The sequence below is a fragment of the Acipenser ruthenus genome, chromosome 53 (genome assembly GCF_902713425.1).
Source record: "Acipenser ruthenus chromosome 53, fAciRut3.2 maternal haplotype, whole genome shotgun sequence".
In the NCBI taxonomy this organism is placed as follows: domain Eukaryota; kingdom Metazoa; phylum Chordata; class Actinopteri; order Acipenseriformes; family Acipenseridae; genus Acipenser; species Acipenser ruthenus.
In genome coordinates this window covers 4,341,863-4,413,951 of record NC_081241.1, presented here as the reverse complement: position 1 = coordinate 4,413,951, position 72,089 = coordinate 4,341,863, and the positions used below count along the sequence as shown (strand labels likewise).

Sequence of the window (72,089 nt, the reverse complement as noted above, 5' to 3'; positions counted from 1 at the left end):
CACGGAGCGCTCGCGTCAGGAGAGGTCCTGCGTCACTTCACCGACTCGGACCCCGCATGCCCTTTCTGCGGCGAGTCCGAGTCGGTGTTCCACATTTATTTACTTTGCGCCAGGCTGCAGCCGTTCTTTTTGTTCTTAAAGAACCTCCTGCTGCAGTTCTGGCTGCATTTTTCCCCCACCCTTTTTATTTTCGGGCACCCTGTTCGTGGCTCCACCAGGAAGAGAGACCTCCTGGTGAATCTGCTCCTGGCTCTTGGCAAACTTACCATCTACAAGACCAGGAAGCGTAAGATCACCGGGGAGGGTCTCTTTGACTGTGGGGCCATGTTCAGGGCCCTCCTTCGTTCCCGGGTGGCGTTGGAGCGCGCCGGCGCGGAGTCCACTGGCGACATGACGGCTTTTGTCGACCAGTGGGCTCTGGGTGGCGTGCTCTGCACCACCCCCCCCTTTGTTTTGAATATTTAATTTTTGAAAAAAACTGGGTTCATTAATGGCCGTTTTTTTGTTGGCACCCCCTTTTGATTAGGAGGTGCCAAACTGAATCTTTTCACCGGCTGCCTTTGGGCAGCTGGTGCGTCGGCTGCCAATAGGCAGCCGGCGCAGTTTTTTATCGGCCCTTAAATAGGCTGTACCCTTGAGCAAAGTACTTTACCTAGATTGCTCCAGTAAAAACCCAACTGTATAAATGGGGAATTGTATGTAAAAAATAATGTGTAAAAAATAATGTAATTGTATGTAATAATAATGTGATATCTCATATATGCTGTTATTATTTATTTCTGAGCAGACGCCCTTATCCAGGGCAACTTACAGTTGTTACAAGAAATCACATTATTTTTACATACAATTACCCACTTATACAGTTGGGGTGTTTTACCAATAAAAAAAGAGAAATATACATCCTGAAAAGAAGCCCTACATTTGATTCTAGTGGCTCTATTCTCAAAACAAGAAGCACAGTTTGAAAGTTTTTTTTTGTTTTTTTTTAAAGCCCATTCTGATTCCTTCATTTTGCAGAACTTGAAACATATCAGTTGTTTAATAGATATCTTATAGTTTATTCTCACTTTCAATGGCATGTTAAATGAAGTCTAAAGATTTTAGAGCATGGCCCAATGCCAGCAGTTTCCCTTATTAGGTTTAGGTTTACTGAGAAACGAAACTCAAAGCTGAATGCTGAATGTTATCATAGGCTATTCATCTTGCGTAACTTGTTGTTTTGAACACCGCGTTAGACAGGATTTACCACACGGAACCAAATAATTTAATTAGATAAGTGGGGTTTTTTTTCTTTTTTCAGTGCGAGGGTTGTGGCTATGTTTATCATATAAACTGTACACGGATCCAACACACCTACTTTGCTGGTTTAACTTGAAGGATACACTCTGCCGTGATTTATGCAGCTAACAATCAGCCACAGCACAGCAATCATGTAAGTAAATCATGTAATTTTTTTAATTTATTTAGTTTAACATTTGCATTTAATTCACTTGAATTATAATTATATATACAGTATATATATATTGCTTTTATTGTATTACTTGTACTGTAACACTTGAAATGTATTTGCTTACGATTGTAAGTCGCCCTGGATAAGGGCGTCTGCTAAGAAATAAATAATAATAATAATAATTATTTTTATTATTATTATTTATATATATATATATATATATATATATATATATATATATATATACACACACACACATATACACACACATATATATATATATATACACATACATGATATACATATAATGTATACCACAGTACTGTTGTTGAAGCTGACACCCTGGGATCCTCCAAGAAGCTGCTTGATGAGATTCTGGGATCAATAACCTACTAACATTGAAACGAGCAAGATGGGCCGAATGGCCCCCTCTCATTTGTAAACTTTCTTATGTTCTTATATTCTTATGACTGTTCATACAAAGTTAACATTTGCATTTTAAAATGTCATAGGGACATTTCATGAAGGGACACTTTCTTATATTTATATACTTTCTTATATTTATTTTCCTAGCCTATTGTAACAAGCAGCCTTTAACACCTGCCAACTATACTTCCAGATTTTTAAAACCTAAAATTGTTGTTCGAAATTCACATATATCTATTAGAAATTCTAGAACAAAAAAAACTGCTTGACAGCGTAGTAAGCATAGGTAACGCTGAGTACTAATATTTTCCAGAAAATGCATTCCCTTTAGTACTTTGTGAGTATTATACATGTATTTACATTCAGCAACTGTAACACCAAATTCATTAAACACACCAAAGAACCAGAAATATAAAGGGCTTTGAAACTGGTTTTATAATTTATAGTTTCTCCCTCAATACAAAACACTACTAATCCCCACATTGACCAAGCAGCCCTGGCTTATTATAAACAGCAGCAAACAGCCCTGGGAATTTTTAAAGAACAACCCTAAATATCATTAGCTTCACAGTCATACAGGATAATCGTTTTGATAATGACACAAAAAGTTCAACGTTTCAACTCTGCTTTTTTTTTTTTTTTTTTTTTTGTCCAATGCTGAAAACGTAGCATATCAAAAATCAAACAGTCTCTAATCCATAGAAAATAAAATGAGAATTGGGGGGAAAAAATCCCAAAAATGCAAAAATGTGCAGAGAAAAAAAAATTAAAACACGATCAATAGCGGTAGAGCCTATGAATAATAATAAAATAAAATAAAATAAAATAAAATAAAATAAAATAAATAAATAAATAAATAAATAAATAAATAAATAAATAAATAAATAAATAAACTGTTTGATCTCACCACACGTTCTTGCCGAGTTTGTAATCCCAACGCGACCCCGTGTACGTGCTTATTCTAGAGTAATACTATAGTTTACCTGGAAACAACAAGGCTAGAAAAAATACAACATGCGATAAAACACAGGAATCAATCTGAATCTGCTGCCTAAACATCTCCCCTCCTCAGTTTCCCGGTACATTCAAACACGGAGCTGAAAGGTGGCGTCATGCAGGAAGAGGCAGTCGGAACAGGGGAGAACCTGGAGCCCTATACACATGAAGAAAAATAAATATCTATAATTAAACACGTCTGTTTCTTTATTGATAATAATGTAAAAAAGTAAGGAAACATTTTCAAACCAAACTGCTCATTATAAAAAAAGAGTTATTTAATATAAATATATTTCTTAGAAAACTGTATGTGAAACATTTTTGCTTGGCCAGTCTTTCTGCTGCGCAATTAAGTCACAACAGGCAACATGCTTATTGTGTCACTATTATGTGGACATCGCCACACTATCATTCACTGTTGCTGCTACAGTCCATATTTTTGCATTTTGAATAAGCTGAATTTCTGAAGTGAAGAATGACCACTATTGCCTGCCCCCTTTGAAACTGTGAACATGTACAGAGAATTTTCATTTCTCATGCCACCTAACCTCAAAAATGTCATTTTTAAGTATTTAAAAAGCTATCCGTGTTTGAAAAAGGACCTTAGTTAGTTATCGGTAACACTTTAGCTTAGGGATCCAATAAAAGTGATTATAAACAGCCAATAAACATGTTATTAATGATACTATTAACAATTATAGACTATGATTAGAAATAAGAGCATTATTACACACCTTTGTCATTGTTTTTTGCGCTATTGTTTATAATCGCTTATAACGGATATAGCCTTCTGTCTTTTGAGGTCTATTTGTCTTTCTATGCCTGTGTGTCTGTCTCAGCAATTGTATGGTGTTGTTTTGTTTCTGAAATACAGTTATTATACACGTTTGCCATTGTTTTGTTTTTACTATTGTTTATAACGGATCCCTAAACTAAAGTGTTACCTAGTTATCTGAGGTGCCTGACTGCTACCACTGATGGAAAGCACAGACGATGTTGTGGATGTTAGATGTTACTTGTGTTGGCTTCCCCTTTTTTTTTTTTTTTTTTTTTTTAATGTCAGTGTATGCTCAGGCTATGTGATAATGACAATGATTGATAATCTTTTTACTTGTTTTGTAGAATGTGGTCTACCATCTCAGCTGCAGCTTTGCTGTTGGTTCTTCCAGTCAATACAAGTAATGCGTTTTTTACTTTCTGTTTTATAGAACAGACTGAAAGGCTTTTGTTTGGTCAAGATATGCACACATGCATGTATAGGGTGTAATTGTGTTAGGAGTGCCCAGAATACAGTAATATATCACTCACCTTTTAGAGGAACCTATTTGTTTTGAGCCGACTCTGGTTCTTCATTGAAAAATCATGAAACCTGTTCACTTGTATTACATTTTGAGATTACTCAGGGAAGTCTGTTGTGAATTGCCTGAATACACTTTTGATAATCATAGGAATGCACTAATACAGCTCTGTACCCTTCCCCCTATTATTATTATTATTATTATTATTATTATTATTATTATTATTATTATTATTATTATTTTGATACAGTTTTATCAGTGTTATTTGGTTTATTGTTCTACTAAGCCTTTGCTAACACGAAATTTGCAATGTGATACAGAAGTTCAGAAAGTGTATTTTGATGATTCTTCAGTTGGTACAATGTTAATCCTGGAACTCACATTTCCAAAATCTAGAAAAATAAAGTACGGGAACATTTTAATGACATCACAATGCTGTTGCATTCTGGGTGCTAGCTAGTGACTAGTAACTGAACAGTTTCAACAGTAATAATTTAAACTACAAACTCAGTTCATCTAAGTTACCGCAGCACTATAGCATAAACACATGAATAAATAACATATTAATATATAGTCTCTCTCTCTTTTTTTAACCCAGTGGCATTTGAAGTGAAATGTGAAAAATCCCCAATGATTGCCAAGGTTAATCAAGATGCTGAAGTTCAATGTAAAGCTGAGCTACATGGAGACAGAGTGTTTTACGTCTTTTGGAAGAAAAATGACACGACGCTTGAAAAGTATTTAAGCTCTGCACGCCGACGAAGACAAGCCGACAAGCCATCCCGTTTTGAACTGAAGGAGCATCTCATCCAAAATGGAGACTTCACTCTGTTTATCAATAGAGTGGAGACATTTGACGAGGGGACCTATGACTATGTAGTTGCCACCAAAACAAAGCATCGCCAAGGCAGTGTGCAACTAAAAGTTAGGGGTAATTCAGGTATGTTTAAAGAACTCATTCATTTTTACTTCTGTCCGTCTGTCACACTCTACATGGTGAACACAGTAATTGCCTTGATTTTGTACCTGAATCTGCACCAAAATTGTATCATACACTCCTAGCATTTCGGATTGCATTCGACAATAATACCAGTACTAGTTTAGGGCGTTTGAAATAAAATAGTTATGTTAGTCTTGTGATAAAAGGGGGTCAGCTGCACACCTGGGGGCTGCTGAAGGCCATGATTTAAGAACCAAGACGGTCCACGTTACCCTGACAACAAACTTAAAAAAACAACTCCAGGATTGGATGTGTGTAATCAGGGTCGGGGTTTTCATTGTCATAAGGAATAGGTATGAGTCGAAGGATTTTGAGATCTCAAAAGTACAGCGAGGTGTGTGTTAGCAGGACCTCCACTTATTAGCAGAGTAGCACTTGCCGTATGCACCGCACCTTTTGTTTGTAGTTTTGGTTGACCTTTTTTTACATTTGTTTTATGTCTCCTGTGCTCTACCATTGCTAGTAGGGTCACATGGTTTTAAATTTGTGTTTACTTTAAATAAGCCTTGCGTGACTGAGCTGCATTGTCAACATCACCTGCTGTGTGTCTGTCTGTCAGAGGATAAACCACACCCCCTATCACATAGTCAAAAATCTTACATCATCACTTTACACCACATGCACCTAACACGTGAAGCATAGAGGGGTAGAGCGGACAGAAGTTATTGAAGTTAAATAACATACTGAAAAATCCATAGGAAGTTGGATTATGAGTACCCTTGCTGTGTGTGGGCGCAGTTTTTTATTTTCTTCAAACACTGCCCATAGTCCAGATTGTCATTTCTGTGCTTCAATATGCTTTTACCATGGTAACTACCCATCTTTTAAATGCATGCTGTTCTTTGTATTTTCTTGTAGATCCTGAAACAGTACCCCTTCGTGTACATGCATTCCTGGTTCTGCCTCTAATTGTAGCATTATTAGCATTCTGCAGCATCGCTATTGCTCATTCCCTCAAGAAACAGAGAGGTGTGTACAGCATTTAAAAACATGTTATGACTGCTGAATTGTTAGAGCACTGAGCATGTTGTCTCTTCTCCAGAAAACCTGAAATTGTTCATTAGTTTCCTATTGTTTTTGATAGACAGACAGCTGATAATTTGCAGTCTTAATAACGACTAACATTTTGTTTTTGCAGCTGTCATTGGGCCAGTCTCACCACAGGAGGAGAGTCAGAAGATACCAGTATAGCATTAGCAAAGAACACAAGAGCTTCTGAGGGAGGGGAGAGTATCCCGCCGGTAAATAGACTCCCCCAAGGAAAACAGTAGGCTGTGTGCTGCTCATGGGGGTGTGGATCACATGTCATGTTGAACTGAATTTTGGACTCTGGGCCCGATTTTGATGACAGTGCAAAACGCTAACGCTAGGAGGAAAAGTAGGCGTTCCCAGGAAAATGAGAGGCTTTACATGTCCACGTGTATTTCACGAGACAGCATGTTTCTAATCTGCATTTCTTACACATTGTTTGTCTGACCCTGCCGTGCCTTACATCAAGGCTGTGTGGTCCAGTGGTTAAAGGAAAGGGCTTGTAACCAAGAGGTCTCCGGTTCAAATCCCACCTCAGCCACTGACTCATTGTGTGACCTTGAGCAAGTCACTTCACCTCCTTGTGCTCCGTCTTTCGGGTGAGACGTAATTGTAAGTGACTCTGCAGCTGATGCATAGTTCACACACCCTAGTCTCTGTAAGTCGCCTTGGATAAAGGCGTCTGCTAAATAAACAAATAATAATAATAATAATAATCAATATTTTAATATATATGTAGAACCACTGGGTAAATGTGATGGACTAAACACCACAACACCTCACATCCGCTGCCCATGTACAGTTCCCCCTGTTGAGGATAATTCCAGTTGCATTTTCCTCTCATGGAACTAAATGAATTAACTGTAACACATTCGCATGGAATTGAATTGTTAATTTTCTGGTTTGCACACCGTATGTGTGAAATACCTTTTAGCAAAACTTGATGAAATTAACTATAAGTAATCTACCTCATATTGTTGTATGAATCATTTATTTTAAAGTAAACTTGCTATATCGTTAAACAATATACTATTAGTAATCTTACGATTATCTATTATAAGATTTTCTGTACCATTTCAGTTTAGGCTGTGTGTGTGTGTGTGTGTGTGTGTGTGTGTGTGTGTGTGTACGTCACAGCCTGCTTTGCTGCTGCTGTGTGTGTGAGTATAAGCAGTGTCATATTTCACTGGCCCTGCCAGCTGCTTTGTAAGAGCTGTGACTTGTGTTTTATGTTTAGAAAACTAAGAGATTGACTTCCTGACTTTTGTGATTTCTGTTTAATATTTGTGTACTTAATAAAATACTACAGTTAATTAAACATTCCTTGTGTCTGCGCGTGTATGTGTGTTCATAGTAAACCCTCAATCTTGTAATACATCAATTAAATATTTTTATAAGAGAACTAATCAACCTAGATCAGGGGTTCTCAAACTTTGTCATAGTGAGCCTCCCTGAGCTATAAAAAAATGACTGCGCCTCCCCAGTTTACTAAAACAATACAACAAACTGGAAATCCTACTGTATGTTTCAACATAATGAATAAAAAGTAGAAGGGATTTGATCAATATAGATCAGTATGAGTTTCAGTAGTATTGATCTTAAGTTCAAAAACAATAAAAATGGATGCAGCTGAAATAAAACTTCACAAACATTTTAAGAAATATGACACCACATAATGATAGATTAATACCCATCATTCCTACCTTATCAGTGGGAAGCGTGTGTTTGTTTCCTCGCTGTACAGAGGAGTAGAATTCGGGGTTGTGTGTAGAAAGGAAGAGCGGAAGTCATCTTCAATATAAAGCCGGGAGCGATACTTTGTTTCAATTTCAGTTAATGCTGAGAAGCCGGACTCAGGCAGGGGGGTGAAAAAGGGAATGAGGGCTTAAGAACATAAGAAGAACATAGAAAGTTTACAAACGAGAGGAGGCAATTCAGCCCATCTTGCTCATTTGGTTGTTAGTAGCTTATTGATCCCAGAATCTCATCAAGCAGCTTCATGAAGGATCCCAGGGTGTCAGCTTCAACAACATTACTGGGGTGTTGGTTCCAGACCCTCACAATTCTCTGTGTAAAAAAGTGCAGCCTATTTTCTGTTCTCAATGCCCCTTTATCTAATCTCCATTTGTGACCTATGGTCCTTGTTTCTTTTTTCAAGTCAAAGAGGTCCCCTGGGTTGACATTGTCTATACCTTTTAGGATTTTGAATGTTTGAATCAGATCGCTGCGTAGTCTTCTTTGTTCAAGACTGAATAGATTCAATTCTTTTAGCCTGTCTGCATACGACATGCCTTTTAAACCCGGGATAATTCTGGTTGCTCTTCTTTGCACTCTTTCTAGAGCAGCAATGACCGAGGTGACCAGAACCGAACACAATATTCTAGGTGAGGTCTTACTAATGCATTGTAGAGTTTTAACATTACTTCCCTTGATTTAAATTCAACACTTCTCACAATATATCCGAGCATCTTGTTAGTCTTTTTTATAGCTTCCCCACATTGTCTAGATGAAGACATTTCTGAGTAAACATAAACTCCTAGGTCTTTTTCATAGTTCCCTTCTTCAATTTCAGTATCTCCCATATAATATTTATAATGCACATTTTTATTGCCCGCATGCAATACTTTACACTTTTCTCTATTAAATTTCATTTGCCATGTGTCTGCCCAATTCTGAATGCTGTCTAGATCATTTTGAATGACGTTTGCTGCTTCAACAGTGTTAGCCACTCCTCCTATTTTTGTGTCGTCTGCAAATTTAACAAGTTTGCTTACTATACCAGAATCTAAATCATTAATGTAGATTAGGAATAGCAGAGGACCTAATACTGATCCCTGTGGTACACCACTGGTTACCTCACTCCATTTCGAGGTTTCTCCTCTGATCAGTACTTTCTGTTTTCTACCTGTTAACCACTCCATAATCCATGTGCATGCATTTCCTTGAATCCCTACTGCGTTCAGTTTGAGAATTAATCTTTTATGCGGGACTTTGTCAAAAGCTTTCTGGAAATCTAAATAAACCATGTCGTATGCTTTGCAGTTATCCATTTTCAATGTTGCATCCTCAAAAAAGTCAAGTAGGTTAGTTAGACACGATCTCCCTTTCCTAAAACCATGCTGACTGTCTCCTAGGATATTGTTACCAATCCCAGGGAATTTGTTTATTTACGAGCTCTTTGTCCCTTCAACACTTCTGCCTTTGTTATGCTAAAGTTATTTAAAATTGGATAGGAACAGATTGACATGTGGGGCATGTTGTCCGTGTCCTCCTTTGTAAAAACCTGTGAAAAGTAATCATTTAATATATTTGCTATTTTTTTTTCTTCATCTATGATTTTGCCATTTGTGTCTCTTAGACATTTAACCTCCTCTTTGAATGTTCTCTTGCTCTTATAATATTGGAAAAATATTTTGGAATTGGTTTTAGCCCCCTTAGCAATATTGATTTCTATCTCTCTCTTGGCCTTTCTAACTTCCTTTTTGACTTGTGTTTGCAGTTCCAAGTACTCTTTCTGTGTACTTTGTTTTTGGTCCTTTTAAAACGCTTTGTAAAGTGCCTTTTTTCGCTGAATATTTTTTTTAATTGATCTATTAAACCATTTTGGTCATTTTGTTTTAGATATAGATTTGTCTACTTTTGGGATGTAATTGTTTTGCGCCTCTAGTACTACATTTTAAAAAAAACAGCCATCCTTTTTCTGTGGATGTTTTCTCTATTTTACTCCAATCTACCTCTGTTTCATACCTTCATAGTTTGCTTTTCTAAAAATGTGAACCTTAGCTTTAGTCATTACTTTTGGGGTTTTAAAAAATACTTCAAATGAAACCATGTTGTGGTCTGAGTTTGCCAATGGCTCTCTGACCTCTGTTTTAGTTATTCTGTCTTCATTATTTGAAAAGACTAAATCAAGGCATGCCTCCCCTCTTGACAAATTGCGTTAGGAAGCAGTGATTTGTCATTTCCACCATTTCAATTTTCGTCCGTCGTGCTCCCCACCGGGTTTTCCCATTTTATATGGGGGAAGTTGAAATCCCCCATTAGTATGGCTTCTCCTATGCTACACACATTTCTAATGTCAATGATAACAGATTATTTTGCTCAGCGTCTGAATTTGGTGGTCTATAGCATGCTCCTATTATTATGCCCTTTGAATTTTTGTCCATTATTCTGACCCATATTGATTCGGCGTTGTTTTCTTTGTCCAGATTTAACACCTGGGCTTCAAGACTATTTCTTATGTATAGCGCTACCCCTCCGCCTCTTCTGTCCTGCCTGTCTTTCCTATACAGTGTGTACCCACTAATATTCTATTCATCTCCATCACTCTCAGACAACCGTTTCTGTAACACCTATCACATCGTAGTTACTTGTTAGTGCAGTAGCTTCAAGTTCTAACATTTTGTTTCTGAGACGTCTAGCATTAAGATAAATACATTTAATAGTGGTCTTACCTGAGTTGCCCTTGTTTTGATGTGGTCTCCCTTCTGTTATTTTGTTTTTTTCCCCCCTTCCTTTCTAGTTTAAATGCTTCTGGACCTCCTCAAGGATCCTTTCTCCGAGTTGTTGTAGAATGTGCTCCAATGTTCAAGAAAGGTGAAGCCTTCCTGTGTGCACCACGATTTCAGCCATGCATTTTGATTTTGTATTTCCAGCTGTCCATATGGTCCTTTGCAAGGTGCCGGCAGTATCCCAGAAAATACCACAGTTTTGGTCTTGTCTTTTAATTTCCTTCCTAGCTCTCTGAATTTGTTTTGCAGGGATCTTGGCCTGTCTCTTCCAATGTTGTTTGTACCGATGTGGATGACTACTACCGGGTCATCTCCTGTTCGTTCTAGGAGCCTGTCCATGTTCTCAGTGATGTGCTTGACAGAGGCTCCTGGAAGGCAGCACACTGTTGTAGTAAGGGGGTCCAAACTGCGAACTGAACTTGCTGATTTTCTCAATATGGAGTCCCCAACAATGACCTGCCTTCTTTTTGCTGCCTGGCCAGCACTGTTTATAGGGTCCTGGATGTTGTTCCTTTCATTCTCTTGATGCTGGTTTTGGTCATCTAAATGTTGAAGTGGCTCAAATTTGTTGGATGTTTGGATTTCTGGTGGTTGTGTTTGACGAAGTTTCTTTTTTCCCTGCTTCTGCCTATCTGAACCCAGCTGTTTTGACTGTCTTCCATCTCCCTGGTGGCTTTCAGTCTGCTAGGGGTGCAGACTTCCATGAATTGTGGGTGTGTCAGCTCCTCAAGCTCCTGTTGCTGTCTTAGTTCCTCCAGCTCATTTTCTAACAGACTTACTTGTTGAAGCAAGTCCTGGATCGTGCGGCAGTTTACACACACTTGGTTTAGCTCTGTTGGGTTTTCTCGGACTTACCACATCATGCAGTTGTCACAGATTACTGGTTTGAAGACCATGTTTTATTTTATTTTTTTATTTTTTTTTGGAAGTTCAGTTTAGCTTCTGCAGCTGTCAACCTGCTTTCAACTGCTTCTAACTGTGATGTACTTGTCCACTCGTACTTCTCCCACGCTGTCGCCTCACACGCTGTCGCCTCCCACGCTGTTGCCTCACACGCTGTCGCAGTGAACACTGGCTGCCTTTTGTTTGTTTCTGCGTTGTGTTGCTGGCTACGCCCCTCCCCCGTGCAGCCTTTATGCAGCAAGGTTTTTAGCTTTGTTTTCAGAAAAACATATTTTTAGCTCAGTTTGTAATTTCAATACTTCCGTCTCTAATTGAGAAATCCGTGCATTTCTTGATCTACTAAGATTGGACGCAAAAGAAGTGCAGCTGCTTCTAATAAAACACTTAGGCCCAGATTAATAAAAGGACTGTGCATGTTTTACGACCGTAAATTGGGCGCTGAGGGTTCTGTATTCTTGGATGGGATAAAACACAAGTAATGGCATAAACACACAATCAATAAGTGATGTCTCTGTGCACTTTAGCCCTTGGTGCATGTGTAATTCTGTATATGCATATGTAATTCTGGGGCGTTTCTGAACAAAACCGCTAAAATTGGGAGGGGATTTTTTCAAATGAGGTCTATTAAATATTCTTGCTAATTTATTAAAGCTGCCAGTAAGTGCGGCCCTCGTATTTACTTGATTATTTTAAGAACTCTGAAAGCAGGCGTTAATTTGCCGCAGTCAGACAGTAGGCTATATACAAGGCAACAGTAGCGTGCGGTGAGGTCAGTGGTTGGGTAGGCACTGGCCAGTCTCACGCCCCAATTTACATAGATTCGATTGGCAGGCTTATAGAGAGCAGAATTCTAATTATGCACGGTTGGGGACGAGACTGTTGTTGACGTAGCTCAACGAAAACCCTGATGTAATTAAACGATTCAACCGACGGATGGCACTGAATTTCAATACCTACTTTATTATCTGACCTCAATGTCAAATTGATGGTTATTATTGTCCACAAAAGAATGTACTGTAAAGCGTACACTCTGATTAATTATTATTATTATTTTCTTAGCAGAGGCCCTTATCCAGGGCAACTTACAGTCATAAACAAAAATACATTTCAAGAATCACAGTACAAGTATTAATACAATTGAATTCGTACTATTAGTGTTTTTATATAAATGCCAAAATCTACAGTTAACCTGTTACCGTTCTTTAAACATTTGCTCACCAATAGCCGACAATTAAAATGAAAATAAATACTTGCACTTACATACAGATGTGCTTAAATTTGTTGGTACCCCTCCACAAAAAACGAAGAATGCACAATTTTCTCTGAAATAACTTGAAACTGACAAAAGTAATTGGCATCCACTATTGTTTATTCCATATTTAATAGAAATCAGACTTTGCTTTTGATTTTTTATTCAACATAATATTGTAAATAAGAAAACAAATGAAAATGGCATGGCCAAAAATGATGGGACCGCTAACCTAATATTTTGTTGCACAACCTTTAGAGGCAAACACTGCAATCAAACGTTTTCTGTAGCTCTCAGTGAGACCTCTGCACCTGTTAACAGGTAGTTTGGCCCACTCTTCCTGAGCAAACTGCTCCAGCTGTCTCAGGTTTGATGGGTGCCTTCTCCAGACTGCAAGTTCCAGCTCTTTCCATAGATGTTCGATAGGATTCAGATCAGGACTCATAGAAGGCCACTTCAGAATAGTCCAATGTTTTGTTTTTATCCATTCTTGGGTGCTTTTAGCTGTGTGTTTTGGGTCATTATCCTGTTGGAGGACCCATGACCTGCGACTGAGACAGAGCTTTCTGACACTGGGCAGTACGTTTCGTTCCAGAATGCCTTGATAGTCTTGAGATTTCATTGTGCCCTGCACAGATTCAAGGCACCCTGTGCCAGGCGCAGCAAAGCAGCCCCAAAACATAACCGAGCCTCCTCCATGTTTCACTGTAGGTATGGTGTTCTTTTCTTTGAAAGCTTCATTTTTTCATCTGTGAACATAGAGCTGATGTGACTTGCCAAAATGCTCCAGTTTTGACTCATCTGTCCAAAGGACATTCTCCCAGAAGGATTGTGGCTTGTCAATATGCATTTTAGCAAATTCCAGTCTGGCTTTTTCATGTTTTTCTTTCAAAAGTTCTTCTTCCATGGAGCCCACTTTCGCTCAAAAAGCGATGGATGGTGCGATCAGAAACTGACGTACCTTCACCTTGGAGATGAGCTAGTATCTCTTTGGCAGTTATCCTTGGTTCTTTTTCTACCATTCGCACTATCCTTCTGTTCACTCTGGGGTCAATTTTCCTCTTGCGGCCGTGCCCAGGGAGGTTGGCTACAGTTCCATGGACCTTAAACTTCTTAATAATATCTGCAACTGTTGTCATAGGAACATCAAGCTGCTTGGAGATGGTCTTGTAGCCTTTACCTTTACCATGCTTGTCTATTATTTTCTTTCTGATCTCCTCAGACAACTCTCTCCTTTGCTTTCTCTGGTCCATGTTCAGTGTGGTGCACACAATGATACCAAACAGCACAGTGACTACTTTCTCCATTTAAATAGGCTGAATGACTGATTACAAGATTGGAGACATGTGTTTTACTAATTAAAGAAACTAATTAGTTTGAAATATCACTATAATCCAATTATTTATTCTCTTTTCTAAGGGGTACCAACAAATGTGTCCAGGCCATTTTAGAATATCTTTGTAGAATAAGCAATAATTCATCTCTTTTCACAGCTTCTTTGCTTTATTCTATGACATACCAAAGGCATGCAAGTATACATGATAAAATAGCTTTTAATTTCATCACTTTTCAGGAGGAATGAAGCATTATTTCAATGAGCTGTAAGGGTACCAACAAATTTGAGCACGTCTGTATCTACTTGTAGATGAAGTCCATCCTTCTCTCCTTCTGGATGAAGAAGTCTCCTTTTCAATGGAAATAAGCGCCAAGTGTGAGAACCGCGCTTGATCGGTCGATTCCGAGTGTGGGTTTTGATCCGTTTAAGTTGACATACAGCATTTTTCATTTTCGGATAGGTTGATGTTAGACTTGTTAGCATAGCTTGGTTGGTTTGCATAGACCAAGAGATAACTACAGAGTCAGGAAGCACCACATTGCAGGGAGAACGGTTAGGTACTTCAGAGATGAGGTCACCAGAAAGGGCTGAGCAACAAACAGCACCAGAGGATCTTCACAGAGATGGTCAAAGCAGGAATCCTGGAGAGACATCTGTAAATAGTTCTATGCAACAGGAAGTACCAAGACATTCCGTGAGGACGAGAATTCCTCCAAATTATCTCAAGGACTATGTTAATTAGATATTCACGGACGAGATAGTAGTAGCAACTTTAGAAGGGAGGAAGTGTAGTGACGTCGGCTGGCTAGGACGTCACTTCCGAAAAAGAGAACTGAAGCGTGAGGGCAGACTTCCAGACGTATTCGTAGCGACATGGTTAATAATATGAGGACTAGCAGTAGTGTGCAATTAAGAGGAATAATCACCAGCCTGGCTATGTTATAGACCATATAATAAATAGTTGTTCTGTTTGGGTTACCCTGGATAGAGTGTCGTTATTGTGGGGAATTACACTACTAGGAACTCAAGATACAACATTTCTGAAGTTTGAAAAGTAGATGTTCCTGTGTGGGAGAGGAATTCACTGACACAAGACGGAACGTTAGTTGAAATGCCGCTTGGCGCACTGATTTATTCCCGCTACAAGGTGGCACTGTATCACTGTCTCCAGAGCACAACCCAATACTAGCAATGGTAAAAGGTTGGCCGTTCACTCGTGGTGCACAAGCAGGTGCTCAAAATAATATTACAAACAAAAAGGCAAAAGTAAAAAGGAAAATAAAACACAGTAACAAAACTACAAATAAAAGGTGCTGCTCTTGCAGTGTTCCCCCGCCGTCGCTATCCGCACGGCTCAGGTCTTCAGCCTGCGCTTTGTTATTCTCCTACTATACTATATGGGGTTGCCCAGGGTTTCCTCACTAGCTACACACATCCCGATTTGGGTACGTAATTCACAATTATTTTTCTTTGTTTCTTTTCTCCGGTTCGGCTGTCTTCCTCAGCCTTGTTTGCCTGTCCCTTTTTGTTTCTCCAGTCCCTCACAACCAGGGCTGTCACAGTTGTTCTTCATAGATGGGCGGGGATGAGGAATAACAAAGTACAGTTTTTATAGGTCAGGCACCCCCAAGGCCCGCCTTCCAACCACTCAGGGAGAGGGAGAGTACACACCCTCACCCAACCTCTCTGTGTCATTACCATGATCGACAGGCGGATCTTACAAGACTCCCGACCCCTCCTCTACAAGATCATGCATATTTCAGATAGCCAGCACAGATCTCGCCCTGTTACAGCCTGGAATTATTCTATACGAAATAAGAAGTTGAACTAATATGCGAAGCACAGTAACTGGATGATGTGTCGTAATGTATAAGCAACCTACTACAAACTCTGAAGTGGTACATTTGTTTATTAAGAAGCAACCGCACATTCCATATTTTATTCATTTGTCCTGGTGGTGTATTTCAAGCTTGTAACACATCTTCATGTGTTACAAGTACTGCTTGTACCAAAATCTCCACTTCCATATTGGTAAATTTCAGTTTTCACTTCCGAGCATCCTCATCACCATGGCTAGTACCAGGCTGAGGTCTTTGTGTGCCATTCATTTTCTTTTGGAATGTGTAGCCTACACATGCAGGGTTGACCCAAACCTGTTATTTATTGTGAGAGGTGTGTAATTCTCCACCGCTAATTGCAGTGAGGGGTATTTAAATTGGTTGATTGCGGAATCGCCTGCTTTAGCTAATTGGTCTTATAAAATAGGTCGTTATTTTGACAATGAGTGCTGCCGTACTGAACACACACATTTATAAACTTGGGCCTCAGACTGCCATCAGTAAAATTGAAAATAAATTGTTAAATGCATTCTTTTATTTTATCCACTGGTGACTACACTTGTTGTCTGAAATGAACCCACCTACTGTATCAGTTAAGCAGTGTGTGCTGGAAAGCCTTGTCAGAATAAGGGTCGGGTGTGCAGTGGCGGCCTTACCTGACAATTTGCCATGTTTTTCGGAATTGTCTGCTCTATAGATAGATAGATAGATAGATAGATAGATAGATACTGTATATTGTGAGCCAGCTCACAGGTTCACCAGCAGGAAACATTCATGACGGGCTAGGAATGAGCCCACAGGTGTTGAAGATGACACAATGATAGACCTGTGATCAACGTACTTGCCTGCCATGACGTCAAGGAGTTAACGGGTAAACAAGCTGCAGGTGTAGTTAGGTAGGGGATCAAGGTTGTACCATGGTGAATTCTCATTAGCCTTAATTGGCCCTCACCTGTAGCCTGTAACCGTCTAATTCCTAGATGATCCTTCCAACCAGTTAGCAGCGTGAGCTTATCTACAACCAAGATTGAACGGGAATACAAAAGAGAAGCTAAAACTGCCTTTGCAACTGCGATCTTCTTTCCTGGGCCGGCACTGTTGGAAGGGAATACAGCAACGGGGAAAGAGATGCCGCTGGTTTTCACAGGCTGGGGGACAGGCTGAAGCCAACAAATGACCTGGTAAAACCCAGGAACCAATTACTTCAACTGGATGTGGTTAACTATCCAGTTAGTTTACATTGTTGTTATTTATTTTTTTTGTTATACAAATCCCATTTGAACTTTTTTTTTTCTTTATATCTCATCTCGCAACCAGGATTGTATTTTCTTTTGTGAAGTAAGCAAGCAAGTTTATTTATTTTCCTTTTGTGGAATTTAATAAACAAACTTGGATTATATTGGAAACTACTGTCTGCTTCGTCTGTGTGCACCCACACGCTCAAAATATATATAAATATTTTTCACGTCTCAATCACTGTAACAGGGGATATCTGTGCTGACTGTCTGGCGCATGTGTGGTACTACAGGAAGGGGGCAGCAGCCTCGTAGATCTGTCTGTCAGTCATGGTGGTGACACAGAGAGGTGGGGAAGAGGGTGTGTTGGCGTTCCCTCTCCCTGAGTGGCTGAGAGGCGGGCCTTGGGGGATTGCTGACCCTATAAGATAGCACTCTGTTGTTCACTCGGCCTGACCCTCTAAGACGAAACGAGCCAGCTGGCGGAAGCTCAGCTCCCGGACCAAGCACGGCTGGAGAAGAACGAGCACAACAACAAATTAATTAAAAAGAACAAAAGAAAATGAATTTTTTGTAGCGGAGAAAAACTTGGGCAGAACCCCGAACAGTACAAGCAGGTTGAAGGAACGGGTGAGCATAGGACGGAGACCCGGGCCGTGCGGATAGCGACGGTCGGGGGAACGCTGCCGAGTGCAGCACCTTTATTCTGTATTTTATTACTGTGTTTTATTTTCCCTTTTTCGTTTGCCTTTTGTTTTCATTATTCTTTTGAGCACCTGTGAGTGCAAGGCATTGGACTACTGGTATTGGTATTACTTTGGACCTGACTACCGGTGTCGGTATTCAGGCCACAGACATCGGCACCCTCTGCAGGCTAAAGAGAAAATAAAGCCAGACAAAAAAGAAAATAATAAAATTGGGCACCAGTGCAGTGTTGCAAATAAACCTTCTGTCTCCCATGTGTGTCAGTGAATTGCCCATCACCCTTCCACAGTCGTGCATTGTTTATCTTACCCTGCCTTGCCTTACATCAATTGAAATTATTTTTAATAGTCTTTCTATATATATATATATATATATATATATATATATATATATATATATACAGTATGTATGTGTATATATATATATATATAAAACGTTTTTCTTTTCTTTCTTTTGCATGCTTCTTGCGCCCCCCCCCCCCCCCCTTGGATTGCTTCGCTCCCCCCCTGTTAAGAACCACTGGGTAAATGTGAAGGACCAGCCACCACAACACCTCACACCAGCTGCCCATGCACAGTTAACCTTGAGTTGCCATGATCATAAGTTCTTGAAGACACGAACCAAAGACCGCTAAATGACAAGCCTGATACCCAGTCTAGTGAGAGAAAGTCTGAAAGAGAGAAAAATGACCACTTAAATAGCTTAAAGATTTAGAGATTTAAGACAAATATCACATTTAATTGATTTAATACCACTATGAGTACAAGATGCAAGCGTTTTTATTCTTAAATTGCCTAAGAAGTATAGAATAACCCAGGTAATAAATCCCTTAGAGAATTAAACTGTTTGCAATGTCTAACCAAAGTCGCAACCCGACATATTTTGTGTCTAAGAAATTTCTTATGGTAAAAATAACGGGAATTCAGAATAAAATCAGAATTATTTAGCAAAAGTTATGCACGTTTTAAAAGTTTCCCCTTTCCAGATTATGATAATGAACTAATCAGACAGAGGAAAGGGGGTGGAGCGATCAATCAAGGTTTCAAGCCCATTCAGCTACAAAATAGCCAACCGGAGCATGCAGCAGGAAATTCAAATAATCTATTTGTTTGAAAAGGATAAAAGCCGATTGTAAACATTAGTTCCTTGCCCCTGTGCTATGCTCCCTGTGCTATGCCCTTGCGCTATGCCCTGACCGCTGAGCCCTGACCGCTGAGCCCTACCCGCTGAGCCCTACCCGCTCCTCTGACCCCTGCTCACTCAGATTCAAAGAAACTACAAGACTGCACCTGGAGCCCTCGGCTCACAGTATTTATCCATCAAGGTTGGGGGCCCTGACACTCGGAGAAACACAAGGTAACAGAACGCTGAAAGTGACGGCTTTCCAGGCTAGGTAACAATACTCTTAAATATCTATTCAGGTATTGTGTGACCCCTTGTTGTTGTGTCAGTATGTACTAATATTTCTTTGGTAAATTGTTGTTTTAAATCTTAGTTTTCATTGTAATGCTTTTAATGTGACATTAATTGTGTAACTGTTTTGTGTGATTTTCAAACTTATTTTGTTGCATGCTTAATAAATGCCATCTTTCTAAGAAGAGATTCCTAGTATTGAGTCATTCGCTCATGTTGAACAAACATGATTTATGAACTTTGAACAGTCTGGAATGTGGTCTATATTTGGCTTGTTGTAACGTGTAAATCCGCCATCGTTTTCAGAGAGCGATATTAAAAACGGGTTTGTACACTATAATAGGACACTGTTTATTGTAGAGGTCCCACTGAGATCTTGACTATCGAAGGTATCTCTTTATCCCCTACAGTTTTTGGAGGCCCCTTAATTTATTGCTTTTAAGAATATATTAACTGCCTGCAATAGTACCCACTCAAAACATACCAAAGCCCTGAATTACAGATGGAAAAAAAACTAATTATATATATATATATATATATATATATATATATATATATATTGTAACACAGCAGGGAGGGGGTTAATATCCTCCCTGCAGAAAACATGTGCGTATGCACATTTTGGTTAATTTGCTTATTGTTTAATTGTTATTCTGTTAATTGTTTTATTGTTAATTATCACCTGCACCTGGCTTTGATTGTAAATTAGAGCCAGGTGCAGGGTTTATAAGGAGAGCAGTCAGTCTGCTCTAGGCTGCTGAGTAGAGGAGGCAGAAGAGGTGCTCTGTCTCCGAGTAGCCAGAGTTAAAAAGTAAGTGCGATGTTAAACTTGTGTTTTGTGTAAGTACGGGGAAACAGCTTAGCTGTCCCGTGGTAGTCAGGGTGTACCTGTGTGTTAGTTAGTGCTCGTAAAAGAGCTAAGTGTTTGTTTTGTTTATTTTGGTTTTTTGTGACTATTAAAAAAATAGCGCAACTGCGCTTTTAAAAATCAAGTTTTGTGTGTGGCTGGGTCATTTATAGTGCTGGAAAAGAACCCAAAGGACAAAAACCCTTCACAATATATAAATATATATATATATATATATATATATATACATACTTATATATGGAAAGATCTTGATGGATTTAGATATTATTATTATTATTATTATTATTATTCATACAGCAGAAGTGTAAGGTGACTTACAGTTTTACTATGCAGTAATTGACAAATACAATAAATAAAGCAAATATGGTAGAATTACAATAAATGAATAAAAAAAGCAGTATTATAATAATAAGAAGCTTGCAGAATGCATCAGTCCAAGGGGTGGCAGGATATGGCTGGTGATGTAAATCAGTGTGTAGAGTGAGATCAGAGGGGTAGATCAGTGTGATCAGTGAGATCAGAGGGGTAGATCAGTGTGTTGAGTGAGATCAGAGGGGTAGATCAGTGTGTAGAGTGAGATCAGAGGGGTAGATCGGTGTATAGAATGAGATCAGAGGGGTAGATCAGTGTGATCAGTGAGATCAGAGGGGTAGATCAGTGTGTTGAGTGAGATCAGGGGGGTAGATCAGTGTGTAGAGTGAGATCAGAGGGGTAGATCAGTGTGTAGAGTGAGATCAGAGGGGTAGATCAGTGTGATCAGTGAGATCAGAGGGGTAGATCAGTATGTTGAGTGTGATCAGAGGGGTAGATCAGTGTGTAGAGTGAGATCAGAGGGGTAGATCAGTGTGTAGAGTGAGATCAGAGGGGTAGATTTGTGTGTAGAGTGAGATCAGAGGGGTAGATCAGTGTGTTGAGTGAGATCAGAGGGGTAGATCAGTGTGATCAGAGGGGTAGATCAGTGTGTAGAGTGAGATCAGAGGGGTAGATCAGTGTGATCAGTGAGATCAGAGGGGTAGATCAGTGTGATCAGTGAGATCAGAGGGGTAGATCAGTGTGTAGAGTGAGATCAGAGGGGTAGATCGGTGTATAGAGTGCGATCAGAGGGGTAGATCAGTGTGATCAGTGAGATCAGAGGGGTAGATCAGTGTGTAGAGTGAGATCAGAGGGGTAGATGAGTGAGATCAGAGGGGTTGATAAGTGGGGTGGTCTACAAAAGGCATTTCAATCACCTCAGCCACCAGCAAAAAAAAAAAAAAATTTTACTTCGATGGTGTCACTGAAGCCCTGAACCGCAGATGACAAAAAACCCCAAAACACAGAATCCTTCTCGTACGCACACAACACAGCTGCAACTACTGCCTTTAAACCACAGACACAAAACTATCCCACAAAACGATACTACAAAGCTGTTAACTGGCAAGACTATAATATAGATACCAGTAATCGTGGTAACACAGCAATACAAAGGCCTATACAAATGTGTGTTAATTAAGAGAAAACCCTAATGAAACTATTTTAATCGGGACTCTATTAAATTAAATATTAGTGCCACTATGAAAGAAGCAGATAAAACTTCCCACAATCTCATCCATGAATCAAAATGAATAACTTTACTGTTTTGCACTGTTCTACACAAGCCCATATGTATTCCTCAATTATAATCAATATCGTGAATATAATACTATACGTTACTCTATTGAGAAAAATATTAGTATATCTATTTACACTATGCAGTTAACAGCTTTGTAGAATCATCGTAGTTTTATGTCTGTGGTTTAAAGGCAGTAGTTGCAGCTGTTCTGTGTACGAGATGGATTGGGGTCTTTTGGGGGTTTTTTTCCATCTACGGTTCAGGGCTTCAGTATACACCACCAAAGTTAAAAGGTTTTTTTGTGTTTTGTTTTTTTTGCTGGTCTGAGGTGCTGGAAATGCATTTTCAAGTAAACTGTAAGGTTATTGGCTGAAGCAGTTTTGCTTGAGACTAAATTCTCATTGGTTGCAATTTTAGTACCTGCTGCAATGGCTAGAAATGGTTAAGCCTTTTGGTACAGTGTGAGATTGACAGTTGGCAATTCACCTTTCAATTAATTAATTCGCAGGTCAATTGTGGAGCAATCGATTCACCCAGAAGCCCGTCAAGACTTTCGTATGGATGAAATGACAAATTAATTTATGAATTGCTGCAGAAATTGATGAATCAATTTATGAATGTATGCACAAATTGATTAATTAATTGACGAGTTGATTAATTCATTGATGAATTGACAAATTAATTGATGAATAGTTTTGGCACAAATGGCACGCCATAGTGTAGAACCCCTTCCCCAGACGGCTGTGTCAGGAGCCACTGGAAACCAGTGTCCCCTGGAATATACGTGTCCAGTAACAAAGGTTCCTACCTGCTACATATACTGTGCAGCAATTAAAAGAAGAGATCATCTGTGAGCATCACACAGGCACAGCACTTCAGATAGGCTCTTGTGGGTGGGATTAGCAGTAGAGGGGTATTTTTTCATGTTTAGTCCATGGCACTGTTTGGCTGGGTTGCTGAAATATTTCAGTCTGTGTTGAGCTTGTTCAAAACAGCACTAATGCCCCCTAGTCTGTTATTGGTGTTATTGCACCTCCAACATGCTATACCATGGAAAAAGTCAGACCAATTAACTGATGTTGGTATTTATTGGATCGGTCATTGTTTAGAATAGAGCCCATTGAGATCTCTATAATGGTGCCTTTGCAAATATTTAGGCCTGGGTTCTATAACAGTAATTTTAGAACATTTTCTTTTTGTTGGTTTTGTGATTTTTGTTAATTCTCTGATACAAAAAGTGTCCAAAAAGTTGTTAGTGTTGTAAAAATGTATCAGTATGGCTTTGTGCCTCACATTGAAAACTGTTTCTAACTGATACTTGGCCACAAGTAGCAGCATTTAAAATACCAGCCAATCATATTAATAGTGGTGTGGAGAACAGGAAGAGGCCAGGATTCTTCCCCCAGGGCAGGGCACTCTGTAATGTGCAGTTTGTTTCTATTGAGAGCTTCCTGATTGGCCGATGAAAGTTCTGAGGTTTCTGATTTCCTATCTGTTCTGGGGCAAGTATTATTCTTGGAAATACAGTTGATAAGGACTTTCTGGTTAATCTTAAATAAAACAATGCAGGTTGAGATGATGGTCTAGCAACCTTGTATCCAACACAGGTAACATCCTTGTTTCATTTCTGACCACAAAGCTGAAACCGAAGACAAGGTCTGTAGCTTTGCCACAGTGAGCTGCTCCCATTTCCTATTTTCAACATGCTTTTGAGTTTCAATACATTATGCTGCGGTTGTGATGGACTAATGCATTGGAATTGAAGTGGCAAGCTTTTTGTGGCAAGGCTCACAGTACAGTGAAACTGCAGGAAATGCTGCCAGGTTTAAAAATTACAAATTGTAAACGAGTCATTATTTCTTATTAATTCATGTAAGTGCATGTCACTTAGAAAAACTGTCTAATTTTTGGAATGCGCAGTATTCTATGTGCAGTCTTAAAGATTTATTTTCCAGCTTTTCAACTCTGCATAAGGAAACACATAAGGAAGGGGATTACATCTCTGGTCACGCATTTGCTACCATGAAATAAAATGGATATGGGAAAACAATGTGATAGTAAAGAAATATGGTAGTAATACTGGCTCCTGATGTCAGTGAGTCTATTACAACACCAAGGACTTTCTCTTGGCAGGCCCGTTTTGCTAATACAGTGTTAAGTGTTTTGGACTAATCAGCGCAAAGGGTTTGTCCTAATGCTTTTTTTTCTAACTGGTACTCAGCCACCAGTCGCATTTAAAATAACAACCAGTCATTGTATCAGTGTGCTGTGAGCAAGAGGAAGGGGCAGGACAGTGAACCTTCCCTCAGGACAGAGCACTGTGCAATGCACAAGAAAGTCACAGTCAACTGAGAGCTGCATGCTGAACATGAGGGCACATTGGGGGACACTCTGCCAGGGGGCATTCTGCTTACTGAGTAAGTCTGGATTCATAATGCAATGTATCTAATACACTGCTGGGGGAGGCTCAGCCAGGGGGCATTCTGCTTACTGAGTAAGTCTGGATTCATAATGAAATGTATCTAATACACTGCTGGGGGAGGCTCAGCCAGGGGGCATTCTGCTTACTGAGTAAGTCTGGATTCACAATGAAATGTATCTAATACACTGCTGGGGGAGGCTCAGCCAGGGGGCATTCTGCTTACTGAGTAAGTCTGGATTCATAATGAAATGTATCTAATACACTGATGTTATTAGTGGTGTGCTATTAACAATATAGTGGGTCTGTGCACCCTTAAAGTTAGACTGTACAGCTATGGCCTAAGGTTTAGCATCACCTAGACTTTCTAGAAAACTACAAAGCGGTATGTAGTTCAATATGTTAACATAACATTATTCAGCAGTTTTCATTCGACTTTATGAAGCAAAATGAGTTCATTTAATAGGGTGATGCAAAACTTTTGGCCATAGCTGTAATTCCATTGAATTCACAACAGTGAATTACAATCTTAGAAGAATATCATTTTGCAGTATTTTATTTCTTATTTCCACAGTGGTTAGAGATGCATGAAGCCCCAGATTTCAATTGAAGCCAGACAATTTAAGAAAAACAATGGAATTGGATGCAGGTCATGCACAGGAAAGGCTATGAAATAACCATGTATGCATTCACGCTGTGTGTTTGTGTGTATGGAACAGAATTGTGTGTCTTTTTGTAATAGCGTGCATGAGGAGCTTTGTGAAACAGTATTGGTATCTTGAAGTACCTCAAACGTATGTGAGTTTATTAAAATGACATTGCGAGTTGCACGTGTGATGCATCACTATGTGATACAGCGCAAGGATTTTTTGATGCCCCCCCCCCCCCCGTTTCACTCTTTTAAAAAATATATATTTATATATTTTATGATCAATGGATTCTACCACCATGCATGAGCTTAGAATTATAAATAACAATTGATACAGGCAGTGGAGTACATAGAATGTCACATGTCTCATAGCAAAAAATAATAATAAATTGGGCCACATAACTATAATATTGAGTAAATACATGTACCTACCAAGCCTTAGTTAAAATAGTCTTTCTTGACACATGGTACTTCTGGTGTATGTTTTAATCAGCTTAAGTTTAGAAAATGATCTCTCGGCAGTGGCAACGGTGACAGGAATAGTTAAAGACAAAAAACATGCTGTGCAGACGTCAAGCGAAGAAGATGACAAGGCAGTGTTTTCAGCAATGAGGAGATGGGTTATCTCTGACTGAAGTAAGTTTCTGAATGTTATCCTTTAGTGATGCTCAGAAACATAGTATTTGACTTGGAAATGATGGCAGCATGTCACTGCTGTACATTTTGTGGAACTCTTCTGTTTTGGAAAATAGCTCATCATCTGGCACATAAACTAGGGTCTGTGGTTGTAGAATTCCAAATCTTTGAACAATCGCGTCCACGCCACGGAATCGGTTTACCAGCTGCTGCGTTACAATGTCCAAACAAGAATAAAACACTGTAACTTTAAAATTTTCCTCTGGATCTGTTAGTCTCTGATCCTCGCTTAAATCGTGAAATTGTCATTTCACTTTTCGGACTCTCTTTTGTTCGAATTTGCAGTCAATGCCCCATTTTAATGCAAGGGAAACCGCAGTCTCCCATGCATTCTCAAAGTCATTGCGATAGGCTGTCAGTGTTTCAGCGGCACTTTGAATCAGTTCTGAAATGTTTGAAATGTTTCTCCCTGTAACATTTTAGAGACACAATTCACAGAGTCTAAAAATTTACACTGCAGGACTGTAAGCAAATTAGCTATGTTTTATTACTACTATATTGCAGGAATTGCAACACTGTATTAAAAGGCAAATATATGCAGTATTATCTGAAATCCTTGAACACAATTGAATGCTTGTTTTTATGTACTATATGATGTTGTAATCAGACACTATTGAATGTTAGTTTGTTATAATTATGTACAATACAATTGAATGTAAGAACGCAAAAGCATTAGTCACACACGCTGTGGTACACTTGACAACCATCTAGTCGCAGCGTGAGCCCAGACTGAGGGGAGCCAAGCTCTGTAGGATTTTGACCAATCAGAGAGTATTGATAAGGACGCCTTACATTATATAGATTGCCTGCTACAAGGACTAAGGCGGAACTAGGGCAATTTAACCCCAGGAAATGTGAATGAAAAGTTGTACTGAGCTCAGTGCCAGGAGTCAGACCCAGGGATCCTTTGGATTCCTGTATTGAAGATTGTTATTTTGTGTTCCTTTTACTATTTGAATAAAGTATTTTGAAAACCAAACAAGACAAAGAGCTTTCCATTAAACGCAGCGTGCAAAGCAGAGTTCCAGAATCCGGCGTTTCCCGAGTCAGAGACGGAGCGGTACGGTGAGGAGCGGCTGCAGCGGATCCAGCGTGTAAGCAGAGTGAGGAGTCAGAGATTCCTGTCAGAGACGGAACAGGTGGCGACACGACTCGTTAGCAGATCTAGTGTGTGAGCAGTGAGGTAGCAATTCCTGAGTCAGAGACGGAATAATAAGCAAATTTGTTAAATTTGCAGACTACACAAAAATAGGAGGAGTGGCAAACACTGTCGCAGCAGCAAAGGTCATTCAAAATTATCTAGACAGCATTCAGAACTGGGCAGACACATGGCAAATGACATTTAATAGAGAAAAGTGTAAAGTACTGCACGCAGGCAATAAAAATGTGCATTATAAATATCATATAGGAAATATAGGATAGGATACTGAAATTGAAGAAGGGAACTATGAAAAAGACCTAGGAGTTTTTTTTTTTTTTTTTTTTTTTTTTTATTTAGTCGTTGACAATTAGTTTTAATTATTTTCTCCCGAATTTGAAATGCCCAATTATTTTAGGCTCAGCTCACCGCTACCACCCCTGCGCTGACTCGGGAGGGACAAAGATGAACACACGCTGTCCTCCGAAGCGTGTGCCGTCAGCCGCCCGCTTCTTTACACTCTGCAGACTCGCCGTTCAGCCGCCTCAGAACTACAGCGTCGGAGGACAACGCAGCTCTGGGCAGCTTACAGGCAAGCCCGCAGGCGCCCGGCCAGACTACAGGGGTCGCTGGTGCACGGTGAGCCGAGGACACCCTGGCCGACCTAACCCTCCCTCCCCCCGGACGACGCTCGGCCAATTGAGCGCCGCCCCCTGGGAGCTCCCGTCCACGGTCGGCTGTGGAATAGCCTGGACTCGAACCGGCGACTTCCAGGCTATAGAGCGCATCCTGCACTCTAGCGAGTGCTTTTACTGGATGCGCCACTCGGGAGCTTCAAGACCTATGAGTTTGGAGATTAGAGGGGTATTCAGAACAGAAAATAGGAGGCACTTTTTTACATAGAGAATTGTGAGGGTATGGAACCAACTCCCCAGTAATGTTGTTGAAGCTGACATCCTGGGATCCTTCAAGAAGCTGCTTGATGAGATTCTGGGATCAATAAGCTACTAAAAAACCAAACGAGCAAGATGGGCTGAATGGCCTCCTCTGGTTTGTAAACTTTCTTATGTTCTTATAAAATAACTAAATACACCACATCCAACAAAGACAGTCAATGACAAGGACTACAACAAAAACAAACTGGAAACACTCAAGCTTCTTTTTAAGCCCCAGCGCTTCAGACACTTCATCTTTTTTTCTTGACAGAAGAATGATCCTCGTCAGTGCTTTCAGTATGTCCATGTAGCAAAAACACAAGACTATCAAAGACTCATAATGGGATGACCAATGCATTGGACATTTTTCATTGGACTCTTTTCAAATGCACCCCTGACTCACGCGTGAAAGAATTACCCAGCATTTAACACTGTCAGCCAAAAACGTATATAGTCTTTGCATCACATCAAAAAAACATGACACTTCATGGACGTTCACAACTGCATCATTTAGCACCAAATTCAGATTGTGTGCTGCACAATGTACATATTCGGCTCTTTTGCAGTGATTCTAGCTTGTACACCACTGTAAACGCCACTCATTGTTGCTGCTCCATCAAAGCCTTGTCCCCGGCATTTATTTAATTCCAAACCTTTGCTCTCTATGCACTTTAGAATTTCATATTCAATTCCTGAAACGCTTTGATCCTGAATTTCAACAAAACCTAAAAAACGTGCATTTATCTTTATGTCACGGGACACTCTTTTGGGGTTAAAATTCAAACAGTAGCCAACTACGCCACCTAGTGACTAAATATATGGGGCACTAGGACCCTAGCAACCCTAAAACACAGGTTCGTAATTATGACCAGTTGGAACTCAGAACAGATCGACCATGACAAGAAAGGCAGACAGTTGTACCATTTCGCAATAAACAATGTTTATTATCCTTATAAAAATCATTAAAATATGATAATACAATTTCTATAGTACCAAGGGTTACCAAAAATAAAAATAAAAAAAACACAAGGCACACACCAATTTACTAGTGCACAAAGTATCAAAAGAAAATAATAAAAGCACCCACTACTTTGCTAGGGTGCAAAAGTATACAAAAGAAATGAATTTCAGGCCAAAGTCACAATAGACACCACTGGATCCTCATCAACCGCTCCAGGAAAAGGTGCAGCTAGTGACCCCCCCACACTGGTGCCAAGCTCCTCCCTGGATATGGCAGGCACCCCCCCTGGAGACAAAAAAAAAAAGCAACAGCACTGAGTGACTCACAATTATGCAGTATACAAAACACCCCAACAGAGATTAAAATATAGTTAACTATACCAATCCATATATTTAAGAGCACAACCTATAGCCACAGGTAATTTAAAAAGCAACACCCCAAAATACCACTCTCTATCATAGATATTTATATCAATAGAACAGGTGCAAGAACCATAAATTACAAGTTACAGGCAAATACCACATATTGGGTTTATCTCCTTTTAAAAACACAGGTATCACTCTAGCAGAGAAAATATAAAGGTGCACTAGGGTCCCTAAACAGCAAGCGGGTCATAAACCCTATTAGGCAATGTACTAATCATTAAAAGTGGTCAGGCTACTTCCCTTTTAAACTGCACTTGTTTAGTCCTGAATCAACTCTCCAGTACAGCCTGCTTGTTCTACTAATACATTTAGTCCTGAAGATTCCTCTTGGATCCCGGTCTCTGTTCTCCACGTCTCTGCTCTCTCAGGGACTCCTGTGGCTCTTGCAGCTCTCCTCTGCCGTCTCTCTGGTTCTCTGGTTCTCTGGCTCTCTTCTGTGGCACACTCCCTGTCTCTCGCAGTTCCCTTTCAAGTCGAAAATAACCATCAAGGTATGGGACATTGCCGTCAGGCAGTAGGGATTGGCTGAGCTTTATGTCAAAGCTGCCGATAGGCCTCCACGCAAGCTGCCGTGTAAGCCCGCCCCCTTGGGAGCTTACTATACGCAGCGCGCGGAGAGTCACTTCCTCTTTTGCCTTCAGCATCGGTAGCGGTAGGACTTAGAGCTAATTTAACTGATTGTACTCACTAAGCTTAGGCTTGAGAAGCCGGTTTATCCCCTTCTCCGAGTTTATTTCAGTTATTATTGTTATTATTGTGTATTTGTATTATTTTAGGATATATTTTGTGTTTACATTATATATTCCTTTTCGCTTTGCTTCGGCATTGCGTTCTTCGTGGTCTCCCCGTCTTTCCTCTGTTCTTTTATTATTTACTGTGTGGGTTTTTTATATATATATTCTATATATATTGTATTTATTGTGTAATTATATATTATTATATATTACATTGTGTGTCGGACGCGTGTTGCGTTGGCCTTGGCCACGCGCAATTGCATCCTCGGTCTAGCTTAGGCTATACCGTGTGTGTGTGCGGGTAGTCTGCTCTGCAGTGTTCCCCCCCGCGGCGCGTTCCCGCCACGTGGTATTGCACTACACTCCCTTTCCCTTTGCAGCGTCCACAAAAAAAAAAAAAAAAAAAAAAAAAAGTTTTTCCCTTCACTATACAGAGGAAGACAACCACCAACGTGCAAAATCCCCAGCACCTTCAGGTAGGCATTGCACAGCACCAGACACTGTACCAGCACTTTGCGTCTCCGCTTGGCGGGTCAGCTGACGCTTAGGCGTCTGTGCTTGCGTTCCACGCTCGGTACTCGCGCTTCGGCGCTCGCGCTCCGGCGCTTTTGGTGTCAGCGCTTGTGCGCTTGGTGCAGCGCTTCGGCGCTTTGTGCAGCGCTTCTGCGCTTGGTGCTTAGTGCTTCTGCACTTGGGGCTCAGTGCTCGACGCTCGACGCTTCGGCGCTCGGTGCTCGACGCTCGGTGCACGTTCCATCAACGTCGGTGCTCGACGCTCGACGCATGGTGCACGCACTCTCGACGCACCTCAGTGCTCGACGCTCGGTGCTCGACGCTTCGGCGCTCGACGCTCGGTGCTCGGCGCTTGGCGCCTCGACGCACGCACCCTCGACGCTCGACGCACGCGCCTCGACGCTCGGCGCTCGACGCTCGACGCTCGGTGCACGCACCCTCGACGCACCTCGGTGCTCGACGCTCGGTGCTCGACGCTCGACGCTTCGGCGCTCGGCGCTCGACGCTCGGTGCTCGACGCTTCGGCGCTCGACGCTTCGGCGCTCGACGCCTCAACGCGCGCACCCTTGACGTCGACGCACGCACCTCGGTGCTTGACGCTTCGGCGCTCGGTGCTCGACGCACGCACCCTCGACGCCTCGGCGCTCGACGCGGCGGCGCTCGACGCACGCACATCAGGTGCTTGACGCTTGGTGCCCAGCGCTTCGGCGCTCGACGCGCGCACCTCGGCTCTCGTCTTTGACGTCAATATGTCTGGGTTCCACCGTTGTGTGACCTGTCAGGCCAAGTTGCCTGCCAGCGACCCTCATGAGGACTGTGTCGCATGTTTAGGGCCGGACCATGCAGCATCTGCCCTGGCAGACAGGGCATACTGCCAGCTATGTGCGGGGTTCCAAACACGCACCCTACGCCAGAGAGCTAGGAAGGCGGTGGGAGGTCGTTCCCCATCTTCGGGCTCGTCCCACACCGTCTCGGCCCCACCATCGTCTATCGTGTCGCTGCCGGCGACGTCTCAGCCTATGAGCCCATCTTCCCAGCTTACAGCTGGTCAAAGGTCTCCAATTAGGCGTGCTCGGGAACGTTCCCGCAGCCCCTCCTCTCGCGGGGCTCGCCCCCGTCGAGAGTCGCGATCCAGATCTCGATCGCCTCGCCGGAGAAGACACTCCCGCTCCCCTCAAAGGGGTAGACGGCATCAGGACACATCTGGGGTGGCTGAGCTCACCTCCAAGATGTCGCAGTTCATGGAGCTCATGATGGGACAACAATCCCTCCTCATGACTCTAGCGAACGTGGCGCCTCGGGCCCCAGAGATGGTTACCGGACCCAGCGCTAGTCAGCCGATGGTTCCTCCACCACTTCCCCAGGAAGTAGAGTGGGACGACGATGCTGTCTCAAGGGACGCATCTGATGCAGACCCGCTCTTTGAAGACACAGAGCCTGAGGTGGCATCCCAGCACTCTGGGCAGGACGACCCTGAAGTGCTGGATACTAATGACCCTATCTGGTCAGTGGTGGAGAGGGCAGCCCGCCATCTAGGTGTGGACTGGCCTGCATCAGAGCCAACACGTCGCTCTCTGTTTGAATTGCCATCGGCTCCGCCCCTTCAGTCCAGGATGCTCCCGGCATTCCCGGATTTTATTAAGGAGGTGCAGTCCACCTGGGGAGCACCGGCCTCCGCCCCTGCGACTTCTCGCAAGGCTTCGGCCTTCACCATGCATGGGGCGAGCGAAGCTGGGCTGGCGTTGTTTCCGCCAGTGGGCGCCGCGTTCGCCGCGGTAGTAAAGACGCCGACACTTTCGGGGCTGGCTAAGGACCCTTCCTGCCCTAACAGGCAGTGTAGGATTACGGAGGCCCACTTAAAAAAGGGTTATGCCGCGGCTACAGAGGCAGTTAGACTGTCCAACGTGGCCAGCCTCCTGACAGTCTACCAGGCGGCGCTGATTCGCGACCTGCCTGAGTCCCCATCCGTCGGGCTCAGAACCGAGCTGGGTGCAGTTGCACAGCTTTTGGTCAGGCTGGCTCAGCTAAATGCGCGAGCACAGGGCAGGAGCATTGCTTCCCTAGTAGTAGCAAGGAGGCAGCTATGGCTCTCACAGGCCAGGGTACAGGAGCCTGATAAGGCCCCGTTGTTAGATGCTCCTATATCCCCGGGGCACACGTTTGGCCCAGCGGTGGAGGAGATGCTGCAACGCTCCGTCAAGGCGCGTGAGGCGTCGCAGCAGTTGGCTAAGATGTGGCCAAGCAAGCCTTTCCAGCCAAGGCGGCCGCAGGAGCGCCAATGGCGCAGGGCGCCGCCGCAGCAGCAGGCGCACCCACAGGGCAGTAAAACCGCCCCTTCGGGGGTTGCAGCACGCAGCCAACCCGCGTTTGCGAGACCGCAGCGCGGAGGGTGGCGCCCCAGAGGAGGTAGCAGACCGCGCCCTCGTGGCTCTGGTCAGGCCCCTCGTGAGCGAGCGCAGCCTAAGCAGCCCTGAGAAACCCCGGCAGCCGTTAACCCACCCCTACACTGTTCCACAGCTCCTGTTCTGGCAACAATGCACCAACGACATCTGGGTGCGCAAAACTATAATCACCGGGTACACCCTTCAATTCCGGTTAAACCCCCCCCCCCTTCAGGGGAGTGGTGGTAACTGCAGTGAAGGACTCGGTTCAGTCCTCAGCTCTAAATGCAGAAATACAGGCATTGCTCAAGAAGCGTGCCATTCAACTAGTAGACCCTGCTCTGACCGACCAGGGGTTCTACTCCAAATACTTCCTTGTGCCAAAGAAGGACGGCGGGCTCCGCCCTATTCTAGACCTGCGTGTACTGAACAAATACCTACGGGTGTTGTCGTTCAAGATGCTTACGCACAGGCACATTGTCCAGTCTGTCCGGCAGGGCGACTGGTTTACCACCGTAGACCTCACAGATGCGTACTTTCACGTTCCCATCTGTCCGGGTCACAGGAAGTACCTACGTTTCGCATTTCAGAGCAGGGTCTACGAGTTTTGTGTCCTGCCATTCGGCCTGTCTCTAGCTTCTCGAACCTTTTCGAAGTGTATGGACGCCATTTTAGCCCCCTTGCGGGTTCAAGGCGTTCGACTGCTGAACTATCTGGACGACTGGCTCGTCTGCGCGCAGTCAAAGGAGCAGTTGGCACAGCACACAGTGATGGTTACAGACCATCTTCAGCGGCTAGGTCTGAAGGTCAATCCAGACAAGAGCCGCCTCGTGCCCAGCCAACAGACCGAGTTTTTTGGTCTGCATCTGGACTCAGTGTCCATGGAAGCGACCCTATCGACACAAAGAGTTGCCTCATTAGAGCGGTGTCTCTCCCTATTCAGGTTGAGAGAAACAGTCAGCATGGAGCTCTGTCAGCGCATGCTGGGGTTGATGGCTGCCGCCTCGCAAGCCCTTCCTTTGAGCTTACTACACCAGAGACCTCTGCAGGCCTGGTTCAATGCCTTCGCGTTGCACCCGCGGAGAGACAAGCACCGCAGGCTGAGGGTATCCCAAACCTGCTGGGAAGCATTACGCTGGTGGAGAGTTCAGTCGAACATCCGCCAGGGCGTGCGCTTGGGTCCCATCTTCCGAAGGGAAGTTATCACAACCGACGCTTCCAACCAAGGTTGGGGAGCAGTCTGGAACGGGACAGGGACCCGTGGAGTGTGGTCAGGACCCTGGAGGTCAGCCCACATCAACGCTCTGGAACTCAGAGCAGTGGACCTCGCCCTTCGGCACTTCTTGCCAGTGCTTCTAGACAAGCACGTGTTAGTGCGGTCAGACAACACCACAGTAGTGGCGTATATAAATCGCCAGGGTGGATTGCGGTCCCCAGGTCTTCACCGGATGGTAACGCGGCTGTTGCTCTGGGCTCAACCGCGGTTAGCCTCTCTGCGTGCAGTTCATCTGCCGGGCAGAGTCAATTACGCAGCGGATCTCCTGTCCAGAGGAGGTCCTCTTGCGGGCGAATGGCGTCTTCACCCTCGGGTGGTAGAGCGCATTTGGGACTGGTTCGGCACAGCGCAAGTCGATCTCTTCGCTTCGCGAGAGACCACGCACTGCCCCCTATGGTTCTCGGTGAAGGACCTCGACAGCCCCCTAGGAGTCGATGCACTGGCTCACGAATGGCCGCCAGGGCTCCTGTACGCATTTCCACCGATTTCGATGCTCCCCGCCTTCTTGGAGTAGGTCAGGGTAGAGCAAGCGACAGTGATTCTGATCGCTCCTCGGTGGCCTCGGAGGATATGGTTCCCGAGTCTAGTGCAGTTGTTGCACGGTCGCCCGAGGGAGCTCCCTCTGCGAGCGGACCTGTTGTCCCAAGCCCAAGGAGGGCTATGGCATCCGAACCCCAAGCTCATGCAGCTATGGGCTTGGCCCCTGAGCGGGAGCGCCTGTCAGCCTTAGGGCTTTCGACGGCGGTTATATCGACCATTCAAAGTGCGAGGGCACCCTCCACTCGGTCGCAATATACGTATAAGTGGCAATTATTTCAGAGTTGGTGTCTGGCTGAGAGCCATGACCCGGTCTCCTGCCCTATGGCAGTGATATTACAGTTTCTGCAGAAGCTGTTAGACGAGGGTAAGTCTCCCTCTACACTTAAAGTGTATTTGGCCGCTATTTCGGCTTGCCACGTACGCATTGACGGGCTATCACCTGGTTGCCATTTTTTGGCATCTCAGTTTCTGAAAGGTGCAAGACGCTTGCGGCCTCCAAGAACGACCAGTTTACCGTCGTGGAGCCTTGATGTGGTGCTGGAAGCCCTTGCCAAGGCACCGTTTGAGCCTCTCCACAGCGTGGATATGAAGCTCATATCTATTAAGACTGCGTTTTTGCTGGCTGTAGTATCAGCAAAACGCGTGAGCGAGTTACATGCACTTTCAGTGCATCCTTCTTGTACTCGTTTTGCAGGAGACGGTTCTAAGGTCTCCATGCGCCCTAATCCGGCCTTTTTACCAAAGGTTATATCCCCGTTCCACATGAACCAGTCAGTCGAGTTGATGGCGTTCCATCCTCCTCCTTTTTCTTCCCCAGAGGAAGAGCGGTTACACATGCTCTGCCCTGTGAGGGCATTGAGGTGTTATATTGACCGCACAAGGACTGTGAGGCAGACAGAACAGTTGTTCATATGCCATGGTTCTAGATCTTTGGGTCAGCTGCTGTCTAAACAGCGCCTTTCCCACTGGATAGTGGATGCTATTAAGTTAGCGTATGAATCTGCAGGCCTTCCACCACCAGGGCAGTTGAAGGCGCATTCTACCAGGGGTATGGCGACATCCTGGGCCCTCTTTCGAGGGGTGCCGGTGTCTGATATTTGCGCGGCAGCCAGTTGGGCTACGCCGCATACTTTCATGAGGTTTTACAGGCTAAATGTGCTGGAATCCTCTGCTCCGTCATTTGGAGCATCTGTGTTGCACTCTATGACGCCTCAGGTTGCGGACGTCTAGAGTAGGTGACAATATGGTGTGACTATTCCACCTTGGGACAGGTGTCATTGCGAGCATAGACGCTGAGGCGCAGCTCCGCACATGTGTAGATGTACTGCCTACGCAGTTGTGTTATGACGTAAGTCTGTCCTACTGCCGAGAATCCTCCCTCGCGACGGCTTGGGTACACTGTTCCCATACCTTGATGGTTATTTTCGACTTGAAAGGGAACGATAGGTTGCGGATGCAACCCCGGTTCCCTGAAAGAGAAAATAACCATCAAGCCGCGAGGTCGCTCTGGAGGCCTTCACGGCCTGAAGGGCAAAAGAGGAAGTGACTCTCTGCGCGCTGCGTATAGTAAGCTCCCAAGGGGGCGGGCTTACACGGCAGCTTGCGTGGAGGCCTATCGGCAGCTTTGACATAAAGCTCAGCCAATCCCTACTGCCTGACGGCAATGTCCCATACCTTGATGGTTATTTTCTCTTTCAGGGAACCGGGGTTGCATCCGCAACCTATCGTTCTCCACGTTGTCTCTGTCTCCGCTCTTTTATATGCATCAAACTCCTCCCTTAACTATCCAGAGCGAATCAATTGGCAAGACCCATTAACAGTATTTGTACAAACTACATTTCCCAGCATCATTGCGGAAATTACTTAAAACCTCCCACTGGAAGTGACATCACTCGCTCTCAGCTCCTTCCCAGCCTAGCGCCGTCCCACACCAAAACACAAGGTAAGACCAAATTTAATAATAAAAAAACGTGTACATACTGTCATAATAATAAAAATATAATACATACAATTCACTCCAAGTAAAGCAAAATCGAACTTAAAATACCAAACCAATATACCATTTATAAAACGTGCTCAAAACAACTCTCAAATAACTCGTGCAGTCTTACTGTGTGTACCTCTGGCAGCTGCAAAAACGATTAACAAACGTTCAATCATATTGTAAAAATCTTCCAAAACATTTATATATTATAAACGTGGTTGTTATTTGCAATCAAATGGTTCCTAAACTTTCATTTCCTTTAATATACAACTAATACAGTAATCTTATAAAGGTGCTTTAAGATACCTAGAATAAAAGTGCAAACAAACAAAAAAATAAGTTATAAACATTAAGTCACCCTGTGACATTTACAGCAGTTGGTCTGTCATTTTCATATTCAGCACTGACGGAGCAAAAAATTTGGCTCATTTGGTCAACCTTACTAATGTCTTTAGTTGGATCCATTACAATTGAAAAGAATTGTGCTTGTTTTATTTCACTGACAATATTATTTTCAATACTTTTAGGCAGAATCTTGATACAGTGCCTTGCGAAAGTATTCGGCCCCCTTGAACTTTGCGACCTTTTGCCACATTTCAGGCTTCAAACATAAAGATATGAAACTGTAATTTTTTGTGAAGAATCAACAACAAGTGGGACACAATCATGAAGTGGAACGAAATTGATTGGATATTTCAAACTTTTTTAACAAATAAAAAACTGAAAAATTGGCCGTGCAAAATTATTCAGCCCCCTTAAGTTAATACTTTGTAGCGCCACCTTTTGCTGCGATTACAGCTATAAGTCGCTTGGGGTATGTCTCTATCAGTTTTGCACATCGAGAGACTGAAATTTTTGCCCATTCCTCCTTGCAAAACAGCTCGAGCTCAGTGAGGTTGAATGGAGAGCATTTGTGAACAGCAGTTTTCAGTTCTTTCCACAGATTCTGGATTGGATTCAGGTCTGGACTTTGACTTGGCCATTCTAACACCTGGATATGTTTATTTGTGAACCATTCCATTGTAGATTTTGCTTTATGTTTTGGATCATTGTCTTGTTGGAAGACAAATCTCCGTCCCAGTCTCAGGTCTTTTGCAGACTCCATCAGGTTTTCTTCCAGAATGGTCCTGTATTTGGCTCCATCCATCTTCCCATCAATTTTAACCATCTTCCCTGTCCCTGCTGAAGAAAAGCAGGCCCAAACCATGATGCTGCCACCACCATGTTTGACAGTGGGGATGGTGTGTTCAGGGTGATGAGCTGTGTTGCTTTTACGCCAAACATAACGTTTTGCATTGTTGCCAAAAAGTTCGATTTTGGTTTCATCTGACCAGAGCACCTTCTTCCACATGTTTGGTGTGTCTCCCAGGTGGCTTGTGGCAAACTGTAAACGACACTTTTTATGGATATCTTTAAGAAATGGCTTTCTTCTTGCCACTCTTCCATAAAGGCCAGATTTGTGCAGTATACGACTGATTGTTGTCCTATGGACAGAGTCTCCCACCTCAGCTGTAGATCTCTGCAGTTCATCCAGAGTGATCATGGGCCTCTTGGCTGCATCTCTGATCAGTCTTCTCCTTGTATGAGCTGAAAGTTTAGAGGGACGGCCAGGTCTTGGTAGATTTGCAGTGGTCTGATACTCCTTCCATTTCAATATTATCGCTTGCACAGTGCTCCTTGGGATGTTTAAAGCTTGGGAAATCTTTTTGTATCCAAATCCGGCTTTAAACTTCTCCACAACAGTATCTCGGACCTGCCTGGTGTGTTCCTTGTTCTTCATGATGCTCTCTGCGCTTTAAACGGACCTCTGAGACTATCACAGTGCAGGTGCATTTATACGGAGACTTGATTACACACAGGTGGATTCTATTTATCATCATTAGTCATTTAGGTCAACATTGGATCATTCAGAGATCCTCACTGAACTTCTGGAGAGAGTTTGCTGCACTGAAAGTAAAGGGGCTGAATAATTTTGCACGCCCAATTTTTCAGTTTTTTATTTGTTAAAAAAGTTTGAAATATCCAATAAATTTCGTTCCACTTCATGATTGTGTCCCACTTGTTGTTGATTCTTCACAAAAAATTACAGTTTCATATCTTTATGTTTGAAGCCTGAAATGTGGCAAAAGGTCGCAAAGTTCAAGGGGGCCGAATACTTTCGCAAGGCACTGTAACTTGGTTTTGAATTCTGGGGCTTAGGTATTTAATTGTGTTGCTTGGTAATTGTATGAGCTGTTTCAGCACTGGATCGTACTCAGCTAAGAGCTCCATTACAGACAGGAAATTACCTGAATTTCCATCGCCAAGACTCTCCCTGTGTCCTCTAAAAGGCAAGCTGCACGTAGCTAAAGTTAAGGTCACATTAACTACTTGTGTCAGAACTTCTCTAAAGTTCTGTTCTTTCTGTATTTCTGCTTCATTGTGTGCATACACTGTCTGATTAAGTCTCCAGTGATCGTATACAACACATGCAGAAGTTTTGAGAAGTTTCATGTGCCTGTATTTTGGTTAATAAACCTTTCCAATTACGGATTACTTATGCTCAAGCAGGCTCAAATCCTAATTTGCTACAGTCCCCAAATAACCAACAGGGCTCACAGTATACAGAATCCAGTTCAGGTGAATAACATAGCCATGTTATACGCAATCAGACACCTACTTTTGTTGTACGATTATAATAATGTTCTGAAAAGCATCTCCCACCTTGCTCTTCATCCCTTGGGAAAGGTCCTTTCGGATGACATGATCCACGATCTATTATAAACCGCTTCGCTTGGTGATCGCTAACATTAATAGGAAAGTTAGCCCTATCTGTTGGATATTCCGCTCCATTAGGTAAGTTATCAATCACATCTTCAGCACTGTCATTTTCTACTAGTACTCTTTCAACTGTTGCTTGTTCGTCATTCTTTGTTTGCATTCTTTGTCATTTTTTTTCTTTTTATTTCTCTTCTGAGCTCCATTTCGGTGGTGATACTGAGACATATTGCCTGCTGCCTGTCTGTTTCGAATTACTGAAAAAATTCTGCCAATACTGCCCCTTTGATGCCCAGGCCCCATAGCAATGCTATGGCTGCTACGGTGGTATGTACGCCACTGTATAGTACCATATTGCGTCCCTTAACTACTATAAACTGGTATCTAAAGTGTAGGTTAGTAATCATATAATCGTGCAAAGCAAATCCTCTGGTACTTTTTTCTATAGACAGATCCTTGACTTAAAAATTAACTTTAAATAATTACAGAATCTTTACCGATGTGTTATGAAAATGCTTAATGGCATACAACCACTCTAATTTCAGTGCCTGCATGAGCACCGATGAAGCGATCTCTTTTCCTTGTTGTGTCAAGGCAATCTCTATGCCTTCAAGCAGTGTTGCCAAATTAGTGAATTTCACACCAAATCTAGTGACTTTAAGGCGTGACTTGGCGAGATTTGTTGTCAAAAGCAACTAGCTACAAATCTAGCGATTTCCAGGACAGTCATCTGAGAATTTCAGAGATATAGATCAGTAAAACATTTCGATTATCCTGTATTAACATCATTTTATAAGAATCATTGTCAGGGTAATTTCATGAAATCCAATGATGCCCTTCCCCATTTGAATACACAAGAAACTTCAATGCATCCTTTGCTTAGTAACAACCACAAGCCTGTTCCCAGGGGAGACCAGATTTCGCTTGACACCGCACGGCATGATCACCGCACAACATGATCACCGCACTGGACCGGCATGATCACCCCGCGTTCCTGTAATTCCAGATGAAGGACTACACCACTGCTCATGATATGGTTCCGTAACATCAGCAATAACTTTTGCAGAACAAAAAACAGTGATCAAAGATGTTGAACATTTTACGACTAATGAAATGTGAAGTATAAAATGTCATTATTTACCGTTTTTGCCGCTCCCTTCAATTTGCCGCCTTGGACGGCCTCCTGTTCTGCCTATATGGTTACGCCGGCCCTGGATGCTATCTAATATAATGATATTGATTAACCCTTATGGATTGTTGTGTGCTTCTTCTCACCTCCTATATTATTATTATTATTATTTATTTCTTAGCAGATGCCCTTATCCAGGGCGACTTACAATTGTTACAAGATATCACATTATTTTACGTACAATTACATAATCTTTTTATATACAATTACCCATTTATACAGTTGGGTTTTTACTGGAGCAATCTAGGTAAAGTACCTTGCACAAGGGTACAGCAACAGTGTCCCACCCCCTGGGACTGAACCCACAACCCTCCGGTCAAGAGTCCAGAGCCCTAACCACTACTCCACACTACTATAAATAAAAATGTATATTATAGACAGTTAGGAGTAAATAAGGTTGGGGGGTAAAGAAACAATGTATATCAGACTGTGGCAAAGTGGCTGCTGAGTGAGAACAGGTGCAGAGGTGATGCAATGCAGAAATAATCACAAAGAAGGAAACTGTAATCCGTTTGGAAAAGGGGCCTTTTATTTTTTTAATCCCGGTCTGGCGACCAAATAACCTCCGGCAATGCACACCAATGTGTAAAGCACAGAGATAATACTAATGGGTTGCAGCCCAAACAATAAATACACGTTATCTGCCCCACAATAATACTGTGTTAGCCGTCTGGTGATTCACAAACAAAGACAATTACTAACAGCGACAAACAAACAAAAACACTCAAATACTTTTTTGTTTCTCTGGGTCTCTCCTGGTCCTTCCAGTTCTCTGTCTCCAAAAACCAAGCAAAGGAGTAGATTGCGATTCTCTGTCCCATTTTTGCTATCACGCATGACCCCTTGATAAACAAGTCCAGTTGTCTCTACAATCTGCAACTGCTACATCGTTTCCCTTCCAGGTCAATACGTTCCTGCAAAGGAGTCTCGCCTTCTTCCAGACTGACTGACTTCCCGACCCTGGGAAAGAAGTGTCAGGCCAGCCCGTTCAAAGAACTCTACTTTCGCTGCTTAGCCCTCACAGGCTGGGAGGGAGATTTACAACCAAGATTCATTGGATTTCTGTCACACAGACACATACAGATCAAGTTTGTGAACCATTAAAAAAATTAATACATCTGAGACAGTGGGGGATAAATTTTTGGATGAGTACAATGTAACACAGCCTTGGAATAAGGAGTACCTTCAGTTGTAATTTGGGTAAACATTAACCACTGCAATTAAACTACTACATTGAAACGCTTTAAAATAAACAACAGCCTGTAAGAACTCTGACAATCAGCTATGAGCGATTATCAGAGCTGAGTGTATGTGAGACACTGGCACAGTGATGCAGGTACAGTTTTGCGTGATTGTCAGAGCTGAGTGTATGTGTCACACGGGCACAGTGATGCAGGTACAGTTATGCGTGATTGTCAGAGCTGAGTGTATGTGAGACACTGGCACAGTGATGCAGATACAGCTATGAGTGATTATCAGAGCTGAGTGTATGTGTCACACAGGCACAGTGATGCAGGTACAGCTATGAGCGATTATCAGAGCTGAGTGTATGTGTCACACGGGCACAGTGATGCAGGTACAGTTATGCGTGATTGTCAGAGCTGAGTGTATGTGAGACACTGGCACAGTGATGCAGATACAGCTATGAGTGATTATCAGAGCTGAGTGTATGTGTCACACAGGCACAGTGATGCAGGTACAGTTTTGCGTGATTGTCAGAGCTGAGTGTATGTGTGACACTGGCACAGTGATGCAGGTACAGCTATGACCGATTATCAGAGCTGAGTGTATGTGTCACACAGGCACAGTGATGCAGGTACAGTTATGCGTGATTGTCAGAGCTGAGTGTATGTGTGACACTGGCACAGTGATGCAAGACATTTGTTATAAACTCAGATCTTTGTCAATTCTCAGTAATTACACAGATCGAACATCAAGTAACTGTGTAAGCAGAAATAGTAATGTTATAACAAAGATTATTTAATATGTTTCTGTGTAAAATAAAATAGAATCCTTTAATGCACAATTACTGAATCCAAGAATCCACTAGCGCATAAAACTGTGTTGATCTGACGATCTGCTCTTAGCACAGGCTGAACAACCTACTTACATACATCCTACAGGAATCACAGGTCACAGTACTGTGTTCTTAAAGAACTGTGATGTAAAGCACAGATACAGCATGACAGCTTTCAAGAGCATTGAAACACGTTCCATTTAAATGTGATCTGGAATACAAGAGAAACAAGAGCCTCTGTCATGAAACAGTAAATAGGAGCAGTCTACATTATTATTATTATTATTATTATTATTATTATTATTATTATTATTATTATTATTAAGCGACTTTATGGCAAAGTGCCCCATTGTGGCTGTCCTCCTCCCAGCCCGGCATGCAGGATGAGTGTTGCAGCTGTTGTTGTTGTTGCTGCTGCTTCTGCTGCTTCCTGCAGCTCTTTCTTCCCATCCTCGCTTTACTATATATATATATATTTTTTTTTTTTCTCACAAAACCCCCTCTCCTGGTCTGACGCTTGGAGGCGCTATTATCCCACGATGACACCACGTGTCACAAAGACGGCCAGAGTGGGTGGCGTCAGACCAGAAAAGGAATACACAGACAGAGACGGTGGTGATGATGAGCTGAGTGCAATGGCTGCACTCAGCGTTTATTAACAAATAAAAAGGTTTTAAACGGTACACAAAACAGGACACGGCACTACACGCCAAAATAAAGAGACAAACAAAACGGACTAACACTAAACAAACGGTGCACGGACAGACAGACAGACACGGTGAGTACAAACAAACTTATCTTTACGTTTTTACTGATTTACTTATTTTAACTCTCTCTCTCTCTCTCTCTCTCTCTCTCTCTCTCTCTCTCTCTCTCTCTCTCTCTCTCTCTCTCTCAAATTCAAATTCAAATTGGCTTTATTGGCATGACAATAAAAATAATTGTGTTGCCAAAGCACATACATGGCATAACCAACTCAAATATACAGACAAAGAATTTTTCTTAATACTAACAGTATCCCTCCTCCCTCTATATTAATACAGTAAACAGAATCCCTCCCTTCCCCTCTATATCAAACAGTACCCCCTTCCCCCCTCTATATTAAACAGAATCCCCCTCCCTCCCTCTATTAAACAGAATCCCCCTCCCTCCCTCTATTAAACAGAATCCCCCCTCCCTCAATTAAACAATACCCCCTCCCTCCCTCCCTCCCTCTTTCTATATTAAACAGAATCCCTCCCTCCCTCCCTCTCTCTTTTCCCTCTCTAGTGTGACGTGTTCACGGTCTGTCCCTCAGGCTATGACAGGTCTCCACGTATTGACCAGCCAGTCTGGCTGTGTGTTTGTCTTCCCCCAGCAGGATTGACAGCTTCTGGGTATCACACATTTTTGGGAATTCTGGGACTAAATCACAGAATTTGGGGAAGAAAATGTCCCTTATGTTTTTATATTTTTCACAGTGTGTCAGGAAGTGAATCTCTGTCTCGACCTCTCCTGTCTCACAGTGACCACAGTGCCTGTTCTCCCTGGCCAGCCAGGTTTGCCTCTGTCGGCCTTTTTCAATGGCCAGGTTGTGGTCACTGAGCCGGTATTTGGTCAGGATCTGCCTCTGCTTTGTGTTTCTGACAGTTACCAGGTATTCTGCCAGGGTGTAATTTCTATTTAGGGTCCGATAGCACTCTAGTTTGTTTTGTGTTTTAGTGTTTGTATCCCAATGGTCCAGATAGGAGTGTTTCAGGTGTTTTGTAATTTGGTTTACACTAATTGGAATTGTTTTTGCAGTGCTGTCCTGAAGCTGACTGATGTCAGTGTTGCTCAGCTCAGTGAGCTTCAAGACCAGCTGGCTGAGGGGACTCTTTTCTGGGCTGAGCTCTTGGTATTGCAGGGCTTTATGATGGAGTGAGTTTGGGTCACTAGTTTTTAGATTAATCCAGTATTTTAATGCTCTTTTTTGGATGTTAATAATCAATGGATAAAGGCCTAATTCAGCCCTGCATGCATTGTTTGGTGTTTTTCTTTGTAATCTCATGATGTTTTTACAGAACTCTGCATGCAGGGTTTCTGTGGGGTGTTTGTCCCATTTTGTGTAGTCCTGGTTGGTGATTGGACCCCACACTTCACTGCCATAGAGAGCAATTGGCTGAATTACACTTTCAAAAATTTTGAGCCAAATTTTGACGGGGGGATTTATATTGTAGAGCCTCCTCTTTATGGCATAAAAAGCCCTGCGTGCTTTCTCCTTTAGTGCATTCACTGCCAGGTTAAAGCTCCCTGACGCACTGATGGTCAGACCCAGGTATGTGTAGCTGCTGGTGTGCTCTAGGGTGGTGTTACCTAGAGTGAAGTGGTACTTATTTCCCTGAGATCTGTCTTTCTTCTGGAATATCATGACTCTGGTCTTGTTCATGTTTACTGCCAGGGCCCAGGTCTGACAGTACTGCTCTAGCAGTGCCAGGCTCTGCTGCAGCCCCTGCTCTGTGGGTGACAGCAGGACCAGGTCATCTGCATAGAGCAGAAACTTGACTTCAGTGTCATGTAGAGTGAGGCCAGGGGCTGCAGACTGCTCCAACACTGTGGCCAGCTCATTGATATAGATGTTGAACAGTGTTGGGCTCAGACTGCAGCCCTGTCTCACCCCACGCCCTTGTGTGAAGAATTCTGTTCTTTTGTTGCCAATTTTCACACCACACTTATTTTCTGAGTACATCGATTTTATGATGTCATAGACTTTACCCCCTACACCACTTTGAAGAAGTTTAAGAAATAGTCCTTTATGCCAAATTGAATCAAATGCCTTTTTAAAGTCTATAAAGCAAGCGAATATTTTTCCTTTATTAGTTTGATGGACGTGTTTATTGATTAGGGTGTGTAGGGTGTAAACATGATCAGAAGTGCGGTGTTTTGGTAGAAATCCAATCTGACTCTTACTCAGGACACTGTGTTCGGTAAGGAAGGCCAGTATCCGGGCGTTAATGATACTGCAGAACACCTTCCCCAGATTACTGCTCACACAGATGCCCCGGTAGTTATTGGGGTCGAATTTGTCTCCACTTTTATATATGGGTGTTATAAGCCCTTGGTTCCAGGTCTCAGGGAAATACCCAGCTCTCAGTACAAGATTGAGGAGTTTGAGCAGGGCCTCCTGCAGCTTGGGGCTGCTGTGTTTGAGCATCTCAGCGTTGATGCTGTCAGGTCCACTTGCTTTTTTTGATTTGAGGGCCTTGAGTTTATCATTCAGCTCCTCCACCGTGATTGGGGTGTCTAGGGGGTTCTGATTGTCCTTAATACAGGATTCTAAATTTTTTAGTTTTTCACAAATGGCATTTTGAGTTTTTTGTTCTTTGTTTTGTATTTCTTTGTAAAGGTTTTCAAAATGTTTTTTCCAAATGTTTCCATTTTGGATGGCCAATTCTTCTTTTTTTGTTGAATTTAGGTTGTTCCAGGTTTCCCAAAAATGATTTTGGTTTATTGACTCCTCAATTTCGCTGAGTTGTTTATTAATATGGTCTTGTTTTTTATTTCTTAGAGTGTGTTTGTATTGATTCAGTGCCTCACAGTATCTGAGACGTAAATCTGGGCTGTCTGGATCTTTATGTTTTTGATTGGATAGCTGTCTTAGTTTTTCCCTTCTAGTTTTACATTCTTCATCAAACCACTTTTCTTTGAATTTATTCTTTTGGTTGTTTTTCCGATTTACTATTTTTAATTTAGATTTTTCTGCTGCTTTTCTAAATATGTTATTCAAATCTTTTACAGCCAGAGTTACTCCTGTTTTTGTGTGTTGATACTGTGTGTTTTGAAATGTGTGTATTAGGGTTTCTATTTCATTGGTGCCAATTGCTTCTTTGTATATTTCTGTGCTGTTTGGAGCCCATCTGTAGGAATGGTTTAGATTGTACAGCTTACAGGGCTGTGTCTGTGTGTTGTTGATCTGCTCTGTTCTTTTTATGAACACAGTGATTTGACTGTGATCTGACAGGGGGGTTTGTGGTCTGACAGTGAATGCATTAATAAAGGAGGGGTCCAGGTCAGTGATGGCATAGTCCACCACACTGTTACCAAGAGCTGAGCTGTATGTAAACCTACCTAAAGAGTCCCCTCTGATCCTGCCATTCATGATATATAGGCCTAGGCCTTGACAGAGATTCAATAATTGTCTCCCATTTTTATTTACCACACTGTCATGGCTATTCCTGTTTGTAGTCATGTGCGTGTGGTATAGAGGGGATTGTCCGAATATGTGGCTGTTCCCCTGTGAGTTCATGAAGTCAGGCAGAGTGCCTGTTCTGGCATTAAAGTCACCGCAGAGCAGCACACTTCCCTGGGCCTGGAAGTGGCAGATCTCTGTCTGGAGATCATGGAAGGTGTCTTCCTTGTAATAAGGGGAGTCCGATGGGGGGATGTAGGCTGCACACAGGTAGATATCTGTTTGGCAGGTGACAATGCTATTACTCATTTTTAGCCACAGGTGGGTCTCTCTCTCTCTCTCTCTCTCTCTCTCTCTCTCTCTCTCTCTCTCTCTCTCTCTCTCTCTCTCTCACCCGTTCTCCTCTTCCGAACACCCAACCACGAGTGACTAAACGTGCATCTATTTATACTGTTGTGCTGGGATTCAATTACTAATTAATTACTCACTTGAATCCCAGCACGTGAATTCATTACGTGAAACCCCGTGTTCACATATTATATTTTAAATGCACGTGCGTGATGTGCAATCCCGTGCCTAAATACAAATATACACTTTTTAAATACACGTGAAACACAGACCCGTTTATATCCCGTGTACCAATGACTATACACCAACATTAACACACGCACGCATACATACATACACAGAACACACAAATGCACACAGGGGCGGGGCACTTTGCCACAGACTTACAGAGACTTGGGAGTGAACTATGCATCAACTGCAGAGTCACTTATAATAGAACCTTGGTTTTACGTCTCATCCGAAAGAAGGAGCACAAGGAGGTTAAAGGAATTGCTCAGAGCCACAGTGGTTGGGATTGAACCTGTAACCTCCTGGTAATACGACCCTTTCTTTATCCATCCTAATGGCATGTCTTGGTCTCTCCCCAGGTGTCACAGTGAGTTCAGCGATTGAAATCCTCCTGTCTCCTCAATCTCTCTCCATTCTGCTGGGGCAGACGGCTCAATTCACCTGCAGCATTGGGAAAGGAATGGGTTGTCACAAGGATGGGGTTTTTTTTTGGAGTCAAAATGAAACACAAATAAATAACACAGTAAAGAACATTAACCATCGGATGTCTATCATCGACAGTCAACTTTCCAGCTCTCTCATCATTGCCAACGTGACTCCTTCTGACCATGGGCAGTATAGCTGCTCAGTTTTGTGCCTTGCAGACCCACCACTGTTATTAGAGAAGAGGCGCGCTCAATTAGAAGTGAAAGGTACAGACATTTTAAAACATGGTTTAAAAAAAACAAAGAAACAAGAAAACCAGTAGACTCAGTAGCTGTGCTCTGCTGTGCTCAATGTGTGTCTTATTTATTCATGAAACTCATTGTTAAATGTGTCATATTTATTAATGCAACTACCCTCCCCATGAAGTCCTGTGTTACAGGGAGAAGGACCTCCCCTGATGCTCCACTGCTTCCTATTATCTGTAACACCCTCTTCTCCTCCCTCACCTCCTCCCTCGACTCCCTCTGTCCCCTCACCTCCCGACCTGCTCGCCCCTCCCCTCCCCAACCCTGGCTCTCCTCTGTGCTCCGCTCAGCAAGAATCACACTGCGATCTGCTGAAAAGAAATAGAAGAGAACCAAACTCCCTGCTGCCCTAGACCTTTACCGCACTCTCCTCTCCTCCTTCTCCTCTACTCTCTCCTCTGCTAAATGTACTTATTACCAATCTGTAATCCAAGCCTCCACTAACAACCCACGTAAACTATTCTCTACCTTCTCCTCCCTCCTAAACCCTCCCCCCTCCTCCTCCCTCCTCTATCTCCCCTGACGACTTTGCCTCCTTCTTCTCTTCTAATATCTCAGATATCCGCAAACTCTTTAACACCTCTCCATCCCCTGCACCCACTCTCTGCTGCCTTTGACACTGTCGATCACTCTATCCTACTATCCTCTCTTGCTGACCTGGGAATCTCTGGAACTGCTCTGGCCTAGTTCTCCTCCTACCTCTCCAACCGCACTTGCCAGGTAACCTGGCGTGGAGCAACCTCCACACCTCACCCTCTCTTAACTGGAGTCCCCTAAGGGTCAGTCTTGGGTCCTCTCCTGTTCTCTCTCTACACCCGCTCACCCTGGATAAGGGCGTCTGCTAATAAATAAATAATAATAATAATAATAATAATAATAATAATAATAATAATAATAATAATAACACAGGAAGTGTAGTGCGAGCAAGAGTACTGACAGCAACATTGAAATGTGAAAAACAAAAACAACATGACACTTTTCACAATGTTATAATGTTGGGGTCCCCGAGTGGCTCACCTGGTAGAAGCGCAGCAGTGTGGTGCGCAGGGTGAGTCGCACAGCGTTTGTGTCTTTGCTGTGCGAAGTAAGCTGGTGTTTGCTGGGGACTCCAAAGGGAGCGTCGCATTGGCCCAGGTGCTCCTATGGGTTAGGGAGGTTGGCCTTTGTCCTCCAGAGGTCAGTAGCTTGCTGACATCCACTCTCGAGTTACTGTATGAAAAAGGAAGCTGGCTTGGTTGTGGGATCGGAGGACAACCACTGAACCTTCGGGTCTCCTGAGCCATGTGGGGAATTGCTGCAGTGAGGAGAAAAGCGATTGGGCATTCCAAACTGGAAAAAAAATTCAACACACTAAATTATAAACAAAAAAAGAAAAAAAAAAGCTGTAATGCTAATTAAGAACAGAACCCATTATTATGTTGCAGGTGACCATGTCTGGAAGGATCCTCAATGACACTTACCATTCAGACATAGTAAATCACCAACAATGGCCTCTTATCTTTCAATTACAGATTTGTTTGGCTTTTCAATGCTGCTTTTTATATAAACTTTCAATTCAAATGTTTCGGGGCCATCTACCACATTGGTTAATGAAGATTCCCGACAGTATACTAAATATGAATGTACTTCTCTTTCTTTCACATCCTCTAGTAAAAGCGATCCCCAAATTAGACCTTAGATCTGTTGTATCGGCGGACAGAGCAGGTGTGTTGATCCTGAGCTGCAGTGCTGTTGGGTTCTACCCTCGAGATGTGACCCTATCCTGGGATTCCTCCTCTCCTGGACTCCTCTCCTCCACACAGCAGGGACCCCCCACAGTAAACCAGGATGGCAGCTACAGCACCAGCACCAGCCTGCAGGTTAATGAGGCACTGTGGAGCCCGGGGACTGAGATCAGCTGTGTACTCAACCACTCCTCTCTGGCGCAGCCACTGAGGGAGTTCATCAGGAGAGGAGGTAAGACACATTGCTCAAACTGAAAAATACCAGAACATCATCTTCGCTATGTTGGGCGTGGAAGGATTATTTAGGAATACTCCTCATTCAAGTTGTTGTCTATGAAACAGATTTTGTATCATAGAATGAGACACCCTGTGGCAGGGTGAAAGCCCTAATGATGCACAGGTGTGTGTGTGTGTGTGTGTAGGGAATATTGGGTGGCGGGAGGGGGTTAAATTCTTCCCTGTCAAAACACGTGGGAATGTGGCTGGAGCCATAAATTGAATAAATGATTAATGATTAATTGGGCTCCAGCCACAGGTGTATGAACAGGGTGATCACAGGTGTTAATGTGAGAGTTAATGTTGGAGAAGGTGAGGGTTGAGTGTATGTTGATGTTCGGGGGGTATAGTTGCTGTTAAGGTGAGTGTTGTGCTGTGTTTACATGAAAGTGGCAGCTCAGCCTTAAACCACACGGTATTTGACGCGTCTGTCTTGTTTTGTTTACATTTTTGTTTTTGCCACCGTGCCGCTGTTGTTTTGTTCCTGTGTTTTGTTTGTTTGTGTTATTATTTCATATTAATCGTGCGCACTAGCACTTCACTGCAGCTTTCTTGTCTTTGAGTCTCTCTTCCTGGTAGAAAAGGAGTTTATGGGCAGGATTATCACAAGGTTGTAAATGGTCATAAATGATAACTCCAGTGTTAGGATACACTGTAAGTGTATCCTAGAAAGAAAGTATAAAGATGCATTGTACCTAAAATACTGTCAGTGTTTGTCATGTAAAATGATTGTATGTTTTGATTGGCAACATGTACTGATTTTAGAGTTTCATTTAACATTTCTGATCTCTCATTGAGTAAACAATATGTGTTTCTAATATAGAGGTCCAGCTCACAGTAGGCTCTGTCAATGAGAGCAGCGGTCTGCTGATCCTGAACTGCAGTGCTGTTGGGTTCTACCCTCGAGATGTGACCCTATCCTGGGATTCCTCCTCTCCTGGACTCCCCTCCTCCACACAGCAGGGACCCCCCACAGTAAACCAGGATGGCAGCTACAGCACCAGCACCAGCCTGCAGGTTAATGAGGCACTGTGGAGCCCGGGGACTGAGATCAGCTGTGTACTCAACCACTCCTCTCTGGCACAGCCCAGCAGGAAAGGAATGAGAAAACCCAGCAACAAAAAAACAAGTATGAATTGCTTTTAATTTAGATAGAATTCTTTGCATTTCCATTACATTACAATACTTGAATTCAGTGCTCAAGAAACTGAGGAACAACAGCGCTGACTACAGTCAATAGCACTGGCTACAGTTAATAGCACTGGCTATAGTTAATAGCACTGGCTACAGTCAATAGCACTCACTACAGTAGCACTGACTACAGTACTGCTGACTACAGTCAATAGCACTGGCTACAGTCAATAGCACTGACTACAGTAAATAGCACTGACTACAGTCAGTACAGTCAATAGCACTGACTACAGTAAATAGCACTGACTACAGTCAGTACAGTCAATAGCACTGACTACAGTAAATAGCACTGACTACAGTCAGTACAGTCAATAGCACTGACTACAGTAAATAGCACTGACTACAGTCAATGGCACTGACTACAGTAAATAGCACTGACTACAGTCAGTACAGTCAATAGCACTGACTACAGTAAATAGCACTGACTACAGTCAATAGTACTGACTACAGTAAATAGCACTGACTACAGTCAACAGCACTGACTACAGTCAATAGCACTGACTACAGTCAATAGCACTGGCTACAGTCAATAGCACTGACTACAGTCAATGGCACTGGCTCAATCAATACAGTCAATAGCGCTGACTACAGTCAACAGCACTGACTACAGTCAATAGCACTGACTACAGTCAATGGCACTGACTACAATCAATACAGTCAATAGCACTGACTAGAGTCAATAGTGCTGACTACAATCAATACAGTCAATAGCGCTGACTACAGTTAGACATAGTGCCTGCAGGCAGGCAACCAGACCCATGAGAGCATCCCCTCACAGCTCTGCAAGCAAGAGCGAGACATCACATGAAGATACTGTGTCTAATATCCATGAAGATATTGTGTCTGATATCACATGAAGATATTGTGTCACTGATATCACATGAACATATTGTCACCGATATCACATGAAGATATTGTGTCTGATATCCATGAAGATATTGTGTCACTGATATCCCATGAAGATATAGTGTCACTCATATCTCATGAAGATATTGTGTCTGAAATCACATGAAGATATTGTGTCACTCATATCTCATGAAGATATAGTGTCTGATATCCATGAAGATATTGTGTCACTGATATCACATGAAGATATTGTGTCACTGATATCCCATGAAGATATAGTGTCACTCATATCTCATGAAGATATTGTGTCTGAAATCACATGAAGATATTGTGTCACTCATATCTCATGAAGATATAGTGTCTGATATCCATGAAGATATTGTGTCACTGATATCACATGAAGATATTGTGTCTGATATCCCATGAAGATATAGTGTCTGATATCCATGAAGATATTGTGTCACTCATATCTCATGAAGATATTGTGTCTGATATCTCATGAAGATATTGTGTCACTGATATCACATGAAGATATTGTGTCTGATATCCCATGAAGATATAGTGTCTGATATCCATGAAGATATTGTGTCACTGATATCACATGAAGATATTGTGTCACTGATATCACATGAAGATATTCTGTCTGATATCTCATGAAGATATTGTGTCACTGATTTCCCATGAAGATATTGTGTCAGATATCTCATGAAGATATTGTCTCCGATGTCCCATGAAGATATTGTGTTTGATATCCCATGAAGATAGTGTGTCTGATATCCCATGAAAATATTGTTTTGCAGTCATGTTCAATCAGTATCTCTACACCCTCCTCTTACCTGCCCTACTCCTTCCATGCTGCGTGTATCTCCTGATGAAGGCTCTGAGGAATCGTCAGGCTGCAGGTAAAGAGCACATCTCTAGTCACACAGAACTTCAGCAGCACAGGTTTCACACATCTGACCCCATCCACTACTGCCACACATTTCTGATCCCTGTAAAGAACAAACGAGAGGAAGCCATTCAGCCCATCTTGCTCGTTTGGTTGTTAGTAGCTTATTAATCCCAGAATCTCATCAAGCAGCTTCTTGAAGGATCCCAGGGTGTCAGCTTCAACAACATTACTGGGGAGTTGGTTCCAGACCCTCACAATTCTCTGTGTAAAAAAGTACATCCTAAAGTGCCTCCTATTTTCTGTTCTGAATGTCCCTTTATCTAATCTCCATTTGTGACCCTTGGTCCTTGTTCTTTTTTCAGGTAAAAAAAGTCCCCTGGGTCGACATTGTCAATACCTTTTAGAATTTTGAATGCTTGAATCAGATCACCGCGTAGTCTTCTTTGTTCAAGACTGAATAGATTCAATTCTTTAAGCCTGTCTGCATGCAACATGCCTTTTAAACCCAGAATATTCTGGTCGCTCTTCTTTGCACTCTTTCTAGAGTTCTTTTTGTAGCGAGGGGACCAGAACAGAACACAATATTCTAGATGAGGTTTTACTAATGCATTGTAAAGTTTTAACATTACTTCCCTTGATTTAAATTCAACACTTTTCACTATATATCCGAATATCTTGTTGGCCTTTTTTATAGCTTTCCCACATTGTCTAGATGAAGACATTTCTGAGTCAACATAAACTCCTAGATCTTTTTCATAGATTCCTTCTTCAATTTCAGTATCTCCCATATGATATTTATAATGCACATGCAGCTTCTGCATGGATTTATGTATTAGCTCATGTATTGGCTCAGCTAAGTGTAAATGCAATTTGTATACATTACACCAGCATGGTAATGTGATTTCCTTTAAGATGTATTTATCGGCAGGTATTAAATAAATCTATTCATTAATGTGTTGATTTCAAAACAAAACAACTGTCAGTTTACTGAATGTGGAAGCTAATTGCCATTGATTGGTGCTCAGGTGTAAAAGGACAGCTTGTCACATTAATGAAAGGATGTATTTAATACATGCTGATAAATACTTTGTAAAGGTCATTAGGAGTATGAGTTCAGTCGGCACCGCTTATCAGGACGCCTAGGGAGAAGGAAAACTATCACTAATAAGTGGCTGTCCCAATTAAACGAGAGGCAGTTGAGATGACATTAGTCACACTTTATTTTTGTTTCTTAATGCTAAGAAAAATAATTAAATCTCACATCACATTATGATTAAATGTTAAATACATCATTTAAAATACCAGTCAATGTTTTTATTCATAAACAAACTGAAGCGTTTAAAAGGGACCAAAAACAAAGTACACAGAAAGAGTACGGAACTGCAAACACAAGTCAAAAATGAAGTTAGAAAGGCCAAGAGAGAGATAGAAATCAACACTGCTAAGGGGGCTAAAACCAATTCCAAAATGTTTTTCCAATATTATAACAGCAAGAGAACATTCAAAGAGGAGGTTAAATGTCTAAGAGACACAAATGGCAAAATCATAGATGAAGAAAAAAAAATAGCAAATATATTAAATGATTACTTTTCACAGGTTTTTACAAAGGAGGACACGGACAACATGCCCCACATGTCGACCTGTTCCTATCCAATTTTAAATAACTTTAGCATAACAGAGGCAGAAGTGTTAAAGGGACTAGGAGCTCTTAAAATAAACAAATCCCCTGGGCCGGATGAGATCCTCCCAATAGTACTCACAGAAATGAAAGTAGTTATTTACAAACCGCTAACCAAGATCATGCAACACAGTCTCTTGACACAGGGGTTGTACCGACAGACTGGAAAATAGCAAACGCAATACCGATCCACAAAAAGGGAGAACAAACCGAACCAGGTAACTACAGACCAATAAGCCTGACTTCTATTATATGTAAACTTATGGAAACTATAATACGATCCAAAATGGACAATTACCTATATGGGAACAATATCCTAGGAGACAGTCAGCATGGTTTTAGGAAAGGGAGATCGTGTCTAACTAACCTGCTTGATTTTTTTGAGGATGCAACATTGAAAATGGATAACTGCAAAGCATACGACATGGTTTATTAAGATTTCCAGAAAGCTTTTGACAAAGTCCTGCATAAAAGATTAATTCTCAAACTGAACGCAGTAGGGATTCAAGGAAATGCATGCACATGGATTAGGGAGTGGTTAACATATAGAAAACAGAAAGTACTGTGGGTACTATTGTAAGCAGTTAATATATTCTTAAAAGCAATAAATTAAATGACCTCCAAAAACTGTAGGGGATAAAGAGATACCTTCGATTGTCAAGATCTCGGTGGGACCTCTACAATAAACAGTGTCCTATTATAATGTACAAACCCGTTTTTAATATCGCTCTCTGAAAACGATGGCGGATTTACACGTTACAGCAAGCCAAAAATAGACCACATTCCAGACTGTTCAAAGTTCATAAATTGTGTCTGTTCAACATGAGCGAATGATTCAATACTGGGAATCTCTTCTTAGAAAGATGGTATTTATTAAGCATGCAACAAAATAAGTTTGAAAATCACAAGTTACACAATTAATGTCACATTAAAAGCATTACAATGAGAACTAAGGTTTAAAACAACAATTTACCAAAGAAATATTAGTACATACTGACACAACAACAAGGGGTCACACAATACCTGAATAGATATTTAAGAGTATTGTTACCTAGCCTGGAAAGCAGTCTCCAGGTGCAGTCTTGTAGTTTCTTTGAATCTGAGCGAGCAGGGATCAGCGGTCAGGGGATAGCGCAGGGGCTAACGCAGGGGGCTAACGCAGGGGGCTAACGCAGGGGGCTATCACAGGGGCATAGAGCAGGGGCATAGAGCAGGGGCATAGAGCAGGGGCATAGAGCAGGGGCAAGGAGCTAAAGTTTACAGTCGGCTTTTATCTTTTTCAAACAAATAGATTATTTGAATTTCCTGCTGCATGCTCCGATTGGCTATTTTGTAGCTGAATGGGCTTGAAACCTTGATTGATGCCCCCCCCCCCCTTTCCCCTGTCTGATTAGTTCATTATCATAATCTGGAAAGGGGAAACATTTAAAACGTGCATAACTTTTGCTAAATAATTCAGATTTTATTCTGAATTCCCGTTATTTTTACCATAACAAATTACATTTCTTTAGACACCAAATATGTTGGGTTGCGACTTTGGTTAGACATTGCAAACAGTTTAATTCTCTTAGGGATTTATTTCCTGGGTTATTCTATACTTCTTAGGCAATTTAAGAATAAAAACTCTTGCATCTTGTACTCATAGTGGTATTAAATCAATATGATGTGAAATTTGTCTTAAATCTCTAAATCTTTAAGCTGTTTTTTCTCTCTTTCAGACTCCTATGCTAAACCACTTTTCTCTCACTAGACTGGGTCATTAAATCGCAGAGACGGGTTTGATTAGCCTTTTGTTTCCTGAGTGTCTGATGCATTCAAGGTGTTAGGTTGATCGTTATCGCTAGGCAAAGCTAGACAAATTTGATTATTATTTATTTCTTAGCAGACGCCCTTATCCAGGGCGATTAAAGTTCATTCAATGTAAAGTCCTGTTAATATACAATATCATAAGAACATAAGAAAGTCCACGACATTTGCAATATATTTGTGATGACAATGTATGTAACCTACAGTCTATGTAACCTACAGTACTAATTAGAGGAGAAACCTCAAAATGGAACGACGTATCCAGTGGTGTACCACAGGGATCAGTATTAGGTCCTCTGCTATTTCTAATCTACATTAATGATTTAGATTCTGGTATAGTAAGCAAACTTGTTAAATTTGCAGATGACACAAAAATAGGAGGAGTGGCAAACACTGTTGCAGCAGCAAAGGTCATTCAAAATGATCTAGACAGCATTCAGAACTGGGCAGACATATGGCAAATGACATTTAATAGAGAAAAGTGTAAAGTACTGCACGCAGGCAATACAAATGTGCATTATAAATATCATATGGGAGATACTGAAATTGAAGAAGGAATCTATGAAAAAGATCTAGGAGTTCATGTTGACTCAGAAATGTCTTCATCTAGACAATGTGGGGAAGCTATAAAAAAGGCCAATAAGATTCTTGGATATATTGTGAGAAGTGTTGAATTTAAATCAAGGGAAGTAATGTTAAAACTTTACAATGCATTAGTAAGACCTCACCTAGAATATTGTGTTCTGTTCTGGTTACCTCGTTACAAAAAGGATATTGCTGCTCTAGAAAGAGTGCAAAGAAGAGTAACCAGAATATTCCGGGTTTAAAAGGCATGTCATATGCAGACAGGCTAAGACAATTGAATCTATTCAGTCTTGAACAAAGAAGACTACGCGGTGATCTGATTCAAGCATTCAAAATCCTAAAAGGTATAGACAATGTCGACTTTTTTGACCTGAAAAAAGAACAAGGACCAAGGGTCACAAATGGAGATTAGATAAAGGGACATTCAGAACAGAAAATAGGAGGCACTTTTTTTACACAGAGAATTGTGAGGGTCTGGAACCAACTCCCCAGTAATGTTGTTGAAGCTGACACCCTGGGATCCTTCAAGAAGCTGCTTGATGAGATTCTGGGATCAATAAGCTACTAACAACCAAACGAGCAAAATGGGCTGAATGGCCTCCTCTCGTTTGTAAACTTTCTTATGTCATCTTATGTTCTAAGAAACCACAGGAGACTCCTCCTTCTTCAAGAGTTCAGCGTGGTTTACACAATTTACGCAGGTCACAGTGTAATCACGCACTCACTGCACTGTGTCTTCCTCTGAAAAGCGATCTCCGCTCATCATTTGAAAGTACTGGATCCCAATTAAATGAAGTGGTGTCCCAATGAAATGACATTGGGAAGAACCGTCTCCCAGAGTTGTGTCCCATTTAAGCAGACATCCCAATTAGGCGGCGCTGACTATATCAGAACACCTCTAGTGTTAACAACATTGGTAAAAGATCGCTGCTAATCTGACTTCAACCCAATTTGTTATTTGGCTTGACGACAGGGTGCTGTCGATATGCTGTCAATGGGATTCTTTGTGATGTTTGTTTTTTCCGTGCCCTTTAAAAGCTGTGTAATATCCCTTTGAACATCAAATTTGCTACCTTTTTGCAGATCCTGCTTCCTGTGGTGATAAAGAGATGGGTAAAGAGGTAAGAGATGTTGAATCAAATATCCTAACATGTTGGCACACATTCATGTCAATCTGGTACAGTAAATCCACATCAGAATTACAGATTTTCTTGGCTATTGTCCCTCGTTACACTACCTACATTTCTGCATATTTGTTTTTTTCTTTCTGTCTTCATTGTGTGACTGTTTCTCTATAGTTATGTTCTATATGTTACATGGTAATAGAGCTCTAGGTCCTGTATACATATTTTGTTACTGGTAGTACATGCCTACATTTTAACAAGGACAGATTATAAAGCAATTTCATGATAAAAAAGATTGTTTTAGAGGACCCGCTACCCCGACACGGAGACGTCATACTCATTCTCGGGTTGTACTGGGATAACGTTACTGGAAATACACAGTGACACTGATTTTCATTCATGAAGTTATCTGACAATACTTCAATGCTTTGCAATCTATCTGTGAATTTAGTCCCTCCTCTTTTCTCATATTGTCTTTCTATCTCTAGACTTGAGTGACAGACCTCACTGCCCAATGAACAAGTAAAGAGTAATAGTGTATTATTCCATAATCGATCCAAGAACTCAGCACACCCCAAATATATCACTAGCAGTGTAAGACCTCAATTCAATTGCAAACCAAATTGTGTAAAACTGCAATAGATACAGCTAACTAATTATTTGTATGACCATGTATGTTAATCAGTCATGGTGATGGCTAATGAGAGGGGAGATCATGTTTCAGAAAGCCTTCACTGTAATATATTTGTGATTGCAGGAGGACGGTGGGCTGCACTACGCCTCAGTCACGCACAGGCACAGGAAACAGCAGAAGCAGCGGAAGCAGCGGAGAATGAAGAGAACAGCCCTGGAGGATGGGAAGCAGGCGGTGTATTCGGCTGTGAGGGGGAGGGAAGGAGCCGCTGCAGCGAGTGAAGACAGTCTCCAGTACGCCTCCCTCGATCTGCACAGCATTCCCAGGAGGACTGCTAATGAGGAGGACCAGCAATGCACTGTGTACGCTTCAGCGGCAAACAGACCCTAACATACATCCATAACTATTACACAGTCAGGGCTGCATTAGAATGCACTCTGTACACTTGAGTGACAAACAGACCCTAACATACATCCATAACTATTACACAGTCAAATAGCAATAGCAAAAAAAACACAATGGCACAAATGTATAATAACTGCATTGCAAAAGCAAAGCAGCCCCATACAATCAATGAGACAAACATATCGACAGACAGACAGGCAGACAGGCACAGGCATAGAAAGACAAACAGACCTGAAAAGGCAGACAGACTATATCCCTTATAACTGACTGTAAACAATAGCAAAACAATAAATAAAACAATGGCAAAAGTGTATAATAACTGTATTGCAAAAGCAAAGCAGCCCCATACAATTGAGATAGACATATAGGGGTAGATTTTCAAAGACGACTAAGGACTTTAGACGGGTGTAACTCAGCTTTTTAGATGTTTGAACAGGGGTCTAGTGTAAGAGCGATTTTAGAAGACATCACAGTCTGTGTGATCAATCAGTGCTATGGAACAAATGTTGCTCGGAAAAAAAAGGAACAAGAATTTATCTTCAAACTGGGAACTTTGGAACCTCTGGGTATAGAATGAACATTCTATTCTAATAATCATGACACCATCCACAGAATTTTTGTATAATTACAATTCTTGAAAAACAAGTTTACTGCACTGTGTCTACTTTTCTTTTTAAACAGTTGAAGAAGGGCTTTTGCCCAAAACTTCCTGAAAATAAAATATTTTTTAATTTTTAAACTTTTTGTGTACATTTTTTTAAAAACCTTTTCTTTGTCCTCTGAGATTAACCTATATTTATACACTTAACAAGTATACATTTCTTATATTGCAGTGTTGTGATGTTGTAACAATGGACACGTTTTGTTTCATGGTATTTCTTTAAAATATTGTCTAAAATAACATTTTTAATATTTTTAAAAGTCAAAGGAAAGTCACACCATTCTTGATTTTTGTTCATTTCATTTCCCTTTCATTAATATATATTTTTAATTAAAAGCCATATACATTTCTTTGTCTTGAGCACACCAAGTTTACAAACAACAAACATGTAAAAAAAAAAAAAAATTGAAGAGGTTTATGATTAATTTAACTTTCTTTTAGTATTTCTAAATTTGCCAAAATTGACTGTTTTATAATTAAGTATGAAGAAACCCAAGAGAAAGTTACTTAAGTGTTTTATGGTGTGGTTGACGACCCTGACAAAAATGCTACTCCTAATTGAAAATGTTATTTCCTATATTAAGAAAAAATACAAATCATTGTTTTCAAATACCGTTACAATGAGTGCCATCATCTTTATCTTCTGTTCGCTTGTCATGCTGCTGACCCTGTTTAACCACAGTCTGCTCTCAGATGAAAAACCTCGAAACCTTAAAGTCATTTGAACAGTTCAACAGAATGCAGACTAAAGGTTTTAAACATTAACAATACAGCTTCTAAGGGTTTCTAACACCATTGTGAAGGTGTTTGATGTTCTTATTGCTTGCAATTATTATTATTATTATTATTATCACTGAATACTTTTTATGTGTCACAGTGCACTTTTATTACTGATTTGAAATGTAGCTATGAAACACAGATAATGCACATGATAATGATAGCTTATTAAAACAGGGGGCGTTAGTGTATATCTGTGACGGGGTACACCCCGCCCCTGTATTATTATTATTTGTATTTTTATATATTTTTATTTATGAAGGCAAAAAAGCTGTGTTTTATTGTTTGTTTTTAATTAAAACCTGTGAGAATGTGGCTGGAGCCTCAACAAGGTAATAGTTTTATTGATAATTAATTAAGGCTCCAGCCACAGCTTAAAAGAACCCGCTCCAGGCTGATCGAGGCATTTTTTGAGCCAGAGACGGGAACATTGTGTTGAGCTGGAGAATACACCCGAAGCAACTGCTACCGCTGTACCACACGGTATTTGTTTGTTGGTTTATTTTGGCTACTGAGTCATTTTGTTGTGTGTAAAGTGTTTTATTTATTATTTAAAACACGCAATCGCGTCTCGTTCCCCCGTACCTGCCTTTGCTGCCTTGCTTTTGTTTACTGTCTGGCCTGCTGATGTCACACCACTCGCCATCTTGCCACAATATCCTTTTGGTTAAAATAAATATTCAGCAATGTGAAGTGTGTTCAAGTTTTAAAAACAAATGTGAGAGAACGCAATTTAGATATTTTATTTAACAACATGTAATCAAATAAAGTACAAAATGAACTCGCAAAAGTCTACCGGAAGCCATAATAGTAGTACAGTATTTCATGTTAGATTTCAAAATGTCACATTTTTCAGTCAGTTTTTAGTTAAGAACATAAGAAAGTTTACAAACAAGAGGAGGCCATTCGGCCCATCTTGCTCGTTTGGTTATTAGTAGCTTATTGATCCCAGAATCTCATCAAGCAGCTTCTTGAAGGATCCCAGGGTGTCAGCTTCAACAACATTACTGGTGAGGGTTCCAGACTCTCACAATTCTCTGCGGAAAAAGTGCCTCCTATTTTCTGTTCTGAATGCCCCTTTATCTGATCTCCATTTGTGACCCGTGGTCCTTGTTTCTTTTTCAGGTCAAAAAAGTCCCTTGGGTCAATACCTTTTAGAATTTTGAATGCTTGAATCAGATCACCACGTAGTCTTCTTTGTTCAAGACTGAATAGATTCAAATATTTAAGCCTGTCTGCACATGACATGCCTTTTAAACCTGGAATAATTCTGGAGCAGATTATGATTTCCATTACATGAGAGTAGATGTTAAAACTTCATGCTGATTTGAACTCGGCTCTCGCCAAGATAAGCACCAACTAAGAGGTAGCTTTACAGTAAACTAATGTGATCCATCTGTGTCTCCATCCATTTGCTTTTCCTTCCATATGATGATGTAGATATCCTTCTGCCTGGTGTTGATGGCTGAAGTGTAATGCTGGCTCCAGGGATCAGCTTATTTTGCCTCCCTAGCACATCAGCACACACAACGGCTGTGATGCTGGCTCTGGGGATCAACCACAATGCGGTTTTCCCAGCGCATCAGCATGACAACCGTCTGGATTGAGCTAAGTAGGGTACATCTCTGGGGTCTTCAAGTGGGCACCTTCCATCCTCTGTGTTTCGTCAACTAGCCCACGACACCTCAAGAGGGCTTGACGGTGATACTGGCGTCCCAGCATCACCCCCTCCGTCCCCCACTCAACTCAGCCCAACTTACTTACCCGTACATCAGCGTTTCTTTCTTTCTATTGTGCTTGAGATCCCCAACCAGAATCTTTTCATCTCAACCACAGCCAGTTGCTGCTTCTCTCTGCTGCTTCAGATAAGTTCTTCACTGTGCGAAGTAACTCTTGGCCACTGAATTTGACGTCTCTGAAAAAACTGGATTGTAGAGTGTGCCATAAATCCTCGACAACCCACCTCCACTGGGTAAACCCGGACTCTCCATCCTTGCTGTTCCGCTTCAGCGGTTAGTTCAGCATACCGCAGTTTTTTCCTCTAATACGCCTCATCTACAGCATCCTCCCATGGAACTGTTAACTCTACCAGGTGAACAAGGCGTGCTGATCCAGACCACAAGACAATATCTGGTCGAAGGTTAGTGGTGGCAATCTCAGGTAGTAAAATAAGCCGTTGACCAACATCTGCCAGCATTTTCCAGTCTCTAAGCTTCCAGTTGTCATGGGCAAGGCTTGGTTTTAACACCTTTTCTTGGTGGTTGCTCTCCTGGGTGGAAGAATGTTGTCTTTTGTGTGTAATGTTTCGATGGAACTGGTGGCAACTTATTGGTCATGTTACGCTTGTCTACGAATGCTAAGACCAAACATCGCAGCACCTGGTCATGGCACCAAATAAACCGCCCTTGGCTAAGAGCCACCTTACATCCTGTCAAAATGTTCCTTAATATTGCAGGTGATGAACACAAAGGACATGAGGGATCCTTTCCTACCCAGAGGTTTAGGTTCTGTGGTGATGGGAGAACATTATATGTTGACCTGATGAGGAAACTGATCCTGCTCTGTTCCACTGACCATAGGTCTTGATGGCCTTTACGCACCTCATCCTCTCCTCCTGCTTTTGCACCTCGTTGACTACCAGCTTTCTCCGTTGAGCTGGGGCTGCCTTGTGCCATTTGGGAGGAGCCGAACTGAGACCAAGACCCCCTCTTCCATGCTGAACTTGCCCCATGATATCACTGATTCGAAGGGCAGCCTTTGCATCTTCCACGGCTTTCTTTGCCACCCACTTTCTTCCAGTTTTTAACACAGGTGCTGCCTCCCTTACGCATTTGTCACGTGACTCTACTAATGTAATTTCCAGTCGGACCTTGGCGCACTTAAACTCCTCAGCTAGAGCGGAGACTGGTAGCAGCAGTATTCCTTTACCATAAAGTCCCACTCTGCTAAGGCAGCGTGGAACTCCCAAACATTTTCTGATGTATTAACTGATTAAAGCTTCCGGCTTCTCTACTGTTGTCAAAGAAACCTTGTACGCAGCCTCGGCAGTAAACCAAACTGAAAGCACCAGAGTTTTAGTTTGCCTGGTAAAGCGCTCCTGTCTATGCTCTTCAACCCTTCCACTGCTTGTTGTCTAACTTCTCCCACACAAACTGTGTCCTTTAGATCCCCGTCATACCATCTCCCAAGACTTTTCACTGGCTTCTAAGACACTGTTGGTATTGCCTCACCATTAATGTAGAATATTTTATCTACTACTTTACCTTTAATTATAGAGATGCTCCTTGATTAATTGCATTCATGCCCATTCATTGTTATTGGTTATTTCATCCAATAACCGATTAGTGCAGGATACTGTTGTAGTCATGGTTGTCATGTCATCCATGTATGCTCGAATTGGTGGTAGTCGCATTCCAGAAGCCAAGCACTCTCCTCCCACTACCCATTTTGATGCCCTAATGATTACTTCCATTGCCATGGTAAAAGCCAGTGGAGAAATGGTGCATCCTGCCATTATTTCAACTTCTAGGCATTGCCATGTAGTGCTGAATTCTGAAGTTGAAAAACTAAATTGCAAATCTCCAAAGTAGGCTTTCACTAAATTTGTTATTGTCATCGGTACACTGAAAAAATCAAATGCTTCCCAAAGAAGTTCATGTGGCACTGAACCATATGCATTAGCCAAATCCAGGAATGTCACATGGAGCTCCTTCCTCTCCTTTTTAGCTGATTTAATTTGGAATTCAACCTGGAATGCCCGCTTTTTGTACTGAAGTGTAAATGAAGCAGTTCTTTAATAGGTAAGTTGACAATCTCTGAGCAATAATGCTGAAGAAAATCTTGCCTTCTACATTTAATAGGGAAATGGGACGAAACTGACTGATGCTTGTAGAATCTTTTTCTTTAGGTATAAAGACTCCACCTGCTCGGCACCATGCTCTTGGTACAACCTGTTTTTCCCATGCCACTTTCATCAATTTCGACAGGATTCGTAGAACACCTTTCGTTTTGTGGTGTTTTGTGTTTGTTTAAATCTTTTGCTTTATTATTTAATAAAATAGCTGAGTGCCGTAGCGCTCAGTTTCACTACCACCCTTCTTTGTTTATGTGTTGCTCCTTCCTGGTCCATGACGTCATCACTGCAACAACAGCTCGGCCACATATGGTGTCCTGTGTGGGATAAACAACCTCCAGGAGCCGGACCAGGAAAGCAAAGTGCGTTTTTTTATTTGTTTTTTTTTTTAAAGTGTTTTTTTTTGGAGAAAAAAAAATTAAATAATGGGAAGAAAAAGGGGAAGGGAGAGGAACTACCAGCCCCCACAACAGAGAGACAGTGGAAGCAAGAGGGTGGACCCTAAGATCCGGCCATGGGATCTCGCTGCCTCTGCCTCTGCCACCTCCACCGCTTCCATCAACAGGAGCAAAACAGCAGGAGCTGCCTCTGCCTCCGCCACCTCCACCCCTAGGAGCAGAGCAACAGGATCTGCCTCTGCCTCCACCACCTCCATCAGCAGAGGGTGAGTACCTGCTGGTTCCGTCTCAACTGCCGTGGAAGGACTGCTTGCCCCTCCCACCACCACCAGCAGAGGGTGAATACCTGCTGGTTCCACCTCAACTGCCGTGGAAGGACTGCTTGCCCCTCCCACCTCCAACAGCAGAGGGTGAATACCTGCTGGTTCCACCTCAACCGCCGTGGAAGGACTGCTTGCCCCTCCCACCTCCAACAGCAGAGGGTGAATACCTGCTGGTTCCACCTCGCTCCACCCAAGGATGTCTGCCTCACTCCGCCCAAGGATGCCTGCCTCGCTCCTCCCAAGGATGCCTGCCTCGCTCCGCCCAAGCATGCCTGCCTCACACCGCCCAAGCATGCCTGCCATGCATCACCTGGGGTTACCTGCTGCTCCGCATTGCCTGGGTTGCCTGCTGCTCCACATCGCCTGGGGTTGCCTGCTGCTCCGCATCACCTGTGAGAAATGGAGATTAGATAAAGGAGCATTCAGAACAGAAAATAGGAGGCACTTTTTTACACAGAGAATTGTGAGGGTCTGGAACCAACTCCCCAGTAATGTTGTTGAAGCTGACACCCTGGGATCCTTCAAGAAGCTGCTTGATGAGATTCTGGGATCAATAAGCTACTAACAACCAAACGAGCAAGATGGGCTGAATGGCCCCCTCTTGTTTGTAAACTTTCTTATATTCTTATGACTGCGTTCGTGCAGGATGTTGTTTACTGCGGCTGCAGACCGTCACTAACAGTGGTTATTCTTGGGAATAGAGAAATGAGTTCACAGATGTAGCAACCGCAATGGAAAAAAGTACTATTTGTTTCAGGCAGCCTCAGCCTAATATGAGCAGACAGACCTCACTGACCTACATTCTTATTTTGAGCTCTAACCTTTTCATGCTAAAGAGTACATACTGTGCCACGGAAAGACAACGGCAACCTCTCACCATTCTGCTAAAATGTATGTTTCACAGTTTTACAACTATTGAGGCCTGTTTTGGGGGGTTTATTTTACAGAAAACTATTTTAAAAATGAATATCAACATCTAACCCTATATAAAACAGTGGGAACGTTGATTTAATGAATTTAAATGGACCTTAACAGAAGCAATGCTGAAGATTTAATTAATCTAAATGGACAGTCCTTAACAGAAACAATTCTGAAGATTTAATGAATCTAAATGGACAGTCCTTAACAGAAACAATGCTGAAGATTTAATGAATCTAAATCAGCATTCCTCATTATATGGCCAAAAGTGGCCCTTGGAGTCCCAAGGAGTGGCCCGCCAGCTGTCTCTGTATAACACCGTCACATTTTGTACATCTTTATTATATTACAGCACAGCAATTATTCAGTCTGCTTTCCGATGGGATCTATAATTAGAAAAGAGCAAGTAAAGAAACTGAAAACATCCCTCTGGTGGAGTGTCCCGCCCCTATATGTATGTGCACTGTATTGTTATTATTTGTATTATTATTGTTTGCAGCGCGGACGAAAGCCGGCGTCATTATTTGATTTTAAAACCTTGTGGGAATGCGTGATTTTTTGAATCTGTATGTGTTTCCTCCAAATATCTCTACAAATTTGAATGGGTCCCGCCCCTTTGTTTATTATTTATTTATATTATGATTTATGTTTATATTACGGCGAAGCGCCGCTTATTTGTTATTGTTTTTGCATTTTAAAAACCTCGTGAGGATGCATGAATGATCAGCTAGTGATTTATTTAACTAGCTGACAGTCACGCATCCTTATTAAACTAGTGCAGACTATGGCTGAGGGGTCATAGGATAATTAATTAATAGCTAGTTAAGCCCTCGGCCAGAATATAAAAGCCTGCAGCTGTCTGCGCTCAGAGGAGAGTGTCAGAGGAGAAACGCAAGTCTGTGGGAGAAAATAAATAAACAATTGCTACGTGTGCTGGTTTTGGTTTCTGTTTGTTTGGCCAACACGCCTTTTTGTTTTGTAGTGTTTTGTGTTTGTTTAAATCTTTTGTTTTTGTTATTATTTAATAAACGAGCTGAGCGCTGTTGCGCTTCAGTTTTGCCCCGGCATTACTTGTTTTGGTTGTGTGTTCCTGGTCCGTGACGTCACCACACCTGCGCACGGCAACCACTCGTTCACAATCTCTGAATGACCAGGAGCAGTTGTTAACTCAGGCAACTGGGCAGGAATCGGTAGTTACTGAAGCGTCTTTTTGAATTATATGGATTTTACTCAAACATAAGAAAGCTTTGAGTGACGCGGAAATCATAAAGGAGTGCTTCATTGAATCTGCTAAAATTCTTCATGCTAACTTTCCAAACAAAGAAAAAATACTGAAAGAGATCTGTCTCTTGCAGCTATCGGACAGTACAGCTACAAGTTATCACAGCCTGTAGTGGGAGAACCGCAGTGTAAAACACTGGGGGTTCAATCCCGTCCCAGTATATATGAGTTTGAGTCAGGGAGTCGGTTCCTGCAATGTTAAACACTGGGGGTGATTCAGGGAATTTGATATGATATAATGTTTAGCCACCCCTCTATATCAATATTTTTTAAATCCAGCCTCACAAGCCAGAATTTTTCATGTACAGTATATTATGTGTTTTGTACAAAGAAACAGAATCTAGTTGCATAAATAAAGTAGCTTGTCTTGTTTAAAAAAATGTCTAGGAATCACAGGGTTAAAGTTACTGTGTGGATGATGACAGGATCTCACCAAACAAGCTCACAAGCATTTTACATCCTAGCTGGTATTTATGAAGTATTTCAGACTGGAGCTTCATCTTGCCAATCAAAGTGAAACTGATTTTAATAAAAAGGAAAGCAGCTTCCAACTGCTATCTTTACTGCTGTTTTACCAGCTTATGATGTTTGTAATCATTCTGAGTGGTGATTGTAATAACTCAAATACTGTGTGTGTGTTTGTTTGTTTTGATACTGTAAGTATGTATTACAGTGTTTTGACTGTCAGCTGGTTTCACAGACCCTGATTAGCACCGGTTTTGCTACCTAAAATAGCATTAGGTAAAGTAGTGAAACCAGCCATACGAGTTCAGAAGCTGCTCTTCAGTTCTGGTTTCCTGTCTACATATATGTGGTGTTGGGTACGTCAGGCGAAGTGTCTTTATGTCATTAAGCGCCAGTGCCATCTAGTGCACAGCTAGTGTATTGCCAGGAAACTAAAGGAATGTTAGGTTATTATCATAACCCTGGTTCCCTGAAATAGAAATGTAACCATTACCTCATGGGTATTAATCCTTTGATACCGTCTAACCTGAATCGATAGTCCAAAGCTGCACATAGTGCCCTGACGCAGTCATGACCGCCCCAAGGGCATAAAAGAGACTGCAGTCACTCAACATTTCATAATTGTTCCCTCTACTGCTGCAAAAGACGCAGCAACCTTGAAGGTTAATGGTTACATTTCTATTTCAGAGAACTTGTGTTATGATAATGACCTAACGTTCCCTTTCAAGTACAAAATGTAACCATTACCTCATGGGTAGACATACCAAAGCTGTCGCAAGGAATATTGCAGACCAAGTGAAAAGCTACAAGGCTCGGCTAAGGCCACCTTGCGCATTGCCATGAGGCACCCAATACAAGTAACAGGGCTAAAAGATTGAGGGGAACTCACTTCTAATTTTATGCTGTAAGGGTCGAGCTTGAGGTCGCCCTTAACACTCTTGTTCCAAACCCAGGGTTTTGTGGATCCACGACATTCTGCCGATAGAAAAGTGTGGGGCGTAGCCCACACCGCTGCATCGCAAATGTCTCTGACAATTGCGCCCTGGAATAAAGCCCACAAAGTTGCCATGCCCCTGGTAGAATGGGCGGGGAGCTTCTCTGGAGGGGGCAAGTTGGCTCAATCATATGCAGTCTGAACCGTATCTGTGATCCATCTTGATGGCCTCTGTTTAGACAGAGCTTTCCATGGGACTTAGCCCGATAACAGATACAAAAACTGTTCAGACTGCTTCCAACCTTTAGTCTTGTCCACATAATATGCCAGTGTCCGTACCGGGCAAAGCGTATGGAGCTGCCACTCTCTATCAGACTGTAAAGGAGGCGAATGAAAAGCCTCAAGCTCCACCGTCTGGTTAATGTGGAATGCTGAGATGGTTTTTGGCAAAAGCAGGATTAGTGCAAAGTGTGACTTTCGCCCTGGCTTTTGCAAAAATTAAGCAGGCTTTTGCAACTGAAAAAGTTTGCATCTCACTCACCCGCTTAGCAGATGTAATAGTGAGCAAGAAAGCCGCTTTCATTGATAAATATTTCAGCACCACTGAATGCAAGGGCTCAAAGGGACACTTCATAAGTGCTTCAAGCACCACATTAAGCCTCCAACAAGGGACAATGTCCTTCATAGGCGGCCAAAGCTGCCAAGCACCCTTTAAAAATTGCCCCGCCAGGAAATGAGCTCTTGGGGAGACTGAATCAATTTTAATATGACAATCCAAAATGGCTGCCAAGTAGACCTTTAATCTAGAGGGGGATTTCCCCTCATCAAATAGGTCCTGTAAGAATTGCAGTATAACTGCTATGGGACCGGTTGTAGGGTCTAATCCCTTATGCAGAAACCACATTTGAAAAATGCCTCACTTGTACCCATACTGGGAACGTATGGCTTGCACTCTGGCATTCCGTAGAGTGTCAATGACTCAATACACCTTATTCACGCCAGACTCAAAACGAGGCTTGGAGTGCAGCTGCCGATGTCTGCAACTGCAGTGGAGAGAAGTTATGGCGTTGCACTGTTATGTTCCGTTTTGTGGTTCTGATTTAAGAAATAACCCAGTGCACATTGCCCTTTTTAGATGTTAAAACTCCAAATTCTGTACATGTATGTGACAGGGTGACCGATGGTCTGACGTCAGACAGAAGCAGGAAGGGAAAATAACTGACACCAGGCAAGTACTGCAGTTCAAAAGAAAGAATCGGCTGGCAGACGTTTTTATTAATAACACAAATAAATAAAATATTTAAACAAAAAACACTTGCGCTCACAGAGCAAAATAAAAGGGTAAACAAAACCAATCACGAACACAAAATAAAACACAGGTCAGGCTGAGCTATAGCCTTCACTGATCCTGTTATCTTTTTAAACTCTTTTTTAAACTCCTTTTTAAACTCTCCGTTCTCTCCACTCTCGCTCCTCCTCTGAACTCCCACACCGAGTGCCGAGAGCTGCAGGCTTTTATAACAGGTGACCATCTCCCGATTAGCAACAAATTAAATCACCTAATTAATTCGGAAGATGGCCACCTTCTGCACGAGTTTTTTAATTACAATGTGGATGGGGCTTCCCATCCACGTTACTAAACAATAACAAAATAAACAAACGGTTACGCCGTCAAAATACATAATAAGCCCCGCGGCACTCGCCGTCATATAAATTACAATAAAACAAATAAACAATACAAAATAACACAGGGGCGGAGGGGGACCCCGTTCTAAAATAAAATAAACAAAACAATGTACAGGGCACCTCGCCCTGTTAGAATGTATTATTTAATATTATATATATATTTTTTTTTTTTCTGAAGAGAAATCTCAACTTTCATTTCTGTGTGAATGTACATATTCTTCATTATAGTCACAAATTTGATTACATTTCAGTTATACTGTCTGGGAGCCAATTGAGCATTTCCAGTCAGTCCTAATCAATAGATAAGTAAGATGCAGAAGCTTGAGATTATGCATGGATACTAAAGGGAATGTGTCTTGTGGGAGCAATGCCCAGTTTGTATTAAAAAAAAGTATATGACACACCGAGTGTACTAAAAGAGTCTTTATTAAGCACAACTGAACAAAATTACAAAAACGTTTAGTAATGCAAGTGAACAAAAAATATGCTTGAGTTTCACAATACTTGGTCAGAAAGGAGAGCCTTAATGTTACATAAACTCCAAATAAACTGTACAGGAATAACAGAAAGAGGGACGTTTGATTCTTGTTTTTAAAATGTCTTTACTTACCTTCCTATTATTATCCTTACACTTGTTCTACACACAAAACATTGAATGTGCTAATGGAACCGCGGATTAGTATACAACTGAACAGAATCTTAATAATGGGATTAATAACTGAACAGAACTAAGCTTGGAGAAACAAACCAAGCCTAGGTTGTCAGATATGGTGTTACCTGAACCCTGTAAAGTGACTCATTCTTTTTCATTGACCGGAACGCCTTAGCCCTGACGCTACATCCATTCTCCTGCCTCTTAACGTGAACGTGAAGCAATACAGAGGCTTGATGTCAACATCAATATTAATTAAAGTAAACATTCTCTAACTAAAACTGCGGGATCTAAACATATTTTACGAATCTAGTATAGGCTAGTAACTTATGGACTTTCCGATCACAAATACGCTTGCTAATTTACCTTCTACTTCATGAATATAACCCTCGATCCAATTGCTGTACCCTTTCTGCTGTATGTTTTTTGGAATCCTCGCATTATTATCTGCCCAATTATCAATTTCTTCAACTTTTATTTGAGGAACACATATTAAAGATTTCGTCCACATAGTGATATTATCAGTAGCTGCGGCGGCCATGACAGTTGCTCGCACACCAAGCCTCGTTTTCAACCTAACATGGCCGCTGCGTAAATAAGGCGTATTAGAAAGCCCCAGATGGCTCAAATGGTGCCGTTCAGGGGCAGACCCAGAGCTGCAGGCTCGATGGGTCGGGATGCCACAACGTCCCCCGCGCCTGGGTGAGCAGGTTGCGGTGTTTCAGTAGACTCCACAGCTGGCCTCTCAGGAGCTGTATCAGGGTTGAATACCAGTCTCCTGGGCAATAAGGGGCTATTAATAACACCCTGGTCCGGTCTTGCCTGATCTTTTCTAAGCACAGTGGGAGCATGGCAAGTGGAGGAAAGGAATACAGGAGCTGCCTCGGCCACTGGTGTGCCAAGGCATCTATTGCCAGTGGGTCCTCGGCTCCCGTTATTGAGAACCAAAGGGGTTGATTCTTGGGAGGCAAACAGGTCCACCTGTGCTCTCCCGAACCGTTTCCAAATGAGGCTCACCACTTCTGGGTGAAGCATCCATTCTGAGGCACTGGGGACTGTCCTTG

At 42.1% G+C, this 72,089-nt stretch overlaps 1 protein-coding gene and 1 long non-coding RNA gene across 2 annotated transcripts; one reads left to right on the top strand and one right to left on the bottom strand.

The window, feature by feature from the left end:
* Window positions 1-28,608: 28,608 nt before the first annotated feature.
* LOC131723162 (uncharacterized) lies at window positions 28,609-29,524 on the bottom strand. The gene is made up of 2 exons (XR_009320155.1): window positions 29,378-29,524; window positions 28,609-28,931 (listed from the first exon to the last, which is right to left on the bottom strand). It is a non-coding gene; the product is annotated as an uncharacterized LOC131723162 (long non-coding RNA).
* Window positions 29,525-47,159: 17,635 nt separating this feature from the next.
* On the top strand, window positions 47,160-59,758 carry LOC117965682 (tyrosine-protein phosphatase non-receptor type substrate 1-like). Its single transcript, XM_059016749.1, has 6 exons — window positions 47,160-47,877; window positions 49,567-49,872; window positions 50,740-51,045; window positions 52,754-52,855; window positions 57,998-58,035; window positions 58,796-59,758. Exons 1-6 carry the CDS (start codon window positions 47,520-47,522, stop codon window positions 59,060-59,062), a joined length of 1,377 nt encoding a protein of 458 aa, XP_058872732.1. The 5' UTR covers window positions 47,160-47,519; the 3' UTR covers window positions 59,063-59,758.
* Window positions 59,759-72,089: the final 12,331 nt, after the last annotated feature.

Excerpts from the sequence above, each read along its gene's own strand:
- LOC117965682 (XM_059016749.1), top strand. The coding sequence starts at position 47,520 with ATGGCATGTCTTGGTCTCTCCCCAGGTGTCACAGTGAGTTCAGCGATT. Across the intron at positions 52,856-57,997 it reads GAGGAATCGTCAGGCTGCAG|ATCCTGCTTCCTGTGGTGAT; the intron begins GTAAAGAGCACA and ends ACCTTTTTGCAG. Across the intron at positions 58,036-58,795 it reads ATAAAGAGATGGGTAAAGAG|GAGGACGGTGGGCTGCACTA; the intron begins GTAAGAGATGTT and ends TTGTGATTGCAG.